The 72,089-nt window shown below is 42.8% G+C and overlaps 1 protein-coding gene across 1 annotated transcript; it reads left to right on the top strand.

The window, feature by feature from the left end:
- The first annotated feature begins 35,286 nt into the window (after positions 1-35,286).
- Positions 35,287-65,092, top strand: LOC132869019 (uncharacterized). Its single transcript, XM_060902380.1, has 6 exons — positions 35,287-35,499; positions 36,504-36,836; positions 52,019-52,261; positions 59,120-59,231; positions 64,803-64,956; positions 65,081-65,092. Exons 1-6 carry the CDS (start codon positions 35,403-35,405, stop codon positions 65,090-65,092), a joined length of 951 nt encoding a protein of 316 aa, XP_060758363.1. The 5' UTR covers positions 35,287-35,402.
- Positions 65,093-72,089: the final 6,997 nt, after the last annotated feature.

The raw sequence follows: 72,089 nt of genomic DNA, 5'->3' as shown, positions 1-72,089 counted from the left end.
AAAGTCCAAGGAGCTCAGTACAGATCTGAGATAGAGGATCGCAGATATACACAAGTCCGGAATGTCTCTTGGAGCCATTTTGAAACAACTGCAAATTCCAAGATCAGTTCAAACAATTGTATGCAAATTATTGTGAGGTGTAGTCACTTTGCCAAGCCACTTTGCTTCAAGAAACCCCAAACTGTCACCCTCAGCTGAAAGGAAATTGGTTTGGATGGTCAGGAACAACCTGGGAACTAGCATGGCACAGCCATACCATGAACTGGAAGCTGATGGATCACTGTCTACAGTTCAGTGAGTTTTACATCACCACGGACTAAGAGGCTGCTATCCAAGAAATAACCCCCTGCTTCAAAATTGATACATTCAAGCTTAACTAAAGTTAGAAGCTGATCACACGGACAAAGAAAATGCCTGCTGGAGGAAAGCTGTATCGTCAGATGAGACAAAGGTTGAGTTGTTTGGCCACAATTACCATGAAGTACAAAGGGATATTGTACCAACTGGTGGTGGTGGTAGGACCATCATGCTCTGGGGCTGTTTTGCTGCCAGTGGAACTGGTTCATTGCACAAAGTAGATGGAATAACGAAGAAGGAGGACTACCTCAGAATTCTTCAGCTTAAACCATCAGAAACTTGAACATGACTTGGGAATCACAACAGGACAATGAACCCAAACACGCATCAGAGCTGGTTGTGGAAGATAAAGCAGGCTAACATTAAGCTTAAAACAAGTCCTGACTTCAACCCTGTTGAAAATATATGGACAGTGCCTATAAGTTGAGTCCATGCCAAGAAAAAAAAATGTATTGAACTCTACCAATTCTACCATGAAAAGTCATAAAATATCCAACCAGAATTTTGCCAGAAGCTTGTTCATGGAAAACAAAAATGTTTGGTCAAGGTGAATCTTGCAAAGAGACATTTTACCCAAATATTAGGTGTGCTGTATGTATATTTTTGACCCTGTGTTGATTTCAGAAAACCCAAATAAAATGAAAACTTGTGCACCAAATTTTAGTGTTTTTTATGAAAGATGTATGCTGTACATTCTACCACAGAGAAAGAACAGTTCAAAGAAATTACTGAAAGCCCAAATATTGCCATGACATTCATGTCACAGGATGTAAACTCCTGACCACAACTGTAGATTTTATTTATCTAAGCTTTTTGCTGATTTTCTAGAGAACACCTCGAATGTGCCTGCATCTTCACCAAACCAGACTTCAGGAGGGCCTCCAACGTGGTTCGTATCTGGGAAGGAGATAAGTGGAACATTGCGTTTAGCACCATCTCTGGGCATGTCGAGTACTGCGTCATGTCATCTGGGCTCTCTTGCATGCCCAGCGTGTTCCAATGTCTCATCAACAACGTACTCAGAAACACGCTTGAATGCTTTGTGATCGCCTATATAGGTAACATTCTCATCATAATACGTACTATGGATGCATTAATTTTCACATGACCTTGGTTGGATTGTCAATTTCAATCGTGTAGCTTTGTGTAATATTGTAGTAATTAATAGAAAACGTTTCTGTCAAGAGCGGCACGGTGGTGTAGTGGTGAGCACTGTTGCCTCACAGCAAGAAAGTTCTGGGTTCGAGCCCAGTGGCTGTCCAGGGCCTTTTTGTGTAGAGTTTGCATGTTCTCCCTGTGTCTGCCTCCAAAGACATGTGGTTAGGTTCACATGGGGGCGGCCCTGGGCTGAGGTGCCCTTGAGCAAGGCACCTAACGCCTAACTGCTCCCTGAGCGCTGTAGCATGGCTGCCCACTGCTCTGGGTATGTGTGTGTGTGTGCTCATTGCTCGTGTGTGTGTATTCACTGCTTCAGATGGGTTAAATACAGAGGTTAAATTTCACTGTGTACGTGTGACAAATAAAGGCTTCTTGGCTTGGTTCCTGGCTTGGCTCATATAATGCTAACTTCATTTGATTGAGAGTTACTTCCAGACAGTTACTTCCTGTCTGCGTGACCACTCATATTCACTCAAAACAAATTTGATCAGACGAGATTTTTTTTTTTTTCAGTGAGCTAGCTCTAGTCTCTGGATTTAAAAAAAAATATACACAAATTTGTATGAGGAATATGAGCCAGCCTGATCATACCTTTGGCCTCATTTTTATCCTCCACCAAAACTCATGAATAATTGCTATCTTTGCTCAATAAAAACAAGGAATGAAATGTACTTTTCTCCTCGCACCATAATTTTTTTACACTATTTACTTGCAATACCAGTGATTTTGTTTTTCTGCATTAACATTTTTTTTTCTACTTTTCCATGCCTTGCATAGGTCGCCCATTCGCGTTCTCCCCTTTGGGCTGACTTACTTTATTATGTTTATTTTTATGTTTATTTCTTTTTTTAATGTTTATTTTGTAACAGTCCAATAAAGTTGGTAAAAAAAACCTTTTCCAAGTGATGCCTTCTGTTTTGGGGTTGCAGGACTACTGTTTTTACAAGTTGACCAGTAATTTAAAAAAGTAGTCGACGAATGATCTTTTATGTTGCTTGGGCAAAATCTGGATTCGTGTATTACTATTTTTAGGTTGTTTTATTTGTGGAGATAAAAACACATCAAACTTCATTTAAACAGTTATGGACAGGATATAAATGAATTTTCCAGCTTCAGTACTTTTAAGACCAGGCTGTTATTGACAAACGGAAATAAATCAGTGCAACAATCTGCAAAATAATAAATATGTCTATCACAATTAAAGGATTCCACTATTAAAGGGCAAACCAATGCTTAAAATCCACCTGTATGTGGACGAGTTGGTGACTCATCTGAACTGCTGGTTCTGAGACTGAGAGTGCGCAGCACAGCGTCGAAACTCCTGATATCTTAATGATAGATGGAGGATGGATTGGCCCAGGCACGTGCACACATAGGGCTTTAGGGGTGCTTGAGCCCCTGCCCTTTTTGCCTCGAATTAAATGTTGCCCTTTTAAAATAATAATAATAATAATACAGTCCTGTTAGAAGTTTAAAACAACGGTGGTACAAAAACTCCACGGCAATCTACCAGTGTTCCTGTAATCTGGGGTGGCTGCACACGCTGAGCTGCCGCTTCTCTGTCCATTGCTGCTCCGCTCGAGCGCGGCCAGAGAGAGGGGGCGCGGCCAGAGAGAGGGGGCGCGCCGACTGAGTGAGAGGGAAGAAGCCGCTGCGCGCGCTGCCACAATAAGAACAGAGGAGATGGACAGTGAGGCAGCTTGAACATGTGAGTTATGTTCTAACAGTTAGCCCTTTCACACTGTATGTACATGACATTTGGGCGTTTGTAGGGCTACTGACATTTGTGCGAGTAATTTAAGTCTCTGTAGTTTAATAATCTACTTGTTAACTGACGTGACCTGACCTGTTACTGTTCACAATCGATTGCCTCGGCCGTGCTTCGGTGTACATGCAAGTATCATATATCGGGAAGCTTACATTCTCCTCTTGTATATATAACTAGTCGTCGACCTCTTCCACAACGTGCTCAAATCAAATGTCGGTTATGTTTCAGAAAAAAACAAAAACAAAAGCTTGTGAAAAATGTACTCAGAAGCCTATGCAAAGAAGAGAGGCTCTCTGATCTCCTTCTCCTCTCGATTGAAAAAGACATACCCATAAATCACAATGAGGTCATTAATATCTACAGGGACATGGCCCCCAGAAGGTTACTGCTTTAAGGCCCCTGGAATGTTAGGCTTCTACTTTATGAGAGGAAGGACTGATTTTTTTTATCATTTTGTCCATTAGGCTATTTACAGTGGGGAAAACAAGTATTTGATCCCTTGCTGATTTTGTTGGTTTGGCCACTAATAAAGACTCGATCAGTCTGTAATATTAATGGTAGGTGTAGTCTAACATGCTGAGACAGAATATCACAAAGAAAATCAAGAAATCGACTTTAAAGAATTTGTATTAATTTATTTGCATTTTATTGAGGAAAATAAGTATTTGAACCCTCTTGCCAAAAGGACTTAGTACTTTGTGGCAAACCCCTTATTAGCAAGCACAGAGGTCAGACGTTTTTTGTAGTTGATGACCAGATTTCTGCACATATTAGGAGGAATTTTGGTCCACTCTTCTTTGCAAATGACCTCTAAATCATCAAGATTCCATGGCTGTCGCTTGGCAACTCTGAGCTTCAGCTCTCTCCATAGATTTTCTATAGGATTCAGGTCTGGAGACTGGCTGGGCCACTCCATGACCTTGATATGTTTCTTCTTCAGCCATTCCTTGGCTGCCTTGGCTGTATGCTTTGGGTCATTATCCTGCTGGAAGACCCATCCACGACCCATTTTAAGCTTCCTGGCAGAGGGAAGGAGGTTTTCACTTAGGATTTTATGGTACATGGCTCCGTCCATCCTCCCATTGATACGGTGAAGTAGCCCTGTGCAGAAAAACACCCCCAAAGCATAATGTTACCACCTCCATGCTTGACAATGGGGATGGTGTTCTTGGGGTCATAAGCAGCATGTCTCTCCCTCCAGACACGACGGGTTGAATTGATGCCAAAGAGCTCAATTTTGGTCTCATCTGACCATAACACCTTCTCCCAGTCACTCTCCAAGTCTGCACATGTGCTTTCTTAAGCAGGGGTACTTTGCGAGTACTGCAAGATGTTAGACCATTGCGGTGTAAAATGTTACCAACTGTTTGCTTGGTGACTGTGATCCCAGCTGCTTTAAGATCATCCACTAACTCTGCCCGTGTTGTATTAGGTCAATTTCTCACCGTTCTCATGATCCTGGAAACCCCACGAGGTGAGATCTTGTTTGGAGCCCCAGACCTAGGTCGATTGATGATCATGTTGTGAGTCTTGTACTTGCGCACAATTGCACCAACAGTTGTCACCTTAACGCCCAGCTTCTTGCTAATGGTTTTGTAGCCCATACCGGTCTTGTGCAGGTCTACAATCTTCTCCCTTAAATCCACAGAAAGCTCTTTAGTCTTTCCCATGTTGGAGAGTTTGGAGTCTGACAAACTGATTGATTCTGTGGCCAGGTGACTTTTATACAAGTCATTAGTGATATCAGGTGTCTTCAATTTAGGTGACAAGGTAATTTGGAGAGTCTAACTTGTCTGTATTAACAAGAACTCTTGATGGTTACTAGGGGATCAAATACTTCTTTTTCTCAATAAAATACAAATAAATTAATATAGATATTTAAAAGTTATTTTCTGGATTTTCTTTTTGATATTCTGTCTCCACATGTTAGAATACACCTACCATTAAAATTACAGACTGATCAAGTCTTTCTTAGTGGGTAAACCAACAAAATCAGCAAGGGATCAAATACTTGTTTTCCCCACTGTACTTATTTGTTCAAAGTTCAGGTTTCACTGTTCAATGTTAAATCTTTAACAATAAAAAAAGCCTAATAATGCACCAGTGTTTTATTGCTTTGCATGTCTTCCAAGCCTATGATAATGTGAGTGACAATTTTGCTGACACAAAAGAAATGGCAATTGCATATCACTTTCACCAACACAGGACACATAGCTAAGTACTTACCTTCCTATTAGTACGTTAATTTTAATTCTAAATTTCCATATTTTGGAAAGGACCGGGAAAAAAAATCATGCACTTGCTGCCCTTTTTCTGACTTTGAGCCCCTGCCCCTCTATAATCCTGTGCACGTCCCTGGATTGGCCTGTTTGAGCTCCATGCCTGGACTCTGACTCTGGTTGGAATTCGAGAGTGACTGACACTTTCGAAAGCATGTGATTATGCAATTCATCAATATACCACCAGAGGGAGCCATACCCCAAATTCTCGGACTGTTCTTCTGGCGTCTTATTCATTTCCTGTCCATGGGCTGCATAATGCTGGATCACATAATGCCCGTTTTCAAAGCTTAATTTGTGGAAATTCTAAGCTGTTGTTCTTGTTTGCATACCCGTCTTTTTAATTCGTTTGATTATTTTGACCACTCTTTGGATTTGTCCTTGTTGTTTTTTTTTGCATACTTTGTGTGATGTGTGGCCTCTTGGCTTTTCTCATCTCATCTCATTGTCTCTAGCCGCTTTATCCTGTTCTACAGGGTCGCAGGCAAGCTGGAGCCTATCCCAGCTGACTACGGGCGAAAGGCGGGGTACACCCTGGACAAGTCGCCAGGTCATCACAGGGCTGACACATAGACACAGACAACCATTCACATTCACACCTACGGTCAATTTAGAGTCACCAGTTAACCTAACCTGCATGTCTTTGGACTGTGGGGGAAACCGGAGCACCCGGAGGAAACCCACGTGGACACGGGGAGAACATGCAAACTCCGCACAGAAAGGCCCTCGCCGGCCACGGGGCTCGAACCCAGACCTTCTTGCAGTGAGGCGACAGCGCTAACCACTACACCACCGTGCCGCCCACCTCTTGGCTTTTGAATTTTGGAATTGTCCCAGCTTCGTGTAGTGAAGCTGACTGGAGAATCAATTTCAGCTCGTATTAAATATTTTCAGATTCACAACCAGGGGTGTAATGACCGCACTCCAGTCACGATTCGATTCACTTGATCAAACTGGCTTCATGATTCGATTCAACAGATTCTCTGAATATTTCGAACAAAAATGTTCACAATGGAAACATTATGACTGAAAAGACTCCTTCTTTATTTCTGAATCATAAACAATGCAAAGGTACGTCTGTTTTTTGTCTGTATAAAATGAAACAACTCAAAAATGGCGACAATTTTAAATTCTAACCAAAATGGATGACAGGTTCAACATGTCTTTAAAATAAATGTCGAAATTCTGCCCCCAAAAAAGAATTGAAACAAAGTAAGTCTCGGACCCAGGTAAACGATTGACTGACTGAAAAATGAAGTCCATAGCAGCACCTGAGGCATCATTTTAACTGGAAACAGGGCTCCAAAGTCAGCTAAAATGACTGTCTTCCACAGCCTCATTCTGGGGCACTGGAGATCGCAGAAACACAAAGTTGGTGTCATTTGAAAGCAGTGGCGGCTGATAGTCTTTCAAACAGGGGAGGCTGGTCGGTTACGATATTTCCAGATTTTAAAAGAAAAAACACATCAGTTTTGCCCATACTCTTGCCTCTGATCTGGCTGATTGTTGGCAGGGTCACAAACTGTGAAATAACAGGTTCTTTCGGCCCATTAGCCTACTGTCCAATATACATGATGGTGGTGTTGGGGGGGGGGGGGGGGGGGGTATATTTTAACATTTTATATTTTAAAATTGTGGCATGTTGTTTAAAAATTGACCTCGGCTGTGTTTTTGTTTAAAAATGTTTTCCAAATTGTAGCTGTGTTTAATTCATATCCAGAAAAACATATATTCCAATATAATATACTCAGCATAAACATTTTAAATAGATTCTATATTTTTGGTCCATCCATGACATATTACTAAAGTAGCCTATTTACTGTTGTTGATGTGGGTCACTTGCTGTTAGCCAATTCACTTTCTCGTACCAGGAGAGCTGAAAGGAACGAGTATTATTCCCTACCTTTTTCACCAAGTCAATTTGAGGCGTTGGTCTACCCTCCTCTTTAATTTTTTCCTTGAAAGGAAGACTGCCAAATGGCTTCGCCAAAATTAAATCAGCAATGCTTGTTATCCGTGCGCAGCTTTCTTGCTAGCTGACTAGCCCCCTCAAGTTCAAGTTCAGTCACTCAAATAAACGAAATTTCTGGAACTAAGATAGCAAACTTGACAACACTATATTTACACTTTATTTACAATGAAAATATATACAAACTAAAAAAGCTGGTAGAAACCGTATGTAATGAATGAAATCGAAATGTAAGCCGATCTCTTACAATACACCACAGCACTTGCGAATCCGCATGGGACTGAACTGATGTTGCCAGATACTGCTGACGTTATCCAGCCCAAAATATGTTCAAAACCCGCCAAAATGCACTTAAAACCGCCCAATCTGGCAACACTGTACCGCTGCCTGTCTATAGTTGAAACGAGCTGTCAATCAAAGAAAATATCCGGCCGCTTTCACCAATCACCAGTCTCCTCGCGGAAACTGCCATGTCCCTCCCATGTGAGGCTCGGAGTCCGTGGGCGGGCATTTTCGCAGTATTTGTCCAATAACTGTCTTGCATTTTGAGATTGAAAAGCGCATAGCTCCCAAATGCCGTTGAAGTCCACTGAGGCTGGGAGTCCATGAGACTCCGTGGGCGGGCATTTTCGCAGTATTTGTCCAATAATCGTCTTGCATTTTGAGATTGACAAGCACAGAGCTCCCAATCCACTGAGGCTGGGCTGCATCACACTGTCACGAGGGGGAAAAACTCACGCACACATTAGGCAAACTGGGGAAAGTTATAACGGAATGATTTCGCACTGTAGTTGGGTTGAGCACATATATTTCTATGATTCTGGATCTGAAATAGCAATGTTATAAGGTCGGCTATAACATACTGTAAGCCTCGCGCAATTCATTTTACACGATGTTCGTCATTTGTAGAGGAGGCTGAGCCTCCCTCGTTGTCTTAGAGAAATCGCCCGTGTTTGAAAGCTAATTCAGAGCTTGTTTAAATGGTTATAACATGGTTGTGTAACCAGATAATCAATGATGCGCGTCAGTCACTGTGATCTGGAGATATCGGTCATTTCACAAGTGTAAATGAAAGAATGTGTCACATGACCGGCATGCTCTCTCTATATTTTAACAGTATGAGTTGCGCAGGTTGGAAGCTTTGGTGTTCAGATGGTGCAATTAAAGTTTATGTAGAATTAATTGACTTTTGATTTCCATGATCACATTTTTGCATCATGAAACATCGTGTCAAAATGTATCATCACACCCGTATTAATAAAGTCCATTGAGCTGCTTTCCTTACTGTGTGTCTCGCTGGTTTCCCCGCACCCTGACTATTTCATACCCCACAGTGGTGACAAGTGCATGTTCTTTGATTGGTTTGTCAGCCTCTCTGATGTTGCAGCAACACCATTTTTTTTTTTTGCCAACATTTTTTTATAGAATAAATTTCAAGAATGCTGTAGCACCGTAGCACAGGCTGTTACAGGCGTCTAATTTAGTTCGTGTTTCTCGTATCAAAATCAGATTTGAAATCTGAAATGCAGCCTGTAATCCATACAAATGAAAATCCTGTTTCATTTTACCTGGCAACAATAACTGAACAATTAAGACAACTTGTAGTCTTATTTGATCATATATTAAATGACAGTAAAGCTCTGTGATGTGCGTAATACAGTGTGTAAATTTTTCACATTAAGTTTAGTTGCCTGCAGTGTTGTAGTCGAGTCACTAAACCTCAAGTCCGAGTCCAGTCTCGAGTCCCCCGTGTTCAAGTCCAAGTCATTAAAAAAAAAATTTCACAGAACTTCAACCGCACCATTTGCCGGTCATTAACATTAGTTTGTTCCTGAACATGACATATGAACTGGTGAATGTGTTTCTCTTTGTCAGAGAGTGTGAAGTATTCTGTCAGAGACGGTTGGAAGACGGATGTAAGTGCAGAAGGTGTGTTTATTAACACAAGTGAAGACAGGTAAACAACCAAAAACGGCAGGCAAAATTGTAAAACAGTGAAACAGGCGATAGGTCAAGCGAGGCACAAACAGGCTATCATAGACGAGGCAGAATCAAAGACGAGAACCAGGAAATCCGGGCTCAGGAAAGCAAACAAGGAAATAAGGCTTGGTAATGTGTCAGGAACACCATTCAATACTTCGCAAAGTAAGTTTGTTTTCACAGTTTTTATACAGGTGTGCTGATTGCGCCTTAATCCTGTGCGGGTGCGAGTCGTTTACGGTGCACGCGCCAAGCAGACTCTCACCAGACTCTGTCCAGAGCGCGCCCGAGAGTCTTTCCGATGCACCACCAAGGCGCACAGGTGTGAAAGTCTTGCACAAAATTAATACAAAAATTAATGTCGATATAAATATCTTATGCCAAATTATTATGGCATGTTACAAAAGATAAAAGAAAAGGTCGAGTCCTCGTTTCCAATTTACGAGTCTGAATGCAGTTAATGCACGAGTCCGAGTAATCGGTGCTCAAGTCCGAGTCAAGTCACGAGTCCTTAAAATCAGGGCACGAGTCATACTCGAGTACTACAAGCATGGTTACCTGTTTGGTCGGGCAATACGTCACATCAATGGAACCATAAAAGCAGACAGCAATGGCATAAGAATAACAAGTTTTATTCCGTATATAATAAAAAAATATTTACTTCTCTGGCAACGTATTGAGCCTTCCCCAGGTTGAAGAAATTGACTGTGCAAAATGTACACTGCTCACTTGTTTTCTCCATGCATTAAATAAAACAATAAGACCCTGACTCAGATGAAGAAAATATGAATCTAAGGTAAAATATAACAGTACAAGTCCAAGACTTTTCAGATAAAACCTATTTGAATGTTGTTTACACACTGAATAGAGAGGAATGTGTCAGTTTTCCAAAAGTCAATGGTCTGAATTTTCTACAAAAAACTTGCAACAGGAAATTAAATTTATTTTGAATGTACCGAAACCAATTGTACCATTCTGTCCATTTCTTTCGGGAAGAAAGCAGGAAGTGGGCAATTGCAGAAATGTGACTTACTTCCTCTTTTTATTTCAAGTGTATTATTTGTGATGTGAAATATGACTGGCAGTTTCACCCCATCTACATTGTTTCCAAGAGCTCACACTGTGTGCACGCATGTGTGTGTGTGTGTGTGTGTGGGTCTGAGTGTGTCTGAGTGTGTGTGTGTGTGTGTGTGTGTGTGTGTGTCTGTGTGTGTGTGTGTGTGTGTGTGTGTGTGTGAGGGTCTGAGTGTTAAGAGCTCCAGCTAATAAAAAGCTTCAGAGAGAACTGCACTGTGTTTATTTCCCTTCAGTTGGTTTGTGGGCTTCTGGATTTTTTTTTTTTACCTCTTTTCTCTGGACTTACCAAGGGAAACAAATGCAGGACGTCTTTGGGATCCTGTTGATGTTCACAGGAGCTGCGGCAAGTAGGTTTCCTCCAGAAGCATGACTTATTTATGCTTAAGAAACTTTTTCTTTTCTTTTTTTAAATGAGGATTTGCCGTCCTGTTCTACAGTGTGTCATGTTTTACTCAGACACACTTTCGCTGGAAGAGTTTTCACAACCTTCATTGTGGCTGTTCATAATTCTGGTTGAAAAACTGAAGCGCTGTCTGAACATAAGTAAACCCCAAAACATTCTTAATATAACAGGAAATATCAAAAAATAAAAATGTTCTGGGATTCTATGGAATATAGTGTTCTAAAATAATGAAGGGGAATGGAATAGATGTCATGCTGGGATAAAAATATCAATTATAAAAAAAAAATCTGTTAAGATAGAAATGTTCGAGAGAGAGAGAGAGAGAGAGAGGAGAGATTTTGCTTGGATTTAACCTGTGAAGTAAAATTAAAATTTGACATTCATTATCAGCAAATAGACTCATCGACTAAACATCATATTGTTATTACTTTGCTAACGAAGCTTTGCTTTTCCACTGAGGGTTCATATAAGTTAACAATAATTGTCGATGGAATCTTTGAACCACACCCCACATTTAATATTCAAAGGCCAGTCCTAAAAATATACAAGTTTTCAAACTGAGTAACAGGATGACAGACAGTTCCTTTCCTACCATGCATACATATAGCATTGATTCATTTTTTTAATTAATTTTATATCAATAACTTTCACATTTTGGTGAATTTGCACCCAGGTTTTCATTAAACTGTGATGGTCATTTACTTTAGATCAAATTTGGTCTTCGTTCAAGCAGATTACTCATTATCAACACAAAAGGACATATTATTATTTCTGTATTTAAGACTTGTAAAAAATAAAAAAGCCCTGCATTCTAGCTCTTTTGTAACACTGGAGTGAAGTTTACATCCATCAGAGGAGTGTAATAATAATTTCAGTGTGTCATAATATTAAAGGAATGTTGGTGGATTTTTTTTCTCCTCTGCAGGTTTGCTGTTTCAGGATCCTGTTGTCTGTAGATTTACTGAGATTAAGCAGTGTTTTGTGGCTCTGGGACAACAACTGCACCTGAAAATACCCCTGGAGGAAAGGCTTGATCTTCTGTTCATCAGTGAGACATCTGGCGCTCGTTTCATTTTCAGATATAGAAAAGCCGATAGTCTCCCACCAAAACCACTTCTCCCATGGCAGTTTGTTAATGATAATAAAACTCTGATCCTCAGCAGTGTAGAGAGGAACAACTCTGGAAAATACACTTTATTCACCTTTGATGCAAAAGGGAATCTTCAAGGCGAATATAATCTCCAGCTGATCATTGAAGGTAGGACCTCACAACCTCGCATCACCTCACACAGCACACTCCAACATTTACAAGTTATTTGATAAAATATAGAAAATACAAATCATTCATTCTATAATCTGATCCCTTTTATAAGTTATCCTCACCGAACAGAATGTTCATATCCCAGAGGGCCCCAAAGGAAAGGAGACAAGTTAATTCTTCTTCTCAGCTGCCTGAGAGCTGCAATAAACAGCCACACAGAGGCGTAGAACCAAGACTCCTTCCACAAATATGAAATAAATATATTCTCAAAAATAATCCCAAAACTTCACCACATTAATGGTTATCAGCATTACTTTATGAAACGCATGTTTTAAAATCTTTTGATGATTAATCTTCGTTTGTTGGCCCTTTTCTATTGCATGGTACCGACTCGACTCGACTCAGTTCACTTTTGGGATCAGCAGTTCGTTTTCCACTCCAGCTTGTTGTCATAGCAACGCCGTATAAACTTGCAGTGACGTCATCTTGAATGCAACACAAACAGGAACATCTTTATGATTATTATTATTATTATTATTATTATTACTTCTCATGTGCATGTTTTTGTGTGCGTGCACAAGAAATGGTGTTCTGTCAAGCTGAAGTTGCAATAATTTGTCACGTTTCGAATGTGCAAACAAGCAAAAAAAAAGGTGTAAGAAAACTGTATTTGTCAAACACATCCCTGTGTGTGAGCTGTGACTATAGAAACATAATAGTATATGAAAATCATGCACACCTTCTTCTGACCAATCAGATTTCAGCATTCAATGGTATCACACTCTATCGTTTAATATACTCGAGGCACTAAGCCTGCAATTTGATCCACAGTATATCTGAAATTTAATATGCATTTCAGGATCATGTGTTTTATTTCAATTCAGTTTTTAAAAGCACACTTTATTCTATTCACGTCAAGAGAGATAGAAAATTAAGGCTTGTGAGGGAACATGAGTGTAGAATGCAAGTTATAACAGGAACCACATCTGCTCCTGTTTTGCAGATGTTGAAACCCAAAGTACTTTCTTTAAAATGACTTAAAAAAAAACAAACAGTGGCAAGCATGTAATTGTCTCAAATTGCTGTAGTATAAGAGGAATAAAACACTTCAGTGCACACTGTTCGTGAACGTTTTTGAGGTTCTGTAACAGCAGGTCCTGAAGTCTTTTATTCCTGAAATGAATTACTGTAGCTCAGTAAATGAATCTATAAATTCATTCTATGGCCTTGTTAAACATCAACAATCAAACAGACCAGTCAGAGAACCAATAGGAACAGGGGAACAGGGAACCCAGGGCTCTGACCTCCCATACGAAAAAAAACAGTAAAGAACTTATAAGAATTTACCACTGTCTTAGTAGTAAATCCTTACAAATATAAGGATAAATCCTTATAAGGATTTATAAATAAATATATATGCCATGTATGATTTACTCCTGAAAGTGGCCCCTTTTGCATTTTCCTCATACAAATTTTTTATGAAAATCTAGTATGTATGAAGTGAATATTGTGCATGGTTTTTACAGATAATGTGTATGATGAATTACACCGTCTTTGTATGCTTCATGTAATGTTTGTAGTTTTAAATTATATTTTACAGTTTAAAATGTATATGCCTTTTATATGTAAATCCACACAAACATATATGTTTTTGTTTGAATTGTGGATGTATCGTAAAGGTATTCTATGACGGCTCTCTATGTTTTTATATGTCAACCTACTGAAAAAGACAGGTTTATTGTATGACTTCTTTAGGTTTATAGATGTTTTTATATGTCGATCAATTACTATAAATGTAAAAATAGAAGAGGTTTTTTTGTATGAATTGTTCAGGTTTATCTATGTTTTTAAAATGTCAACCAATTACTGTCAATGTAATGTTGACATATAAAAAACATAGAGAGCCATCATAGAATACCTTTACGATACATCCACATTACTTAAGACTCTGTGTAATGTCATAGTAGTGTAGTACTATGGTAGTAAAGTCTTTTTGATGACTAGTACAACGTTCCATTGGCGGGATTGTGCATATTATGGGGCTACGACAAGTTAGGCACACACACACACTGATGACGTCACCTGCACAACTGTGGTATCGAGGGCTACCGCATGACGTCACCGCGCTGCGAGATTTTTTTAAGCGCCATATTGGAAGACCAAGTACACATCGATGCAAGTACATACATTCATAAAACAAACTACACCTGAAATGTAGCCAGGGCCGGTTCTGCCCTAATCTGGACCCGGGTGCAACATCGCGCACCCCCCCCCCAAAAAAAAAAAACAACCCAGTCTAAATCAGGACAACCATCACATAACTATAACTATAAACATTTTATATCAACTATTTTAACTAAATGGGCTATAATAAATAAGCCTGCAGGCAGCCACGGCGGGCTGCCTCAACCTTCCTTAACTCGTTTTGCTTTTTCTGCCTCCTTTTTTGTATTTTCGACCCTGCGTTAATTTTCTTTCCTTTTCTGAAAACCCGATTTGTGTCCAGACATTTTGTTCTGCTACCAACGAACTAACTCGTCAGGTCTCGTCGCTCGAGCCCGCGATGATTCCCGTGGGAAGGGCAACAATTGATACATTTTTACAAACAGCTAATAAACAGCCAATAGGGAGGTTGCAATGTTCAGGCTCTCCTTTGCTCAGAGACACTCAGTAATGCACTTATTCTCTGTCTCCTGGCAGAAAGCTCCTTGGTTTGCTTGTATCTCAATCACAGCTGGTATTCTGTAGAAAGACTTCTTTTCACCTTTCCCATCAGCTTTGTTGGAACACCCTAACACAGCACAAAAGTTTACCATTGTAGGTTTATGATGAATCAAGTGCCTCGTGGGTTTAAATTCCGCGCGCTGCCGTTATTTCCCCCTAATCACGAGTTTGTTGGTCTTCCAATATGGCGCAGGGTTTGTTTACTTCCGGTTTCCGGTGACGTCAGTGAAAAGGGTCTATTGGGCTTCCCCATCCAAAATGTTCACACACACACACCCGCCCGTCTTGTTTTTTTTTTTTGGGGGGGTTCCTTTTTGGGGGGGGGCTGTTTTTTTTTTTCGCGCCCGCGCTCGTGCCGCCCCCCCCCCCGCGATGCCGCCCCGGGCGGCTGCCCGGTCGGCCCGCCCCCAGGACCGCCCCTGATGATCACCGATATTATTGATTATTATTCCACTTATAATGTTATTATCTATGTCATTGGTAAATATATTATCTATTAAAGTAGCACTATGGTCAGTAATTCTGGTGGGTCTCGTCATTTTTGGGTGGAGACTCATACTGTACATGGTATTAAAAAATTCCTCAGTCATACTGTGCTTCTTAGGGTTCAACAGATCAATATTTGTATTCCCACAAATGAAGATAACTTTTTTATTATCTACTGTAAATGTCTTTTCTCCCCAGTCCTTAAACGCCTCTATGCTCATTTCTGGCGCTCTATATATACAGCTAATTAATAAATTTCTACTTTTTTCAATATTAATTTCAATTGTTAAACATTCTAAGAAATTATCAATCACCGTTGTTATGCCATCTATTAACTTATAATTCAAATGACAGTCCACATACACTGCCACTCCTCCTCCAACTTTATTTTTCCTATTTATATAATTAAATTCATATCCAGCCAGTTTGAAATCCATTCCTTTCTCCAGGTCAATCCAGGTCTCCGATATGGCAATTATGTTGAATGGACGAGTAAACTGACTTAAGTATTTCTTGATGTGGTTGAAGTCAGCCGACATGCTTCTGCTGTTGAAGTGTATTATTGATAATTTTCCCACAGCCTTAGTGGACTGATTGTACTGTTCCTCTGTGTAATAGTGGCAACTGCCATTAATGGTTGAGAAAAAATTATTGTCTGGGTCTATGTCATTTTCTGTATCCAATAGTTTATGGTAAGTGAATTCATGTGGTTTCAGTTCCAGGTTTTCATAATCAACAAGCATTTGGGTTAGCCGAGTAGTGTTCCAGGTAATGGATGAAAAAGTTATTTTGGTGTGTGTCATCGTTGAGTTTGGTGTAGTGTCACGTCGGTACAGTCCCAATAGTCATCACTGGTATTTGTCCAAGTCCTCGATGTTTCGTATGACCAGAACTCTAGCCTCCTCCGGTGTACCGTTCAGCTTAATGAATACTTTGCAGTTGGTTATCCATGTAGAATGAATTTTACTTTCTTTCTTCAGATGACGTGTTTTTCTGGCAATGTCAGCATTACATTTTGTCAGGTGCTCGTTGATGTAGACATTTGTACCTTTCAGTTTCCTTCCTTGTTTCAGCAATGCAGCTTTATGTTTTCGATTGACGAATCTCATTATCATGGCAATGTTTTCCTTGTCTCTCCTGGGTAGAATGTGGCAGGCCTTGACGTTGCTGCTATCAATATCAATTCCCTTTGAGTGTAGGAATGCCGACACTTGTTGCTCCCCTGAGTTGCTGCCCAGTTCGTCAGATTCTCCCTCCCTTGTGACAAGCTTTTGCATATGACCTGGGTTTAATCTGAATCCCAGTGACGATGACGTTGTTCATCCTGGTGTACTGTTTCAGTTCAGCAACTCTGCTTTCCAGGTGGGCGAGATGCCGCCGGTCCTTCTCGGCGTTCTGCAGCCTGAGTGACTTCACTTCCGTCACCAGGTCCATGATGGTTTTCCGTTGTTGTTTAACTACAGAAATTTCCTCTGCCAGAAAGTCGAGTGACTTTTAATTGTCCTCGCCTTCCTTGGCTGTAAAGTTCTTTTTTGGAGGCATAATTCACCAATAAAGCCATCCAGTTAGTTGAAATGTTTGGAGAGTCGTTTCCTTGCCTCACTCGCTGCCTTTCTGAAGTTTCCCGCCAGAGGAAGTGACATTGCATTTAGAGAGTTCACATACTTTAAAAATAACCACAAATAATGATGGGATGGTATACTGGTCTGATGACACGCCCAAACAAGGAGTTTCTATATATTACAGACAATAAAAGCTTAAGCATATTTCATGCACAAATAAAGTTTGAGTGGCTTCCAAAACCATACAATGTAATTGCAGAGCAAATAGATGTCATGTCGAGGCTTCACTCATCCCCATCCTCAACTTTCAGTTTTTTTCTGACATCTCTTATACCTACCAATTGATCAACTCCCATGTGTTACACCCTGTAGCCCATTTGTTTCAATACACAATATTTGAGATGTAATTTGGAACTTTATCAGTCCAGCAGTTCCACTGATATATGTGGTGTGTGTGGTGCTGGGACAAGTGTATAACATACTGCAGTGTAACTGGGATACTTTCTGATCACTTTATTGGGCATATCTATCTTGCTAGGAGGTGTTGGCTGGATATTTCGTAATCAAGCACTGACGTTGTGGTGTCTGAAACCTCCAGCAGCACTGCTGCGCATGATACACTCCTACCAGCACCACAGACATACACCGTCATGTCAGTATCAAATAATATCTGGTCAGTTGTGTGTTGGAATACAGAAGGGCTGAGGGACCAAGTGTTCTGGGTGGTACGCTGACCTGATAAAACAGAATGCATGTAGATACAATAAAGAATGGGGTCCAAAAGTCTGATCCAAAATTGAAGAAAAAAAAGTTTTTGAATTGTGAAATATTTCAAACAAAGAAAACTAATATTTGAGATCTTGAATATTCAAGATACTCGACGATTTCTAGATCTGTATTTAAGTGTAAGGCAATTACTAAAAACTCTGAAATTCATCTAAATGTTTCAAAGATTCTCTTTCCCAATCGAAGTTATTGTCAGGAATATAATTTGCAATCTCATCTCCCCATCTCATTATCTCTAGCCGCTTTATCCTGTTCTACAGGGTCGCAGGCAAGCTGGAGCCTATCCCAGCTGACTACGGGCAAAAGGCAGGGTACACTCTGGACAAGTCACCAGGTCATCACAGGGCTGACACACAGACACAGACAACCATTCACACTCACATTCACACCTACGGTCAATTTTAGAGTCACCAGTTAACCTAACCTGCATGTCTTTGGACTGTGGGGGAAACCGGAGCACCCGGAGGAAACCCACGCGGACACGGGGAGAACATGCAAACTCCGCACAGAAAGGCCCTCGCCGGCCACGGGGCTCGAACCCGGACCTTCTTGCTGTGAGGCGACAGCGCTAACCACTACACCACCGTGCCGCCTATGTGCAATGTATCTAAGAAATTTAAGATGGTATTATTTGCAGATGACATGAATATGCTTTGTGCAGGCTTTTCTTTTCCATCATCAGTGTTCACATGGAGCTTTAAACGAGTCAAAAACAAGTGCAGTTTTCACAGTGCAATTTAAGGAGGAGTGAGCTGACAAAAATATCATCTCACAAGCTACTGAAAGAAAATATGATTCTGCAATATGTATTTTTATGTGTGTTAATACATTTTCTCTTTGAAAAAGAAACCTGGGCGGCACGGTGGTGTAGTGGTTAGCGCTGTCGCCTCACAGCACGAAGGTCCTGGGTTCGAGCCCCGGGGCTGGCGAGGGCCTTTCTGTGTGGAGTTTGCATGTTCTCCTCGTGTCTGCGCGGGTTTCCTCTGGGTGCTCCGGTTTCCCCCACAGTCCAAAGACATGCAGGTTAGGTTAACTGGTGACTCTAAATTGACCGTAGGTGTGAATGTGGGTGTGAATGGTTGTCTGTGTCTATGTGTCTGCCCTGTGATGACCTGGCGACTTGTCCAGGGTGTACCCCGCCTTTCGCCCGTAGTCAGCTGAGATAGGCTCCAGCTTGCCTGCGACCCTGTAGAAGGATAAAGCGGCTAGAGATAATGAGATGAGATGAATGAAAAAGAAACCTCTCCCTCACTGCCCAAAGCACTGAGCTCTTAGCATAAACTGAAACACTGCCAGAGGCAGAAGGAATCAAAATTTCCATTTCATTTTGCAGATCCACATTTCCAAAAAGTAAAAGCTGTGAAGTTGTTCAGCAGTGCAGATAAATTAGTGAATTTGTTGCAAGATTTGATGCCCTTTTCACCGAGTTCGTCAATGATGTTGGAATTAAAACGTTTATTCATTGTTTAACCATAAAAACACCTGTACTGTATTGGCGACAACAGATTCCCTCCTCTCGTCTCAACCACATGCTTTGTGAAACTTTCTGCAAAGAATCCTCAAAATAAATTGAATAAAAGGAAAAGCCTGAGTAATATCTGTATTGGTATTTGTATCTGTGTAGAACATGGTGATTCTGTTCACTCAGAATAATAGATTTGTATTTAGTCATTTCCCTCGTGGATGTGTTTGAAGAAGGGAGAGAGAGACAGAATTGAATGAAATAAAATAAAGACAGCAAAAGTCAAGAGCGAGGAAACACCAACTTATAAAAGAATTCAATATCAGCAGTTTCTTGTGCTGCTTTTCATGAGATACTCTGCTGACTATGATGATCTTTTTTTCTTTCTGCAGTCATCAGTTCCACACAGTGTAATAATGGTGAGTCTGTCAGTTCCTCTATTTTTTGGACGTTCTTAATTCCTGGATGTGGTAATTCCCTCCCTGAGACGAACGATTACTTACTTTTTAGGTACTTGGAATTACTTACTTACTTCTCTCTCTCTCTCTCTCTCTCTCTCTCTCAGGTTTCATGGTGTTTGTGTCTGTGTGGCTCTTTGAAGTCATCATCCTGCTGTCGCTGTTAGTGGGAGCGTTTTATATTTACACCAGAATCTACAGGAAGCAGAGAATAACTGAGAGTAAGACCATCATATTTACTCGCTTGGAAAATTCACACATTACACGAGTCCACATTTAAGTACAGAGTATCTGCTCAAATGTAAAGACAGAAAATGTCACGTGTGAAGCTTCCATGCTGATGTCAGTGCGCTGATCACATGAGTGACATTTCCTTCCACAGATCAGGATCAGGAAGCTCTGTAAACCTGGATCAGGAACAGAAGAATCAGTCCATGGTTGCTCTCCTCCATCCAGTAACTCATCCACACTGAACCTCCAGAAAAAGATAACCATCAGTAACAGATGGGTAACAGAGAAACAAATTTAATTCCTCAGTCCACATCGACTTTTCAAAAACTAAACCAGCCTCATGATTTCTGCAGATTTTTTCATCAACCAAGTGTTAATTTTTCGAGGTGTTTCTCTTCAGCATTTTTTTGTTATTTTTATTTCATATCCATTGATTTGTTGCAAGATCATTGCATTAGTCGAAGTAACTGTGAGTGATATTCCACCCAAACACGCTCATCTCTTCCCCCAAAAAACTTCACTGACTGTGAAACAAATCTTTTCTTCGCTTTGCTCCAACCCCGATTCCAAAAAAGTTGGGACAAAGTACAAATTGTAAATAAAAACAGAATGCAATAATTTAGAGTTTGAAGATATCATCATCTACAGTGCATAATATCATCAAAAGATTCAGAGAATCTGGAAGAATCTCTGTGCGTAAGGGTCAAGGCCGGAAAACCATACTGGGTGCCCGTAATCTTCGGGCCCTTAGACAGCACTGCATCACATACAGGCATGCTTCTGTATTGGAAATCACAAAATGGGCTCAGGAATATTTCCAGAGAACATTATCTGTGAACACAATTCACCGTGCCATCCGCCGTTGCCAGCTAAAACTCTATAGTTCAAAGAAGAAGCCATATCTAAACATGATCCAGAAGCGCAGACGTCTTCTCTGGGCCAAGGCTCATTTAAAATGGACTGTGGCAAAGTGGAAAACTGTTCTGTGGTCAGACGAATCAAAATTTGAAGTTCTTTATGGAAATCAGGGACGCCGTGTCATTCGGACTAAAGAGGAGAAGGATGACCCAAGTTGTTATCAGTGCTCAGTTCAGAAGCCTGCATCTCTGATGGTATGGGGTTGCATTAGTGCGTGTCGCATGGGCAGCTTACACATCTGGAAAGACACCATCAATGCTGAAAGGTATATCCAGGTTCTAGAGCAACATATGCTCCCATCCAGACGACGTCTCTTTCAGGGAAGACCTTGCATTTTCCAACATGACAATGTCAAACCACATACTGCATCAATTACAGCATTATGGCTGCGTAGAAGAAGGGTCCGGGTACTGAACTGGCTAGCCTGTAGTCCAGATCTTTCACCCATAGAAAACATTTGGCGCATCATAAAATGGAAGATATGACAAAAAAAGACCTTGAGCAAATAGAATCCTACATTAGACAAGAATGGGTTAACATTCCTATCCCTAAACTTGAGCAACTTGTCTCCTCAGTCCCCAGACGTTTACAGACTGTTGTAAAGAGAAAAGGGGATGTCTCACAGTGGTAAACATGGCCTTGTCCCAACTTTTTTGAGATGTGTTGTTGTCATGAAATTTAAAATCACCTAATTTTTCTCTTTAAATGATAGATTTTCTCAGTTTAAACATCTGATATGTTATCTATGTTCTATTCTGAATAAAATATGGAATTTTTAAACTTCCACATCATTGCATTCCGTTTTTATTTACAATTTGTACTTTGTTCCAACTTTTTTGGAATTGGGGTTGTATTTGAATGAAAAGAGTATCACCATCTCATACATAATTTGTTGATATATTTATATATGAAATATTCTTCAAATAATCAGAACTATCGAGCAATAGTACATCACATCCTAGAATTGTGCTGAATATGGATAGATTTCTTTCAAAGTTTTGTTTTTGTCTTATTTTCTGAACCTGTGTGCCATCAGCATGATCATTCAAAATTAATGAGGCTTTTGAAACTCATGTCTTTCTTTCTTTTTTTTTTTTGGTCAGTACTGTTTACTTGATGAAGAGGAAGTTTCTTTTTGCAATTTTCAGTGTTGAACTTGAGACAGTTGTGGTTTCCTTGACAGCTCCTACACTCAGCAGTTCACACACTTTTAGTTTGTGAAACTGTGCCTGAAGAATTGACGCCTGAGCAAAAACTTTTCTTTTCTGCTGTTAAAATCAGAGTCAGCTAAGTCAAAGTTTTTGATTTTTTAAGCTATAAATATGTGGTTGTATGATATTTCACATGGCCTTGGTTATATTGCCAATTTCAATCTTGTAGCTTTGTGTAATATTATAATAATTAATGGAAAATATATTTCTGTCCCCCTGCAGAGCCTCTGTTATTATATTTGCTTTTGAATAAAGTGTTGTTGCTTTTCAATCTTGTGGTACAGTGGACGAGTTAGTGGTGATTAGTGGTGACGAGTTAGTAGTTAGAAGGAGAAGAGGAGAAAGACAATCACCTTCATAGTAACTTTACGGATCTTTCCTGTTAGTTTTATTGTAGTTACTGAATAATTTATAGCAGTTTCTGAATAATATGCTGTGTTGTGTCGGCCATTAGTGAACACATACGACGTTTTCGCCACATCCTCACTCTGTCTCTTTCTTTCTTAGGAGTTTGAATTTGTATCAAACCATATGAAGGTGAACTCTTGAGCTGAAATTAAATTTGTAACTGAATTTCACAATTAAAGGAGGGTGTACAATGTACAATTATCTATCTATCTATCTATCTATCTATCTATCTATCTATCTATCTATCCATCTATCTATCTATCTATCTATCTATCTATCTATCTATCTATCTATCTATCTATCTATCTATCTATCTCAACAGCAGTAATACAGGGTGTTTAAAAAAATTCGAGATTACTTGAGATGCAAATATCCCAGAAATTACATAATCGAGGCAAATGAAACTGAACAGGCTGAATGTTGAGCAATACAATATTTATTCCTCAAAATTTGAATAAGAAATTCAAAAGGTATGTGGATTCCACGAACGATTTCACAAATTTTCAATATGCACGCCGCCTGAGACACAGACACAGAGACAGCCTTCCTCCAGCCTTTGAACTTTGTGTGCCGTGTCCAAATCTGCATTGCAGTTGGTACATTTTTTAGAGAATTCTCTCATAAATGCACACTGAACAGTCTTGTTCAACTGTGTTCGAGCGTACTCTAACACACAAAACGCCTTTTCTTTTCCAGTGAATGGCATTTCTTTACCTAAAAAGATAAAAACAAAAAACATAAATTTTGACCTGTTTCCACACATGATGTTAAAATTTGAGGTCAATTGAATGAGAATTGGCAAAGTTATTAGATTCTGAAATGATAGCAATTTTTTTGCAACACCCTGTATCATAGCAGACGCTCAGTCCGTCCATCTGATTGTGTTTTACTCAAGAACGCAACTTGAACAAAGGTAACAAAACACAAAAAGCGATCTGTAACAGCTGAGAAATGTTGTGAGAACACAAACAAGCTCATTTCAAGCTCAATTTCATCAAGAAAGAAAGAAAGAAAGCTCTACCCAACTGCATATGAATAGAATTAAAAGCATGCCTCATCTTTGTCTTGGGATTTGGATTTGTTTTGAATTTGTTCATTCTGTCACTCAGAATAATATATTTGTATTTGGTCATTTCGTGTACATCTATGTTCATCCTTCATGTCTGAAGACCACTGAACAGCTGTTTTTATTATCTGTGTGTTTTTAGATGGCTAATGAATCCTATTTGCCATGAAAGGCACAGTTACAGTCAGGGCATGTGATGTTGCAGTCTGGGACTGGAGGGATTCGTGTTTTCCGGGCTGCCCTTTTCTCCTCAGGTACACGTGCGAGTTCCTTTTCTAAGAACAGACTGTCGTGGAAGAGTACATTCAAGAGGTGCTGTAATCAGGCTATATCCATCTGTCCATGTGTCCAACATCTGCAGACTACTTCTTCGTTGAGAAGAAACGGGGGGGTCTCCAACCATGCATCGATTGCATTGGTCAACAATTTTTCAAAAGTTGTCTGCTTCAGAGATGAAATTGGCTGTTTGTTTTGAAATTTGATGTGTTGAATTCAAATATGACAATTAAAATAGCTGACTGGCTACGACTTCCAAAATATTTAAGATTTTTCATTTTATACTTCTGTACATTGTGCAGATAGTAATGTTTTAAGTATAAATTGTAAACCTAGGTCTCTTCATGCGTTTATGGTTGATTTACATGATATTTCACCTGTTCTCTTTATGTAACACTAGAAAATCAGCAAAAAGCTTACATAAATAAAATCTACAGTTGTGGTCAGAAGTTTACATTCAGTGACATGAATGTCATGGCAATATTTGGGCTTTCAGTAATTTCTTTGAACTGTTCTTTTTCTGTGGCAGAATGATTGGACAGCATACATATTTAATTTAAAAAAAACACTCGAATTTGGTGCACAAGTTTTAATTTTCTTTGGCTTTTATGAAATCAACACAGGGTCAAAATTATACATACAGGGTAAAAAATATACATACGCTCACTTAGATTATTAATTCAGAGGTGCTAAAACTTCCAAAATGTATTTTTTCTTGCCAAGGCCGAGGTCTCTTAACTTCCTTTTAGGGCTCATGATTGACTACAGCTGGTAGCTTCTCTGTGCCTTCATAAAAAGGGTTTGTTTACAGCACTCATTGGATTGACCAACACACGATACAATAGGAAAGTCCAAGGAGCTCAGTGTAGATCTGAGAAAGAGGATCGCAGATATACACGACTCCGGAATGTCTCTTGGAGCCATTTTGAAACAACTGCAAATTCCAAGATCAGTTCAAACAATTGTATGCAAATTATTGTGAGGTGTAGTCACTTTGCCAAGCCACTTTGCTTCAAGAAAACTCAAACTGTCACCCTCAGCTGAAAGGAAATTGGTTTGGATGGTCAGGAACAACCTGGGAACTAGCATGGCACAGCCATACCATGAACTGGAAGCTGATGGATCACTGACTACAGTTCAGTGAGTTTTACATCACCACGGACTAAGAGGCTGCTATCCAAGAAATAACCCCCTGCTTCAAAATTGACACATTCAAGCTTAACTAAAGTTAGAAGCTGATCACACGGACAAAGAAAATGCCTGCTGGAGGAAAGCTGTATCGTCAGATGAGACAAAGGTTGAGTTGTTTGGCCACAATTACCACAATGTACAAAGGGATATTGTACCAACTGGTGGTGGTGGTAGGACCATCATGCTCTGGGGCTGTTTTGCTGCCAGTGGAACTGGTTCATTGCACAAAGTAGATGGAATAACGAAGAAGGAGGACTACCTCAGAATTCTTCAGCTTAAACCATCAGAAACTTGAACATGACTTGGGAATCACAACAGGACAATGAACCCAAACACGCATCAGAGCTGGTTGTGGAAGATAAAGCAGGCTAACATTAAGCTTAAAACAAGTCCTCACTTCAACCCTATTGAAAATATATGGACAGTGCCTTTAGTGTTTTTTATGAAAGATGTATGCTGTACATTCTGCCACAGAAAAAGAACAGTTCAAAGAAATTACTGAAAGCCCAAATATTGCCATGACATTCATGTCACAGGATGTAAACTCCTGACCACAACTGTAGATTTTATTTATATAAGCTTTTTGCTGATTTTCTAGAGAACAACTCGAATGTGCCTGCATCTTCACCAAACCGGACTTCAGGAGGGCCTCCAACGTGGTTCGTATCTGGGAAGGAGATAAGTGGAACATTGCGTTTAGCACCATCTCTGGGCATATCGAGTACTGCGTCATGTCATCTGGGCTCTCTTGCATGCCCAGTGTTTTCCAATGTCTCATCAACAACGTACTCAGAAACACGCTTGAACGCTTTGTGATCGCCTATATAGGTAACATCTCATCTCATCTCATTATCTCTAGCCGCTTTATCCTTCTACAGGGTTGCAGGCAAGCTGGAGCCTATCCCAGCTGACTACGGGCGAAAGGCGGGGTACACCCTGGACAAGTCGCCAGGTCATCACAGGGCTGACACATAGACACAGACAACCATTCACACTCACATTCACACCTACGGGCAATTTAGAGTCACCAGTTAACCTAACCTGCATGTCTTTGGACTGTGGGGGAAACCGGAGCACCCGGAGGAAACCCACGCGGACACGGGGAGAACATGCAAACTCCACACAGAAAGGCCCTCGCCGGCCCTGGGGCTCGAACCCAGGACCTTCTTGCTGTGAGGCGACAGCGCTAACCACTACACCACCGTGCCGCCATATAGGTAACATTCTCATCATAATATGTAATATGGATGCGTTAATTTTCACATGACCTTGGTTGTATTGTCACTTTCAATCGTGTAGCTTTGTGTCATATTGTAGTAATTAATAGAAAACGTTTCTGTCAAGGGCAGCATGGTGGTGTAGTGGTGAGCACTGGCGCCTCACAGCAAGAAAGTTCTGGGTTCGAGCCCAGTGGCTGTCCGGGGCCTTTTTGTGTAGAGTTTGCATGTTCTCCCTGTGTCTGCCTGGGTTTCCTCCGGGTGCTCCGGTTTCCCCCACAGTCCAAAGACATGCGGTTAGGTTAACATGGGGGCGGCCCTGGGCTGAGGTGCCCTTGAGAAAGGCACCTAACCCCTAACTGCTCCCTGAGCGCTGTAGCATGGCTGCCCACTGCTCTGGGTATGTGTGTGTGTGCTCATTGCTCGCGTGTGTGTATTCACTGCTTCAGACGGGTTAAATGCAGAGGTTTCAGTGAGCTAGCTGTAGTCTCTGGATTTAAAAAAATATATACACAATTTTGTATGAGGAATATGATGAGCCAGCCTGATCATACCTTCGGCCTCATTTTTATCCTCCACCAAAACTCATGAAGAATTGCTATCTATCCTCAATAAAAACAAGGAATGAAACATACTTTTCTCCTCGCACCATCATTTTTTTTTACACTATTTACTTGCAATACCAGTGATTTTGTTTTTCTGCATTAACATTTTTCTACCTTTTCCAAGTTATGCCTTCTGTTTTGGGGTTGCAGGACTACTGTTTTTACAAGTCAACCAGTAATTTAAAAAAAAGTAGTCGACGAATGATCTTTTATGTTGCTTGGGCAAAATCTGCATTCGTGTGCAGTGGTCCCCCTCTTATAAGGCCACCCCTTCTGCGAAGCTTTAGTGGCCACATAAGAGGGGTGGCCTCTCTTGAGGGGTACATTCATATTCAAAGAATTTAACAACTTTCTCGATCAATAATCTTTTATTCATTCATCACTACTTTGCACAAACAAAAATTAGGCATTCCTCACAAATGATACAACTATTTGTAAAGCACTATATTGTCATATCAATGGAAAAAATAAATCACAGACTGTAATGTTAAAGTCATAACAAATGCAGACTTTCATGCAACAAAACTTGAATCATTTATCACAAATATGGTATATCACAGCACCAGAACAGTTGTCAACAAAAATATTAATCATAAACATGTACAATACTACATGCATTTACAATTCATGGTATTCACCAAATTGAATAAAAAAACCAATGATCACAAATCAGACACATCAACACATTTGAAAAAAAGAGTCCAACTTTGTTTGCTTTGAGCTTTGAACAGCTTTATGTTTGTCATTTTTTAAAACATCCTGCACCTTGTTCATTAAGTCCAATAACTCTGGGTTGTTTGATTGCAATGCATCGTCCAATAAACCTGTTGAATGTTCAAAGGCAGTTTTGACAGGGATATTTTTGACATTAGAAACAGTTTCATCATCACTGTCATCACTACCAACACCATCCTGAGCTGTGAAGGCCGAAGCACACTTGATGAGCTCTTCTTCCCAGTCATCACTGTCATTGCTGTTTTCTGTGCACAGATCCTCATCCATGTTGGCATAATCTACAATAGATTGGCCTGCAGGAAGAAGAGGAGCCAAATCTTCTTCATCCCACTGTTCCTCACTGTCAGGAATAACTTGACCAAATCCACACTTCCCAAAACATTTTTGGATTGTTTCAGGTTTGACAGCATCCCATGAACTTATCAACCACAGAATGGCATCGAGAACAGTTATTTGTCTGGAAATGTCTGAAGCTTTATCCAGATCATCCATTAACATCAAGACATGTCTCAAAAGCTTTTTGCGATAATGTACCTTTAGTGCTTGGATAACACCTGCATCCATGGGTTGAAGTCGAGACGTGGTATTTGGTGGGAAAAATACAAGTTTCACATTGGACAAAGTGAGATGTGGATGGGCACCACAGTTGTCCATGAACAACAAGATCTTTCTGTTCTGGACTCTCATCTGTTGGTTGACTTTCTTGAGCCAGCTCTCAAAAATCTGTCCAGTCATCCAGGCCTTCTTGTTGGCCTCGTATGTAACACGGAGTGAAGTGTGGTGATAGCCCTTAAAGCTTCTTGGGTTTTTGGATTTGCCTATCACTAAGGGTTTCAGTTTTTCACCACTTGCGATTGCACACAGTAACACAGTGATCCTCTCTTTTGCTTGTTTTCCTCCCTTACAAGTATCCCCTTTGACAACAAGAGACCTGGATGGGAGTGTCCTAAAAAAAAATAAGCCAGTCTCATCACAATTAAATATGTCTTTTTCATCATATCCTTCACAAAGTCCTTCAAGTCATTTGCTCCAGTCATCAACAACAGCACCACTAACATCAGCAGCTTCACCACTTAGAACAGAACTTTTGATGTTGTGTCTCGCCTGAAACCTATGTAGCCATCCATTGCTTGCACTGAAATCATCATATCCAAGTTCAACTGACATAAGTGTTGCCTTTTCTTGTATTATCCTTCCAGTAACAGGAATATTTTTACTCCATGCTTGACAAAACCAGTCAAAAATGGCCTTGTTGAGATCTGGATACAAGCAACATCTGGCCTTAACAATCTTTCTGTCTCCACTTTCACCATTTTCCCACTGATTTATGATTGCATCCTTGTTTTTGACAATGTTGTTTATCTGTGTCTTGCCGACATCATAATCAATGGCCAGTTTTCTGGAACTTTCTCCCTTTTCATTCAACCGAATCACTTTAACTTTCTCTTTCAAGGTCAGAACTTTCCTCTTTCTGGAGTTTGACATCGCTGTTGTTGTTTGTTCAATAGGAGTTGTTGTTTGCCACTGAATTTACTTCAAGACTGATAAAATTTGCGCTGGCAGCCATGTTTATAGCGGCGAGATTGCAAAGCATCACGGGAATCCGGGAAGGGGAAAAAAAACGCGAGATCAACTTTTTTCCAAATACCGCGGCATCGCACGTGATTTTAACATATTATCGCTCACAAACGTGCCCACTGGCGAGGGGATTTTGCCATTCAGCTTGGGTTGCTGGCCGCGTTAGAGAGGTGGCCATTGGTGAGGGGTAATTTCAATGGAGAATGAGTTAATACAATGGAATTGTGGCCGTAAAGGAGGGGTGGCTGCTGGTGATTGTGGCCTCTCAAGAGGGGGACCACTGTATTACTATTTTTAGGTTGTTTTATTTGTGTTGATAAAAACACATCAAACTTCATTTAAACAGCTACGGACAGGATATAAATGAATTTTCCAGCTTCAGTACTTTTAAGACCAGGCTGTTATTGACAAACGGAAATCAATCAGTGCAACAACCTGCAAAATAATAAATATGTCTATCACGATTAAAGGATTCCACTATTAAAGGACAAACCAATTCTTAAAATCCACCTGTATGTGGACGAGTTGGTGACTCATCTGAATTGCTGGTTCTGAAACTTAGAGTGTGCAGCACAGCGTCGAAGCTCCTGATATCTTAATGATAGATGGAGGATGGACTGGCCTGTTTGAGCTCCCATGCCTGGAATTCGAGAGTGACTGTCACTTCCGAAAGCATGTGATTATGCAATTCATCAATGTACCACCAGAGGGAGCCATACCCCAAATTCTCGGACTGTTCTTCTGGCGTCACATTCATTTCCTGTCCATGGGCTACAAAATGCTGGATCACATAATGCCCGTTTTCAAAGCTTTATTTTGGAAGTTCTAAGCTGTTGTTCTTGTTTGCATACCCGTATTTTTAATTCGTTTGATTATTTTCACCACTCTTTGGATTTGTCTTTGTTGTTGTTTTTTTTTTTTTTGCATACTTTGTGTGATGTGTGGCCTCTTGGCTTTTCTCATCTCATCTCATTATCTCTAGCCGCTTTATCATGTTCTACAGGGTCGCAGGCAAGCTGGAGCCAATCCCAGCTGACTACGGGCGAAAGGCTGGGTACACCCTGGACAAGTCGCCAGGTCATCACAGGGCTGACACATAGACACAGACAACCATTCACACTCACATTCACACCTACGGTCAATTTAGAGTCACCAGTTAACCTAACCTGCATGTCTTTGGACTGTGGGGGAAACCGGAGCACCTGGAGAAAACCCATGCGGACATGGGGAGAACATGCAAACTCCGCACAGAAAGGCCCTCGCCAGCCATGGGGCTCGAACCCGGACCTTCTTGCAGTGAGGCGACAGCGCTAACCACTACACCACCGTGCCGCCCGCCTCTTGGCTTTTGAATTTTGGAATTGTCCCAGCTTCGTGTTGTGAAGCTGACTGGAGAATCAATTTCAGCTCGTATTAAATATTTTCAGACTCACAACCAGGGGTGTAACGATCACCCCACACTCCAGTCACGATTCGATTCACTTCACTTGATCAAACTGGCTTCATGATTCAATTCAACCGATTCTCTGAATATTTCGAACAAAAATATTCACAATGGAAACATTATGACTGAAAAGACTCCTTTATTTCTGAATCATAAACAATGCAAAGCTACGTCTGTTTTTTGTCTGTATAAAATGAAATAATTCAAAAATGGCAACAATTTTAAATTCTAACCAAAATGGTCGACAGGTTCAACATGTCTTAAAAATAAATGTTGAAATTCTGCCCCCAAAAAAGAATTGAAACAAAGTAAGTCTCGGACCCAGGTAAACGATTGACTGACTGAAAAATGAAGTCCATAGCAGCACCTGAGGCATCATTTTAAATGGAAACAGAGCTCCAAAGTCAGCTAAAATGACCGTCTTCCACAGCCTCATTCTGGGGCACTGGAGATCGCAGAAACACAAAGTTGGTGTCATTTGAAAGCTAATTCAGAGCTTGTTTTAATGGTTATAACATGGTTGTGTAACCAGATAATCTATGATGTGCATCAGTCACTGTGATCTGGAGATATTGGTCATTTCACAAGTGTAAATGAAAGAATGCGTCACATGACCGGCATGCTCTCTCTATATTTTAACAGTATGAGTTGTGCAGGGGGCGGCACGGTGGTGTAGTGGTTAGCGCTGTCACCTCACAGCAAGAAGGTCTGGGTTCGAGCCCCGTGGCCGGCGAGGGCCTTTCTGTGCGGAGTTTGCATGTTCTCCCCATGTCCGCGTGGGTATCCTCCGGGTGCTCCGGTTTCCCCCACAGTCCAAAGACATGCAGGTTAGGTTAACTGGTGACTCTAAAATTGACCGTAGGTGTGAGTGTGAATGGTTGTCTGTGTCTATGTGTCGGTCCTGTGATGACCTGGTGACTTGTCCAGGGTGTACCCCGCCTTTCGCCCGTAGTCAGCTGGGATAGGCTCCAGCATGCCTGCAACCCTGTAGAACAGGATAAAGCGGCTACAGATAATGAGATGAGATGAGTTGCACAGGTTGGAAGCTTTGGCGTTCAGATGGTGCAATTATATTTTATGTAGAATTAATTGACTTTTGATTTCCACGATCACATTTTTGCATCATGAAACATCGTGTCATAATGTATCATCACACCCGTATTAATAAAGTCCATTGAGCTGCTTTCCTTGCTGTCTGTCTCGCTGGTTTCCCCACACCCTGACTATTTCATACCCCACAGTGGTGACAAGTGCATGTTCTTTTATTAGTTTGTTGGCCTCTCTGTTGTTGCAGCAACACCATTTTTTTTGCCAACATTTTTTTATAGAATAAATTTCAAGAATGCTGTAGCACTGTAGCACAGGCTGTTACAGGCGTCTAATTTAGTTTGTGTTTCTCGTATCAAAATCAGATTTGAAATCTGAAATGCAGCCTGTAATCCATACAAATGAAAATCCTGTCAGCGTTGGTTTACCTGGCAACAATAATTGAACAATTAAGACAACTTGTAGTCTTATTTGATCATATATTAAATGACAGTAAGGCTCTGTGATGTGCGTAATACAGTGTGTAAATTTTACACATTAAGTTTCGTTGCCTGCAGTGTTGTAGTCGAGTCACTAAACCTGGAGCAACAACACCGCATCACTGGCTAAAAAAGCCCAACAGCGTCTGTACTTCCTCCGCAAACTGAGGAGAGCAAGAGTCCCGGCCCCCATCATGCACACATTCTGCAGAGGCACCATCGAGAACATCCTGACCAGCTGCATCACCGTGTGGTACGGCACCTGCACCGTGTCCTGCTGCAAGACTCTGCAGCGCATCGCGAGAGCAGCTGAGAGGATCATTGGTGTCTCTGTCCCTTCTCGAATGGATATTTATAACTCCCGCCTCACCCGCAAAGCCATCAGGATTGCAGGTGACCCCACCCACCCATCTCACAGCCTCTTCAGCCTGCTGTCATCGGGGAGGAGACTGCGGAGTCTCCGGGCCAAAACCAGCAGGCTCAAGGACAGTTTCTTTCACCAGGCGGTCAGGAGGCTCAACTCCCTCCCTGTTCTGCCCCTCCTCCCCCCTCTGCCCCCTGCCACAGATTCTGCTCGCACACCCCCCTGCCCCCCCTTCAGCATCTGACATGTCACCCTCACAGTTCCCCCCCCCCAACACACACACACACACACACACACACACACTCTCAACGTTCATTAACACACTGAACTCAGGGACTGCACATTTCACTTTACCTCACTCATTTGCACTATTCCGCACGACCTCACCTTAACAGCTACTAGTTTATTGTTTATACTGCTTATTTCATGTTTACCTGCTATACCTCAAGTGCCCTTGACTGTTTATTCGCACCAATTTATGTGTGTGTGTGTGTGTGTGTGTGTGTGTGTGTGTGTGTGTGTGTATACATATGAGTGTTTAGTCTATGTCTAGTTCTTATCTAGAGTGTTTATACTGTTTATGTGTGTGTGTGTGTGTGTGTGTATCTACACTATATTGCCAAAAGTATTTGCTCACCCATCCAAATTATCGGAATCAGGTGTTCCAATCACCTCCATGGCCACAGGTGTATAAAATCAAGCACCTAGGGTTAGGGTTAGTACCCAAGTCCCAATGGGCCATACCACAGAAGGTGGCTGAGAACAACAGGGCCAAGGTTCTGTGGGACTTCAGCTTCCAGACTGACAAACAGATCCTGGCTAACCAACTGGACGTAGTGGTGGCGGACAAAGAGCAGAAGAGGGTGGTGGTGATAGATGTGGCGATCCCAGCTGATGCCAACATCAGGAAGAAGGAACATGAGAAACTTCAGAAGTATCAAGGGTTGAAAGAGCAGCTGGAATGGATGTGGTCCCTGTGGTAGTGGGGGCACTTGGGGCAGTAACCCCCAAACTGGGAGAGTGGCTCCAGCAAATCCCAGGAACAACAACTGAAGCCTCAGTCCAGAAGAGCGCAGTACTAGGAACATCGAAGATACTGCGCAGAACCCTCAAACTCCCAGGCCTCTGGTAGAGGACCCGAGCTTGAGGACGACATGGATACCCCCCCCCCCCCCCTGCTGGGGGTGAGAAGGAGATATATATATGAGTCTTTAGTCTATGTCTAGTTCTTATTGAGAGTGTTTATACTGTTTATATTGTTTATTTCAATTATTCTATTTTTATTTATTGCATTGCCTGTTTGCACCATGGGTCAGAGAGGACTGATATTTCATCTGTGCTGTATGTCAAGCATGTATAGCATATTTGACAATAAAGTTGACTTGACTTGACTTGAAACCTCAAGTCTGAGTCCAGTCTCGAGTCCCCAGTGTTCAAGTCCAAGTCATTAAAAAAAAATTCACAAAACTCCAACCGCACCATTTGACGGTCATTAACATTAGTTTGTTCCTGAACATGACAGATGAACAGGTGAATGTGCTTCTCTTTGTCAGGGAGTGTGAAGTATTCTGTCAGAGATGGTTGGGAGACGGATGTGAGTGCAGAAGGTGTGTTTATTAACACAAGTGAAGACAGGTAAACAATCCAGAATGGCAGGCAAAATCGTAAAACAGTGAAACAGACGATAGGTCAAGCGAGGCACAAACAGGCTATCGTAGACGAAGCAGAATCAAAGACGAGAAACAGGAAATCCGGGCTCAGGAAAGCAAACAAGGAAATAAGGCTCGGTAATGTGTCAGGAACACCATTCAATACTTGGCAAAGTAAATTTGTTTTCACAGTTTTTATACAGGTGTGCTGATTGCGCCTTAATCCTGTGTGGGTGCGAGTCGTTTACGGTGCACCGCCAGGCAGACTCTCACCAGACTCTGTCCAGAGCGCGCCCGAGAGTCTTACCTATGTACGCACCAAGGCGCACAGGTGTGAAACTCTTGCACAAAATTAATACAAAAATTTATGTCGATATAAATCTCTTATGCCAAATTATTATGGCATGTTACAAAAGATAAAGGAAAGATCAAGTCCTCGTTTCCAATTTACGAGTCCGAATGCAGTTAATGCACGAGTCCGAGTCCAAGTCCGAGTCATCGGTGCTCAAGTCCAAGTCAAGTCACGAGTCCTTAAAATCAGGGCACGAGTCATACTTGAGTACTACAAGCCTGGTTACCTGTTTGGTCGGGCAATACGTCACATCAGTGGAACCATAAAAGCAGACAGCAATAGCATAAGAATAACAAGTTTTATTCCATATATAATAATAAATATCTACTTCTCTGGCAACATATTGAGCCTTCCCCAGGTTGAAGAAATTGACTGTGCAAAATGTACACTGCTCACTTGTTTTCTCCATGCATTAAATAAAACAATAAGACCCTGACTCAGATGAAGAAAATATGAATCTAAGGTAAAATATAACAGTATAAGTCCAAGGCTTTTCAGATAAAACCTATTTGAATGTTGTTTACACACTGAATAGAGAGGAATGTGTCAGTTTTCCAAAAGTCAATGGATTGAATTTTCTACAAAAACTTGCAACAGGAAATTAAATTTATTTTGAATGTACCGAAACCAGTTGTAACATTCTGTCAATTTCTTTTGGGAAGAAAGCAGGAAGTGGGCAATTGCAGAAACGTGACTTACTTCCTCTTTTTATTTCAAGTGTATTATTTGTGATATGAAATATGACTGGCAGTTTCACCCCATCTACATTGTTTCCAAGAGCTCACACTGTGTGCACGCATGTGTGTGTGTGTGTCTGAGTGTTAAGATCTCCAGCTAGTAAAAAGCTTCAGAGAAAACTGCACTGTGTTTATTTCCCTTCAGTTGGTTTGTGGGCTTCTGGATGTTTTTTTTTTTTACCTCTTTTCTCTGGACTTACCAAGGGAAACAAATGCAGGACGTCTTTGGGATCCTGTTGATGTTCACAGGAGCTGCATCAGGTAGGTTTCCTCCAGAAGCATGACTTATTTATGTTTAAGAAACTTTTTCTTTTCTTTTTTTAGATGAGGATTTGCTGTCCTGTTCTACAGTGTGTCATGTTTTACTCAGACACACTTTTGCCTGAAGAGTTTTCAGAACCTTCATTGTGGCTGTTCATAATTCTGGTTGAAAAACTGAAGTGCTGTCTGAACCTTAAAAAAAAATTCTTAATATAACAGGAAATATCAAGAAATAAAAATGTTCTGTCTGGGATTCTATAGAATATAGTGTTCTAAAATAATGGGGGGGGGGGGAATGGAATAGATGTCATGTTGGGAAAAATATCAATAATAAAAATAAATAATATGTTGAGACAGAAATGTCAGAGAGCGAGAGAGAGAGAGAGAGAGAGTGAGAGAAGAGAGATTTTGCTTGGATTTAATCTGTGAAGTAAAATTAAAATTTGACATTCATTATCAACAAATAGACTCATCGACTAAACATCATTGTTATTACTTTGCTAATGAAGCTTTGCTTTTCCACTGAGGGTTCATATAATTTAACGATAATTGTCGATGGAATCTTTGAACCACACCCCACATTTAATATTCAAAGGCCAATCCTAAAAATATACAAGTTTTCAAACTGAGTAACAGGATGACATATTAGACAGACAGTTCCTTTCCTACCATGCAGACACGTGGCATTGATTCATTTTTTTTTAAATTAATTTTATATCAATAACTTTCACATTTTGGTGAATTTGCACCCAGGTTTTCATTAAACTGTGACGGTCATTTACTTTAGATCAAATTTGGTCTTTGTTCAAGCAGATTACTCATTATCAACACAAAAGGACATATTATTATTTCTGTATTTAAGACTTGTAAAAAATTAAAAAGCCCTGCATTCTAGCTCTTTTGTAACACTGGAGTGAAGTTTACATCCATCAGAGGAGTGTAATAATAATTTCAGTGTGTCATAATATTAAAGGAATGTTGGTGGATTTTTTTTTCCTCTGCAGGTTTGCTGTTTCAGGATCCTGTTGTCTGTAGATTTACTCAGACGAACCAGTGTTATGTGGCTCTGGGACAACAACTGCACCTGAAAATGCCCCTGGAGGAAAGGCTTGATCTTCAGTTCATCAATGAGACATCTGGTGCTCATCGAATTTTAAGATATAGAAAAGCCGATAGTCTCCCACCAAGACCACTTCTCCCATGGCAGTTTGTTAATGATAATAAAACTCTGATCCTCAGCAGTGTAGAGAGGAACAACTCTGGAAAATACACTTTATTCACCTTTGATGCAAACGGGAATACTAAAGGCGATTATAATCTCCAGCTGATCATTGAAGGTAGGCAGGGCCGTTGAGAGCTTTGGCTGGGCCCGGGACAAAATAATCTGAGTGGGCCCCCCCCCCCCCCCAAATAATCTGAGTGCCCCCCCCCCCCCACACACACACACACATACGCGCGCACGCACATCGCCACACAGCAACCACCCACACCCAACCCCTCTTTTCACAGTCTCCATTCACTCCAACCCTTAAATAACAGGTATTCCAAGCCCATTATAACAGTCAACCATTTTATTTCAGCATTTCAACATATTTACAGTTTGAACATTTCCTTAGTCTGCAACTATTCAGGTGCGAAATGCAATGTGCCGGACTTTTGCTGTGGCAAAGTCGTCAATAAGGTCATTGAAGTCCAGCTTCTTTGCAAGTTCGTACTCTATAGAGAGCATAGCCAGCCCATTGAGCCTCTCCTGTGACATGTTTGAGCGCAGGTAGTTGATAAACCAAAATGATTGTTTACGGGATGGAACTGGGCCTCAATGAGAACGGAGTTATGGCTTTCCCAAAATCTGAACATAGAAGCATCACCACTAGTGATGTGTACAGTGAGTTTTTCAGTGTATTTTTTTGTCTTGTTTTTCATAAACGTCCTTTCCGTACTCGATTTAGAATGTTACAAAAAAATTTGACACCCTCCCAACCACGTAACATTAGCCTATCTGACCTGGGGGCTGACACGTTTATTACGAATAAACCAAAAGGATTACAACGTTCCCTGGATATAGAACTGGACCGAGAAGATTTCAAAATCTTAACGTGTAAGCAACAACAATAAAACAGAGGTTGTTTTATTCATTTAGGGCTTATTAGGCTACTTTCATTAATTGCGCTTTTCATACAGGCCTATCATTTTTCACTTGAGCAAGGGAATTGTTTGAAGAGTATCCAGTCTAAGCGAAAGTTTAATGTTTTGCAACAGACTAACCTCAAAACACCCCATTTATAGCCAGTGTTGGGCACGTTACTTTCAAAAAGTAATTAGTTATAGTTACTAGTTACTTTTCCCAAAAAGTAACTGAGTTAGTAACGGAGTTACTTTGTCATAAAAGTAACTAATTACCAGGGAAAGTAATTATTCCGTTACATTTTGTTCCCCCTCAAAAAAAAAATCAAATTCAATTAGTGTAATCATAATAAAAGTGAATGTTAAATGTGTTTAATGACTGAAATGGACACTTAACAGAACCAATTAGTAACATTATCTACACTATATTAATAGTTTTGTGGGACAATGTGAGATAAGACATCTATCAAATGTAATATATTTTTGTAGTTATTAAAATTGTTACTAATTACTGGCCACTGACGAGGACAAACGCTTTGTTCCTCGACATAATGTGCATTGCACGTAGACACTCTTGCCTTTTATTTCAAGTAATGAAAAGTAATGGCTGTATTTCCAATGTGAAAGCGCAGTGCTAGGCTGACCGCTCGCCATCGCTGTGTCTTCCGATTGAAAGAGCGCGCAGTAGTGAAGTAGGCGTGGCCTACCTACGTATGTTGTCCAAATCTACTCTGATTGGCTTACTGTGCCGTTGTCTCGTGTCTCCCCGCCCCACACTAAAGCAGAGTAAAGAAAGGCTGAACGAGCAGCGTGCCAGATGAGAACAGCTTTAATAAAGTAACGCATAGTATTTTATTGTAAGTAACGGGAACGGCGTTATAACGATGTAAAAAGTAATTAGTTAGATTACTCGTTACTAAAAAAAAAGTAACGCCGTTAAGTAACGCCGTTTATTTCTAACGCCGTTATTCCCATCACTGTTTATAGCCCATTCGTTACATTAAACTCTATCTAGCTGGCAATTTCACATGCCGTCGTATCTACACGGGATGATTTCCAACAAAATAAAGTTTAATTAACAAGAGGCAGCGTTCCACGGGCTTTCAGCTAACCAGAGTCCAGCTCAGCGCAGCTCAGCAAGCGTGCCTAAAACATTTGGATATGATTGCGGGCCAATGTGCTATTCTTTGCTTCATTGAGATATATGCAACACAGTGTTATTAAACCGATATGTTTATGAAATAATTCAATGCCCTGTGCATTTCAGTGTTCACTCAGTGTACCCTGCTATCCCCTACTTTATAATTATGAATGGCGCGTTGCGCGTGCTGGGGTTACATTACGGGGCTGGAAAAAAGTTATCTGTGTCTTACCTGGCTCAGCTGAATCTGAATCTTTTCTAAAATATCTATGCAGTGAGCCCCTGAGGCTCTTGGCTTCTTCAATTCTTTTTCTCTTTTCTTTTCTTTGCTCCTGACTTGTGCATGTTGGCAAACGGGCTCGCACGCTTATTGTCGAAGCGTTATGATGGAATAGTGCCGTGTTATTTGGCGCCTTAATCAAAGACCAAACCATTTCTGCATTAGGGGTGGTAGGTGGGTTCTTGAATCTATTTTTGAAGACAATAAAGGCAAAAGAACCAGAAATCATTCATTGAATGCAAATATAGCACATTTTTCTCCCCCAAATCAACACATTTTGAAATGAAACAATGATTAATGGCATCTTCATGAGGGACCAGTTCTGGGCCCCCCCTCATGCCTGGGCCCGGGACAAAATACCCGGTTGTCCCCCCCTGTCGACGGCCCTGAAGGTAGGACCTCACAACCTCGCATCACCTCACACAGCACACTACAACATTTACAAGTTATTTGATAAAATATAGAAAATACAAATAATTCATTCTATAATCTGATCCTTGCCAAACAGAATATTCATATCCCAGAGGGCCCCAAAGGAAAGGAGACAAGTTAATTCTTCTTCTCAGCTGTGTTAGGACTGGGACTGTTTTGGCCTCTAGAGGCCGCTGGTATTTCCTTTTCGTGTCATGTTTGTTTTGGCCTCTAGAGGCCGCCACTGTTCCTGTGTTTTGTGTTTGGGTTAATTGCCTGTTTCGTCCTGATTATTTTCACCTGTGTTCAATTTAGTTTGTGTATTTATACCCCATGAGTTCAGTCCTCTTGTCACGGAGTCTTTGTGCTGTTATGTTTATCTCCAGTTTCCTCTGTATACTGTGTTCTTTGTTTTGCACTTTGCTTTTCTTTTGGATTTAGTAGTGACTGTGTTTTTGGATCTTCTGAGCTTTTGCATTTTTGCCTTTTCCTTTTGGACTTTGAACTTTTGGATATTTTATTTTTCCCTTTGTCTTCCCAGTGTTGGATTATACTCTTTGGTTTTTTTTTTTTTTTTGCCCTGGATTGTATATAGTGTATATAGTATAAATAAACCTTTTGATACTTTTTCTATTTCCGCCTCACGCCTCTGCATTTGAGTCATCCCCCTGGTGGCCTAGTGGGGGTTTGCTGGATTATCACACCAACGAACCAGGTTCGAATCCCAGCAAAACCCTAACAGAAAGACTCAGTCATGACCGACTCAGCAGAGGCTGCTTCAACTGTCTACCCGGCCAACCAAATTATGGCAGCTTTGACACGCTTCGGAGCGACCATGGATGCTCATGGACGTACGCTTACCAGCCAACGTGAGGCCCTTGCTCGCCACGAGGAACTGCTTCAGCAAATTGGGAAAACCCTGGCACAGCTGACATCTCTGCCTGCATATCCTGATCCAGCTCCCGCTCCTGCTCCAGTGCCTCCTGCCATGCTGCCTTCTTCACCTCGCGAACCCAGCCTTCCTGCACCACAGAGGTATGATGGCACAGTGAGTGCCGAGAGTTCCTTACCCAGTGTCAACTCACCTTTGAGCTTCAGCCTACCACCTACACTATGGATCGCTGCAAGATTGCCTTTGTGATAACCTTATTAGCTGGTAAGGTGCGAGCCTGGGCTACTGCTATCTGGCAGAGACAGGGACCTGAGTGCCTTGATTTCCAGCTGTTTTCTGAAGAGATGCTTAGGGTCTTCGATCAGGCAGACATTAGTACCGATGCAGCCTGAAAGCTCATGTCCATCCGGCAAGGAGGAAGCGTCGCAGATTACTCCATCTCGTTCTGGACGCTCGCAGCAGTAAGTGGATGGAACGAGACTGCCCTGGTGTCAGCCTTCCACCATGGTCTGTCTGACCCCATCAAGGACCGTCTGGCCTCTATTGGATGCCCAAGTGACCTCGAAACTCTCATCTCACATGCTATTCGTCTGGACAACAGGATTAGAGAACGCCGCCAAGTCTTGAGCCCCCCCAGCCTCCCTACCTCTACCTGGAACCCGTCTACCTCCTTCAGTGGCCGTCCAGAACCCATGCAAGTGGGTCGTACTCGCCTCTCCGCATCTGAGAGGGAGCGCAGAAGGAGGGACAAGTGCTGCATCTACTGTGGCAAGCCTGGTCACTTCCGAGCATCATGTCCCGAACTCTCGGGACAAGGACCGCCCCGTCCAGCCGAGGGAGGGTTGTGACGGGGCCTACCCTCTCTCCCGGACTCCCTGGCCAAGGAATCTACATCCCGGTCTCCATCTCCTGGGGTGAGTCTGTCCACTCTTGTCAAGCTTTGTTAGACTCAGGGGCGGCTGGGAACTTTATGGATATTCACTTCGCCCAAAGTATCAATGTTCCGACTGCACCTCTTGAAGTCCCACTGTCTGTGTCTGCCCTCGATGGCCAAGCGTTAGGTGATGGAAGAGTCACCCAAGTTACTTCTCCAGTCTTCCTCCAGTCTCAAGGTCACAAGGAAGAAATATCCCTGCACCTGATTCCTTCACCTGAGTTCCCAGTTATTCTAGGCCTTTCTTGGCTTACTCGCCACAACCCTCGCATAGACTGGGTAACAAGCCAGGTTGTGGAATGGGGCCCTGCATGCCATGCCTCTTGTCTGCTCTCTAGCTCTCCTGTGTCTCCTGCCGAGCCCCCTGATCTCACCAAGTTATCTCAAGTTCCCACAGAGTACTGGGATCTCAAAGAGGTCTTCAGCAAGAGCAGGGCCGCCGTTCTTCCTCTGCACCGGGCCTAAGACTGTGCCATCGACTTGCTCCCTGGGACTACCCCTCCTCGTGGCAGACTGCTTTCCCTCTCTCAGCCAGAACGCAAGGCCATGGAGGAATACCTCAAAGACGCCCTGGTCTCTGGGTTCATTCAACCCTCCACCTCACCTGCTGGTGCCAGCTTCTTCTTTGTCGGCAAGAAGGATGGGGGGCTCCGACCATGTATTGACTACAGGGGCCTGAACAAGATCACTGTGCGCAACCGATATCCCCTTCCACTGATGTCCACAGCTTTCGACCTGCTCCAAGGTGCCACCGTCTTCACCAAGTTGGACCTATGGAACGCATACCACCTCATCCGTATCCGACAGGGAGATGAGTGGAAGACTGCCTTTAACACCCCGTCTGGGCACTACGAATACCAGGTGATGCCCTTCAGACTCACCAATGCACCAGCTGTTTTTCAGGCCCTAATCAACGACGTCTTAAGGGACATGATTAACCTGTACGTTTTTGTCTACCTCGACGACATCCTTATCTTTTCCAAGACCATGCAGGAGCACCGCCACCATGTCCGCCAGGTTCTCCAGAGGCTGCTACAGAACAATCTGTTCGCCAAGGCCCAGAAATGCGAATTTCATGTTCCCGAGGTCTCCTTTCTGGGATTTATTGTACGGACAGGCCAACTCCAAATGGACCCTGCCAAGACCCTGGCCGTCCGGGATTGGCCTACTCCCAAGTCTGTTAAGGAGGTTCAGCGGTTCTTAGGATTCGCTAACTTCTACCGCAAGTTCATCAGGAACTTCAGTTCTGTAGCAGCACCCATGTTGGACCTCACCAAAGGGACAGGTGGATCTTATGTCTGGTCTCCTCAGGCGGAAAAGGCGTTCAAAGACCTCAAGGACCGCTTCTGTACGGCACCCATTCTGGTCTTCCCGGACACCTCCCAACCATTCATCGTGGAGGTGGACGCCTCGGACAGTGGTGTCGGTGCGGTGCTCTCTCAACATTCGGAAGGAAAGCTGCACCCCTGCGCTTCTCCCACCGCCTGAGTCCCGCGGAGTCCCGGTACGATGTGGGGGATCGAGAACTGCTAGCGGTCAAACTGGCCCTTGAGGAGTGGAGGCACTGGCTGGAGGGAGCGCAACATCCATTCCTGGTTTGGACTGACCACAAGAACCTGGAGTACCTCCAGCAAGCCAAGAGACTGAACCCTTGACAGGCTAGGTGGGCCCTGTTTTTCAGTCGGTTTGACTTCACCCTCTCGTACCGCCCCGGCTCCAAGAACACCAAACCTGACGCACTGTCCAGGCTGTTCTCTGCCACTAACAGGGAGAGTGAAGTCGGGCCTATTATCCCTGTGTCCCGGATTGTGGCCCCTGTCCACTGGGGTATTGAGGAGGCTGTCCGACGAGCCCAACGCCAGGACCCCGGTCCTGGGACGGGGCCACCGGGCCTCTTGTACGTCCCACATCAAGCCCGGGCAAAGGTTCTCCAGTGGGGTCACTCTTCCCCTCTCACCGCCCACCCGGGAGCTCGGAGGACCCTGGACTTCCTGAAAAGACGCTTCTGATGGCCTAACATGGAGAAGGAAGTAAGGTCATTTGTCCTGTCCTGTGAGGTTTGCACCAGAACCAAGAACCCACGACAGCGTCCCCAGGGTCTCCTGCATCCTCTGACCATTCCCCGGCGTCCCTGGTCCCACGTGGCAGTCGACTTCATCACGGGTCTCCCTGAGTCACAAGGTAACACGGTCATTTTGGTCATAGTTGACAGATTCTCCAAGGCCTGCTGCTTCATACCACTGTGCAAACTCCCCTCTGCTCTTGAAACAGCGAAACTAATGTTTAATCATGTCTTCCGAGTCTTTGGTCTCTCACAGGACATCGTCTCAGACCGAGGGCCCCAGTTCTCCTCCCGAGTGTGGCACGGGTTCTGCAAGGTCATCGGAGCCACTGCCAGCCTCTCCTCTGGGTTTCACCCACAGTCCAATGGTCAGACGGAGAGGCTCAACCAGGACCTGGAAACCACCCTGCGACGCCTGGCTATGGATAACCCGACATTGTGGAGCACCTGGCTGCCATGGGCTGAGTACGCCCACAACACCCTGCAGTCATCGGCCACCAAGCTGTCACCATTCCAGTGCCAATTCGGGTTCCAGCCACCTCTGTTCCTGGACCAGGAGGAGGCCGAGGGGGTGCCCTCGGTCAACCAATATGTGAGACGGTGTCGCAAGACCTGGAGCAAGGTCAGGAAGACCCTCATACAGACCTCCAGAACCAACCAGACTCAGGCCAACCGCCATAGACCTCGCTACATTGGCCCCTTCAAGGTGGTGCGCAGGGTGAACCCTGTCTCCTACCGGCTCCAGTTGCCCCGGACTCTGAGGATCAACCCCACTTTCCATGTTTCCCTGTTGCGGCCCGTACTGACGTCTACGTATGCCCCTGCCCCTAGGAACCCCCCACCCCCCCTCATCTTCCAGGGTCAGACTGTGTTCACTGTGCATCGCCTGCTTGACTCCCGCCGGGTCTGCGGCGGGCTGCAATATCTGGTGGATTGGGAGGGTTCTGAGGAGCACTGCTGGGTTCCTGCTCAGGATGTCCTAGATAAAGAACTGTGTCGGGACTTCCATTCGGCCCATCCAGATCGCCCTGGGAACGTCAGGAGACGCTCCTAGAGGGGGGGGTCCTGTTAGGACTGGGACTGTTTTGGTCTCTAGAGGCCGCCGTTATTTCCTTTTCGTGTCATGTTTGTTTTGGCCTCTAGAGGCCGCCACTGTTCCTGTGTTTTGTGTTTGGGTTAATTGCCTGTTTCGTCTTGATTATTTTCACCTGTGTTCAATGTAGTTTGTGTATTTATACCCCCTGAGTTCAGTCCTCTTGTCACGGAGTCTTTGTGCTGTTATGTTTATCTCCAGTTTCCTCTGTACTGTGTTCTTTGTTTTGCACTTTGCTTTTCTTTTGGATTTAGTAGTGACTGTGTTTTTGGATCTTCTGAGCTTTTGCATTTTTGCCTTTTCCTTTTTGGACTTTGAACTTTTGGATATTTTATTTTTCTCTTTGTCTTCCCAGTGTTGGATTATACTCTTTGTTTTTTTTTTTTGTTTTGTTTTTTGTTTTGCCCTGGATTGTATATAGTGTATATAGTATAAATAAACCTTTTGATACTTTTTCTACTTCCGCCTCACGCCTCTGCATTTGAGTCATCCCCCTGGTGGCCTAGTGGGGGTTTGCTGGATTATCACACCAACGAACCAGGTTCGAATCCCAGCAAAACCCTAACAAGCTGCCTGAGAGCTGCAATAAACAGCTACACAAAGGCTTAGAACCAGGACTCCTTCCACAAATATGAAATAAATACAACCCTGATTCCAAAAAAGTTGGGACAAAGTACAAATTGTAAATAAAACCGGAATGCAATGATGTGGAAGTTTCAAAATTCCATATTTTATTCAGAATAGAACATAGATGACATATCAAATATTTAAACTGAGAAAATGTATCATTTAAAGAGAAAAATTAGGTGATTTTAAATTTCATGACAACAACACATCTCAAAAAAGTTGGGACAAGGCCATGTTTACCACTGTGAGACATCCCCTTTTCTCCTTACAACAGTCCGTAAACGTCTGGGGACTGAGGAGACAAGTTGCTCAAGTTTAGGGATAGGAATGTTAACCCATTCTTGTCTAATGTAGGATTCTAGTTGCACAACTGTCTTAGGTCTTTTTTGTCGTATCTTCCGTTTTATGATGCGCCAAATGTTTTCTATGGGTGAAAGATCTGGACTGCAGGCTGGCCAGTTCAGTACCCGAACCCTTCTTCTACGCAGCCATGATGCTGTAATTGATGCAGTATGTGGTTTGGCATTGTCATGTTGGAAAATGCAAGGTCTTCCCTGAAAGAGACGTCGTCTGGATGGGAGCATATGTTGCTCTAGAACCTGGATATACCTTTCAGCATTGATGGTGTCTTTCCAGATGTGTAAGCTGCCCATGCCACACGCACTAATGCAACCCCATACCATCAGAGATGCAGGCTTCTGAACTGAGCGCTGATAACAACTTGGGTCGTCCTTCTCCTCTTTAGTCTGATTGACACAGCGTCCCTGATTTCCATAAAGAACTTCACATTTTGATTCGTCTGACCACAGAACAGTTTTCCACTTTGCCACAGTCCATTTTAAATGAGCCTTGGCCCAGAGAAGATGTCTGCGCTTCTGGATCGTGTTTAGATACGGCTTCTTCTTTGAACTATAGAGTTTTAGCTGGCAATGGCGGATGGCACGGTGAATTGTGTTCACAGATAATGTTCTCTGGAAATATTCCTGAGCCCATTTTGTGATTTCCAATACAGAAGCATGCCTGTATGTGATGCAGTGCCGTCTAAGGGCCCGAAGATCACGGGCACCCAGTATGGTTTTCCGGCCTTGACCCTTACGCACAGAGATTCTTCCAGATTCTCTGAATCTTTTGATGATATTATGCACTGTAGATGATGATATGTTCAAACTCTTTGCAATTTTACACTGTCGAACTCCTTTCTGATGTTGCTCCACTATTTGTCGGCGCAGAATTAGGGGGATTGGTGATCCTCTTCCCATCTTTACTTCTGAGAGCCGCTGCCACTCCAAGATGCTCTTTTTATACCCAGTCATGTTAATGACTGTGGCAGCGGGGGCGTGGTCAAGCGCCGGTCTGTGACAGGAGGGCGGAGTCAGGGAAGGTAAGTGGCAGAATCACTACACCTGAGAGCAATTAACCTGTGTTTGTGTGCCTTCCCAGTGACGGCGCCCTATATCAGGAGGGAGAGCGAGAGCGGAAGGAGGTCTCTCCGACACCAGATGACTTGCGAGTGTGTGTATGCGTGTGGCTGGGAGAGTGTGTTTGTGAAACTGAAAAGTCTAGCAATAAACACTATTGTGAACCTGATCTCTGTCCTGCTGTCCTCTGTGCTCCACCCACCAATACTGAACAGCTACAGTGGTGCCGAAACCCGGGATCTGGAGCACAGCAGCCTCACAGCCCCATGGAGTCCTCCCCGTTCTTCTCTCACTGTCACCAAGATGGGCCCGCAGAACGACCCTGAGGCGTTCCTCACGTTAATTGAACAGGTTGCTGAAGCCTCGGGGTGGCCGATGGAGCAGCGCGCGGCGCGCCTTCTCCCCCTGCTAACGGGAGAGGCACAGCTGGCCGCACTACAGCTCCCCGCCGACCGCCGGCTGGCCTACGCGGACCTCCGCTGGGCCGTCCTCCAGCGCGTGGGGCGCACACAGGAACAACAGCGCCAGTGCTTCCGCGCGCTGTGTTTGGAGGAAGTCGGCCGGCCATTCGCATTCGGGCAGCAGCTCCGGGACGCCTGCTGGTGGTAGTTGAGGGCCAACGATTGCGACGCTGAGGGAATCGTCGACCAGGTGGTACTGGAACAGTTCATCGCCTGCTTACCAGCAGGAACCGCGGAGTGGGTCCAGTGCCACCGCCCGGCGTCACTGGATCCGGCATTCGAGCTGGCGGAGGATCTTCTGGCGGCTGTCCCGGCAGCAGGACAGCAGATGGCATCATCTCTTCTCTACTCTTCTCTCTCTCCCCCTCCTCCTGTGTCCCGTCCTCGCCCCATTCCCCCACCGCAGAGGCGGGGGCCGGCTCCACCCCAGCCGGCCCACCGCACCCGCGGTGCCCTCCCGTTTCTCCCTTCTGTGTCTGTCTCTCCCCCACCTCAGGTGAGTGAGCCCCAGATCACTGGTGCAGAGGGAAAGCCCGGGCCGGTTTGCTGGCGCTGCGGGGAGCCGGGCCACCTTCAACAGCAGTGCACAGCAATGGAAGTGGGCGCGGTGGTTCGGATCCCCGACACGCCAGAGGCTGCCCTCGATCGGGCTGGAGCGTATCGCATACCGGTGAGTATCCAAGGGGCTACATATCAGGCGTTGGTGGATTCTGGTTGTAATCAGACCTCAATTCGCCAAAGCCTGGTTCAAAACGAGGCATTTGGGGGGAGCACAAGGGGTGAAGGTGTTGTGTGTGCACGGGGATGTTCACCGCTACCCTTTGGTGTCGGTCCACATTATTTTCAGAGGGGAAAAATTTATAGTGAAGGCGGTGGTTAATCCTCGCCTTACCCACTCGTTAATTTTGGGGACTGATTGGCCGGGATTTCGGGGTTTAATGACGCGCCTAGTAGAGAGTGGGTCCTGCCATTTGACAGGGGGAGGTCTCGGTGTCGCTTTGGCGGGAGCAGTTGTCACAGAGCCGTCTACGTCATCTCCGCGTCAGAGTGAGGAGCCGCCGGCTCCTCCTCTCTCTCTTGGGGAATCCCTCGCGGATTTCCCATTAGAGCAGTCGCGAGACGAGACTCTGCGGCATGCGTTTGACCAAGTGAGAGTAATCGATGGTCAAACGCTCCAGCCGAACGCCACCCCGTCCTTCCCCTACTTTGCGATTATGAAGGATAGATTATACCGAGTGATGCAGGACACTCAAACTAAGGAGCAAGTCACGCAGCTTTTAATTCCGAAGAGCCGCCGGGAATTGGTATTCCAGGCGGCTCACTTTAATCCCATGGCTGGACACTTGGGGCAGGATAAAACACTAGCCCGAATAATGGCCCGATTCTATTGGCTGGGGATTTGCGGTGATGTCCGTAGGTGGTGTACAGCATGCCGTGAATGCCAGTTAGTAAACCCAGCGGCCATTCCAAAAGCACCTTTGCGCCCTCTACCGTTAATCGAGACCCCGTTTGAGAGAATTGGGATGGATCTCGTCGGGCCATTAGATCGGTCAGCACGAGGGTACCGCTTTATATTAGTTCTGGTGGACTATGCAACGCGATACCCGGAAGCAGTGCCTCTGCGCAATATCTCAGCATGCAGTATTGCAGAGGCACTCTTCCGTGTCATCTCCCGAGTTGGAATCCCGAAAGAGATTCTGACTGATCAAGGCACTACGTTTATGTCACGAACACTGCGCGAACTGTGTGGGTTATTGGGGATTAAGCTGATCCGCACCAGCGTGTATCACCCACAAACGGACGGTTTAGTGGAACGGGTCAACCGCACCCTCAAAAATATTATTAAGAAATTCGTAAGTGAGGACGCACGTAATTGGGATAAGTGGCTCGAACCCTTGCTGTTCTCAGTGCGAGAGGTCCCCCAAGCCTCCACGGGGTTCTCCCCGTTGGAATTATTATATGGGCGTAAGCCGTGCGGCATCCTGGACATGCTGCGGGAAAATTGGGAGGAGGGACCTTCACAAAGTAAGAATGAAATTCAGTACGTTATGGACCTGCGCGCAAAACTCCACACGCTCACCCACCTAACTCAGGAGAATTTGCGGCAGGCCCAGGAACGGCAAGCCCGCCTGTACAACAAGGGTACGCACCTTAGAGAGTTCACTCCGGGAGATAAGGTACTCGTACTGTTGCCCATGTCGAGCTCCAAGTTGATCGCCAAGTGGCAAGGACCCTTTGAGGTCACACGGCGAGTCGGGGATGTCGACTATGAGGTGAGGCGAATGGACAGGGGTGGGGTGCTACAGATGTACCACCTCAATCTGCTTAAACTCTGGAACGAGGAGGTCCCCGTGGCATTGGTGTCGGTAGTTCCAGAGAAGGCGGAGCTGGGGCCGGAGGTTCAAAAAGGAACATTGGCATCACGTACCTCTCCGGTCCCCTGTGGAGACCACCTCTCCCTGACCCAACTCACGGAGGTCGCCCAGTTGCAGACCGAGTTTTCGGATGTGTTCTCGCCCCTGCCCGGTCGCACTAACCTTATAGAGCACCACATAGAGACGCCCCCCGGGGAGGTAGTGCGTAGCCGCCCTTACAGGCTACCCGAACACAAAAAAAAGGTGGTTCGGGAAGAACTTCAGACCATGCTCGAAATGGGCATCGTCGAGGAGTCCCACAGTGACTGGAGCAGCCCGGTGGTCTTGGTACCCAAGGCCGACGGGTCGGTCCGGTTCTGTGTGGACTATAGGAAAGTCAAAGCGGTGTCTAAATTCGATGCGTACCCAGTGCCTCATATTGATGAGTTGCTCGATCGACTCGGCACTGCTTGCTTTTATTCGACACTGGATTTGACGAAGGGATATTGGCAGATCCCCTTGACTCCACTATCCCGAGAAAAAAACGTCCTTTTCCACACCGTTTGGTTTGCACCAATTCGTCACCCTTCCGTTTGGGCTGCTTGGGGCGCCTGTGACGTTTCAGCGGCTGATGGACAGAGTCCTCCGCCCTCATGCCACGTATGCGGCAGCGTATTTAGATGACATAATCATCTATAGCAATGATTGGCAGCGGCACCTCGAACATCTGAGGGCCGTCCTTAGGTCACTGAGGCGAGCGGGGCTCACAGCCAACCCAAAGAAGTGTGCGATTGGGCGGGTGGAAGTACGGTACCTGGGCTTCCACTTGGGCAACGGGCAGGTGCGTTCCCAAATTAATAAGACGGCAGCAATTGCGGCCTGCCCGAGGCCCAAGACCAAAAAGGGGGTGAGACAGTTCCTGGGGCTGGCTGGCTATTATCATAGGTTTATACCTAATTATTCGGACGTCACCAGCCCGCTGACTGATCTCACTAAAAAGGGGGCACCAGATCCGGTCCAGTGGACGGAGCAGTGCCAGCGGGCTTTCTCGGAGGTAAAGGCTGCACTGTGTGGGGGGCCACTTCTACACTCCCCTGACTTTTCTCTCCCCTTTATGTTGCAGACCGATGCGTCGGACAGAGGGCTGGGGGCGGTTTTGTCCCAGGAGGTGGAGGGGGAGGACCGCCCTGTCCTGTATATCAGCAGGAAGCTGTCGGTGCGTGAGGGGCGCTACAGCACCATAGAGAAAGAGTGTCTGGCCATCAAGTGGGCGGTTCTCGCCCTCCGGTACTACCTGCTGGGGCGCCCTTTCACCCTCTGTTCGGACCACGCGCCCCTCCAGTGGCTCCACCACATGAAAGATGCCAACGCGCGGATCACCCGTTGGTATCTGGCGCTCCAACCCTTTAATTTCAAGGTGGTCCACAGGCCGGGGGCGCAGATGGTCGTGGCGGACTTCCTCTCCCGTCAAGGGGGGAGTCGGCTGCAGGCCGGACGGCCGCCCGGCCAGAGTCGGGCGGTGGGGGTATGTGGCAGCGGGGGCGTGGTCAAGCGCCGGTCTGTGACAGGAGGGCGGAGTCAGGGAAGGTAAGTGGCAGAATCACGACACCTGAGAGCAATTAACCTGTGTTTGTGTGTCTTCCCAGTGACCGCGCCCTATATGAGGAGGGGGAGCGAGAGCTAAAGGAGCTCATCCCTGAACCAGACGCCGGTTGTGTGTGTGTCTGTGCGAATAATTATTGTTAAACTGAAAAGTGTGGCAATAAAGCCAAGTTATAAAACCTGATCTCTGTCCTGCCGTCCTCTGTGCTCCACCCACACGTAGGGAGTCTTACAGTCATGTTTCGAATGTGCAAACAAGCAAGAAAAAAAAAGGTGTCAGAAAGCTGTATTTGCCAAACACATCCCTGTGTGTGAGCTGTGACTATAGAAACATAATTTATTCAAATGATTGCATGAACATGAACATATGAAAATCATGCACACCTTCTTCTGACCAATCAGATTTCAGCATTCAATCTCACTGTGGTATCACATTCTATCGTTTAATATACTCGAGGCACTAAGCCTGCAATTTGATCCACAGTATATCTGAAATTTAATATGCATTTCAGGATCATGTGTTTTATTTCAATTCAATTTTTAAAAGCACAGTTTATTCTATTCACGTCAAGAGAGATAGAAAATTAAGGCTTGTGAGGGAACATGAGTGTAGAATGCAAGTTATAACAGGAACCACATCTGCTCCTGTTTTGCAGATGTTGAAACCCAAAGTACTTTCTTTAAAATGACTTTTAAAGAAAAACAGTGGCAAGCATGTAATTGTGTCAAATTGCTGTAGTATCAGAGGAATAAACACTTCAGTGCACACTGTTCGTGAACGTTTTCGAGGTTCTGTAACAGCAGGTCCTGAAGTCTTTTATTCCTGAAATGAATTAGCTCAGTAAATGAATCTATAAATTCATTCTGTGTCCATGTTAAACATCAACAATCAAACAGACCAGTCAGAGAACCAATGGGAACAGGGAACCCAGGGCTCTGAACTCCAATATTAATACATGCGTGAAGTATACATCATAAAGTACACAAGCTCACAACATGAAATGAGACGAAGAATCAAGATTTGTTGGAAGCAATGACTGGAAGGAAAGTAGGAATGAGAAAAAAAAAAGCAGAGCTCTTTCATGATATTCATTTTATTTCTGTAATCTGTATTCTGCAGCTAAAGTGTCTTCAGTAAAAGTGTCCTGCAGCTGCTTGGCAACTGAAGTCATGAAAGTGGATTGTTCTGCTGATGGAGACAACCTCCGCTTCACCTGGACTTCTGATTCAAACACATTCCTTCAATTGAAGAACGGGACCAGGAGTTTTGAACTGGTTAAAGACCATCATGGAAGTGTCACCTGCCATGTAGAAAATCATGTCAGCCATGAAACCGATACCACTGAACTCTGCTCATGTCCTGGTGAGTCTGTCTTTTCTCAAGAATAATTTCAAGAGCAGTAACGACAACAATGAAGTAACTCTGTTCAGGGTCACGACTCATGCTTTCTGAGAGAAAAAAAAAATATTCCTTGATCATTTGCAGAGGAGATGATCTCAGCAAACCCTCTCACTTAAAATCTTAATCTAATTCATCCACTTCACATCATAATGTATGTCTATGCCTGCACATGTATGCACTTCCTCCAAAAGGTAATGTCGAGCTGAGCAGTTTTAAAGGACTGAAGGATTTGCTGATGGGACTGGGGGGGTTTAGCAGACTGAAGTCTTTATGTATATAAGTTATTCCATGAAATTGAGTCATGCATGAGCTGATAGCCGATGAGGAGCATAGCTCCTCCTTTTGTTTTAGACAGATTTAATGATAATTTATTTCAATCAAACCAACTTTTTAACCTGCAGAATTCTGAAGAGATTATGTTTTCTAACTCATGTAAATTTGTTCCAGAACAAAGCATATTCGTGTCATCTGCAAATAATACCATCTTAAATTTCTTAGGTACATTGCACATAGGCGGCACGGTGGTGTAGTGGTTAGCACTGTCGCCTCACAGCAAGAAGGTCCGGGTTCGAGCCCTGTGGCCAGCGAGGGCCTTTCTGTGCAGAGTTTGCATGTTCTCCCCGTGTTCGCGTGGGTTTCCTCCGGGTGCTCCGGTTTTCCCCACAGTCCAAAGACATGCAGGTTAGGTTAACTGGTGACTCTAAATTGACCGTAGGTGTGAATGTGAGTGTGAATGGTTCTCTGTGTCGATGTGTCAGCCTGTGATGACCTGGTGACTTATCCAGGGTGTACCCCGCCTTTCGCCCGTAGTCAGCTGGGATAGGCTCCAGCTTTCCTGCAACCCTGTAGAACAGGATAAAGCGGCTAGAGATAATGAGATGAGATGCTCTATCAATGCTATTCTCTGTATAAATTGATTCCTGGTCTTGCAGTAATAAATCATTATTTAATGCAAACATGGCTTCCTCTGTCCTAACTCTTCTGTACTTAAGTTTAAGGTCTGTCACATTTCTCTTGCAATTACAGTCATAAATTGTAAAAACTGGTAGATGATCACCGATATCATTGATTAATCTTCCACTTATAATGTTATTATCTATGTCATTGGTAAATATATTATCTATTAAAGTAGCACTATGGTCAGTAATTCTGGTGGGTCTGGTAATTTTTGGGTGAAGACTCATACTGTACATGGTACTAATAAATTCCTCAGTCATACTGTGTTTTTTAGGGTTCAACAGATCAATATTTGTATTCCCACAAATGAAGATAACTTTTTTCATTATCTACTGTAAATGTCTTTTCTCCCCAGTCCTTAAACGCCTCTATGCTAGTTTCTGGTGCTCTATATATACAGCTAATTAATAAATTTCTACTTTTTTCAATATTAATTTCAATTGTTAAACATTCTAAGAAATTATCAATCACCGTTGTTATGCCATCTATTAACTTATAATTCAAATGACAGTCCACATACACCGCCATTCCTCCTCCCCCTTTATTTTTCCTATTTACAGTGGTGCTTGAAAGTTTGTGAACCCTTTAGAATTCTCTAGATTTCTGCATAAATATGATGTAAAACATCATCAGATTTTCACACAAGTCCTAAAAGTAGATAAAGAGAAGCACAAATGGGACAAAAATATTAGACTTTGTCATTTATTTATTGAGGAAAATGATTCATCACTGCATATCTGTGAGTGGCAAAAGTATGTGAACCTTTGCTTTCAGTATCTGGTGTGACCCCCTTGTGCAGCAATAACTGCAACTAAACATTTCTGGTAACTGTTGATCAGTCCTGCACACCGGCTTGGAGGAATTTCAGCTCATTCCTCCATACAGAACAGCTTCAAATCTGGGATGTTGGTGGGTTTCCTCACATGAATTGCTTGCTTCAGGTCCTTCCACAACATTTCGATTGGATTAAGGTCAGGACTTTGACTTGGCCATTCCAAAACATTAACTTTATTCTTCTTTAACCATTCTTTGGTAGAATGACTTGTGTGCTTAGGGTCATTGTCTTGCTGCATGACCCACCTTCTCTTGAGATTCAGTTCATGGACAGATGTCCTGACATTTTCCTTTAGAATTCGCTGGTATAATTCAGAATTCATTGTTTCACCAATGATGGCAAGACGTTCTGGCCCAGATGCAGCAAAACAGGCCCAAACCATGATACTACCACCACCATGTTTCACAGATGGGATAAGGTTCTTATGCTGGAATGCAGTGTTTTCTTTTCTCCAAACATAACGCTTCTCATTTAAACCAAAATGTTCTATTTTCGTCTCATCCATCCACAAAACATTTTTCCAATAGCCTTCTGGCTTGTCCACATGATCTTTAGCAAACTGCAGACAAGCAGCAACGTTCTTTTTGGAGAGCAGTCTCTTTCTCCTTGCAACCCTGCCATGCACACCATTGTTGTTCAGTGTTCTCTGGATGGTGGACTCATGAACATTCACATTAGCCAGTGTGAGACAGGCCTTCAGTTGCTTAGAAGTTACCCTGGGGTCATTTGTGACTTTGTCGACTATTACACCCCTTGCTCTTGGAGTGATCTTTGTTGGTCGACCACTCCTACGGAGGGTAACAATGGTCTTGAATTTCCTCCATTTGTACACAGTCTGTCTGACTGTGGATTGGTGGAGTCCAAACTCTTTAGAGATGGTTTTGTAACCTTTTCCAGCCTGATGAGCATCAACAACGCTTTTTCTGAGGCCCTCAGAAATCTCCTTTGTTCGTGCCATGATACACTTCCACAAACATGTGTTGTGAAGATCAGATTTTGATAGATCCCTGTTCTTTAAATAAAACAGGGTGCCCATTCACACCTGATTGTCATCCCATTGATTGAAAACAGCTGACTCTAATTTCACCTTCAAATTAACTGCTAATTCTAGAAGTTCACATACTTTTGCCACTCACAGATACGTAATATTGGATCATTTTCCTCAATAAATAAATGACCAAGTATAATATTTTTGTCTCCTTTGTTTAACTGGGTTCTCTTTTTCTACTTTTAAGACTTGTGTGAAAATCTGATGATGTTTTAGGTCATATTTATGCAGAAATATAGAAAATTCTAAAGGGTTCACAAACTTTCAAGCACCACTGTATATAATTAAATTCATATCCAGCCAGTTTGAAATCCACTCCTTTCTCCAGGTCAATCCAGGTCTCCGATATGGCAATTATGTTGAATGGATGAGTAAACTAACTTAAGTATTTCTTGATGTGGTTGAAGTCAGCCTACATGCTTCTGCTGTTGAAGTGTATTATTGATAATTTTCCCACAGCCTTAGTGGACTGATTGTACTGTTCCTCTGTGTAATAGTGGCAATTGCCATTAATGGTTGAGAAAAAATTATTGTCCGGGTCTGTCATTTTCTGTATCCAAAAGTTTATGGTTAGTGAATTCATGTGGTTTCAGTTCCAGGTTTTCATAATCAACAAGCATTTGGGTTAGCCGAGTAGTGTTCTGAGTAATGGATGAAAAAGTTATTTTGGTGTGTCATGGTTCAGTTTGGTGTAGTGTCATGTCGGTACAGTCCCAATAGCCATCACTGGTATTTGTCCAAGTCCTCGATGTTTCGTATGACCAGAACTCTAGCCTCCTCCGGTGTACCATTCAGCTTAATGAATACTTTGCAGCTGGTTATCCATGTAGATTGAATTTTATTTTCTTTCTTCAGATGACATGTTTTTCTGGCAATGTCAGCACTGCGTTTTCTCAGGTGCTCGTTGATGTACACATTTGTACCTTTCAGTTTCCTTCCTTGTTTCAGCAATGCAGCTTTATGTTTTCGATTGATGAATCTCATGATGATGGCAGTGTTTCCCTTGTCTCTCCTGGGTAGAATGTGGCAGGCCTTGACGTTGCTGCAATCAATATTGATTCCCTTTGAGTGTAGGAATGCTGAAACTTGTTGCTCCCCTGAGTTGCTGCCCAGTTCGTCAGATTCTCCCTCCCTTGTGACAAGCTTTTCATATGACCTGGGTTTAATCTGAATCCCAGTGACGATAACGTTGTTCATCCTGGTGTACTGTTCCAGTTCAGCAACTCTGCTTTCCAGGTGGGCGAGACGCCGCCGGTCCTTCTCGGTGTTCTGCAGCCTGAGTGACTTCACTTCCGTCACCAGGTCCATGATAGTTTTCTGTTGTTGTTTAACAACAGAAACTTCCTCTGCCAGAAAGTCGAGTGACTTTTTAATGTCCTCGCCTTCCTTGGCTGTAAAGTTCTTTTTTGGAGGCATAATTCACCAATAAAGCCATCCAGTTAGTTGAAATGTTTGGAGAGTCGTTTCCTTGCCTCACTCGCTGCCTTTCTGAAGTTTCCTGCCAGAGGAAGTGACATTGCATTTAGAGAGTTCACATACTTTAAAAATAACCACAAATAATGATGGGATGGTATACTGGTCTGATGACACGCCCAAACAAGGAGTTTCTATGTATTGCAGACAATAAAAGCCTCAGCATATTTCATCCACAAATAACATTTGAGTGGCTTCCAAAACCATACAATGTAATTGTAGAGCAAATAGATGTCATGTCGAGGCTTCACTCTTCCCCATCCTCAACTTTCAGTTTTTTTTTCTGACATCTCTAATACCTACAAATTGACCAACTCCCATGTGTTACACCCTGAGTAGATACCGGTAGATACGTAACTATTAACTGTAGCTCATTTGTTTCAATACGCAATTTTTGAGATGTAATTTGGAACTTTATCAGTCCAGCAGTTCCACTGATATATGTGGTGTGTGTGGTGCTGGTACAAGTGTATAACATCCTGCAGTGTCACTGGGATACTTTCTGATCACTTTATTGGGCATATCTATCTTGCTAGGAGCTGTTGGCTGGATATTTCGTAATCCAGCACTGACGTTGTGGTGTGTGAAATCTCCAGCAGCACTGCTGTGCATGATACACTCCTACCTGCACCACAGACATACACCGTCATGTCAGTATCAAATAATATCTGGTCAGATGTGTGATGGAATACAGAAGGGCTGAGGGACCAAGTGTTCTGGGTGGTACGCTGACCTGATAAAACAGAATGCATGTAGATACAATAAAGAATGGGGTCCAAAAGTCTGATCCAAAATTGAAGAAAAAAAAGTTTTTGAATTGTGAAATATTTCAAACAAAGAAAAAAACAAATGTTTGAGATTTTGAATATTCAAGATACTCGATGATTTCTAGATCCGTATTTAAATGTAAGGCAATTACTAAAAAACTCTGAAATTCATCTAAATGTTTCAAAGATTCTCTTTCCCACTCGAAGTTACTGTCAGGAATATAATTTTCAATGAAAAATCTTGAATTAAATTAAAAAAGAATGCAAAATACAAGCATTTCCACTCATGGTTCTCAGACTTTTGGATTCCCATGCTGTGAATGTTACACTCCGACCAGCACCACATACATACACAGGTATCAAATTCTACACTGTGCAGGCTTTTCTTTTCCATCATCAGTGTTCACATGGAGCTTTAAAGGAGTCAAAAACAAGTGCAGTTTTCACAGTGCAATTTAAGGAGGAGTGAGCTGACAAAAATATCATCTCACAAGCTACTGAAAGACAATACGATTCTGCAATATGCAATATGTATTTTTATGTGTGTTAATACATTTTCTCTTTGAAAAAGAAACTTCTCCCTCACTGCCCGAAGCACTGAGCTCTTAGCATAAACTGAAACACTGCCAGACCCAGAGGCAGAAGGAATCAAAATTTCCATTTCATTTTGCAGATCCACATTTCCAAAAAGTAAAAGCTGTGAAGTTGTTCAGCAGTGCAGATAAATTAGTGAATTTGTTGCAAGATTTGATGCCCTTTTCACCGAGTTCGTCAATGATGTTGGAATTAAAACGTTTATTCATTGTTTAACCATAAAACACCTGTACTGTATTGGTGACAACAGATTCCCTCCTCTCGTCTCAACCACATGCTTTGTGAAACTTTCTGCAAAGAATCCTCAAAATAAACTGAATAAAAGGAAAAGCCTGAGTAATATCTGTATTGGTATTTGTATCTGTATAGAACATGGGGATTCTGTTCACTCAGAATAATAGATTTGTATTTAGTCATTTCCCTCGTGGATGTGTTTGAAGAACGGGCAGAGAAAGAAAATTAAATAAACAAATGAAATTAAATAAAGACAGCAAAAGTCAAAAGCGAGGAAACACCAACTTATAGAAGAATTCAATATCACCAGTTTCTTGTGCTGCTTTTCATGAGATACTCTGCTGACCATGATGATCTTTTTTTGTTTCTTCAGTAATGAGTTCCACACAGTGTAATAATGATGAGTCTGTCAGTTCCTCTATTTTTTGGACGTTCTTAATTCCTGGATGTGGTAATTCCCTCCCTGAGACGAACAATTAGTTACTTTTTATGTACTTAGAATTACTTACTTACTTACTTACCCCTCTCTCTGGCGGCACGGTGGTGTAGTGGTTAGCGCTGTCGCCTCACAGCAAGAAGGTCCTGGGTTCGAGCCCCGGGGCCGGCGAGGGCCTTTCTGTGCGGAGTTTGCATGTTCTCCCTGTGTCCGCGTGGGTTTCCTCCGGGTGCTCTGGTTTCCCCCAAAGACATGCAGGTTAGGTTAACTGGTGACTCTAAATTGACCGTAGGTGTGAATGTGAGTGTGAATGGTTGTCTGTGTGTATGTGTCAGCCCTGTGATGACCTGGCGACTTGTCCAGGGTGTACCCTGCCTTTCGCCCGTAGTCTGCTGGGATAGGCTCCAGCTTGCCTGTGACCCTGTAGAAGGATAAAGCGGCTAGAGATAATGAGACCCCTCTCTCTCTCTCTCAGGTTTCATGGTGTTTGTGTCTGTGTGGCTCTTTGAAGTCATCATCCTGCTGTCGCTGTTAGTGGGAGCGTTTTATATTTACACCAGAATCTACAGGAAGCAGAGAATAACAGAGTAAGACCATCATGTTTACTCGCTTGGAAAATTCACACGTTACACGAGTCCACATTTAAGTACAGAGTATCTGCTCAAATGTAAAGACAGAAAACGTCACGTGTGAAGCCTCCATGCTGATGTCGGTGCACTGATCACATGAGTGACATTTCCTTCCACAGATCTGGATCAGGAAGCTCTGTAAACCTGGATCAGGAACAGAAGAATCAGTCCATGGTTGCTCTCCTCCATCCAGGAACTCATCCACACTGAACCTCCAGAAAAATATAACCATCAGTAACAGCTGGGTAATAGAGAAACAAATTTAATTTGACTTTTCAAAAACTAAACCAGCCTCATGATTCCTGCAGATTTTTTCATAAACCAAGTGTTAATTTTTCGAGGTGTTTCTCAACATTTTTTTGTTATTTTTATTTCATATCCATTTTCCCCCCTTCCCTCCTCCCCCTTATCTTATTCTTTTTATATATTTGTATATGTAAATACTTAATTTATTTTAATTTATCTAGAAGTTTTCCTCTATTTCTTTTCTCTGTTTATCTGTAATGATGCTGCTGGAATCTTAATTTCCCTGAGGGAACCCGCCCAAAGCGATCAATAACGTTTTATCTAATCTAAATGATTTGTTACAGGGTTGGCACGGTGGTGTAGTGGTTAGCGCTGTCGCCTCACAGCAAGAAGGTCCGTGTTCGAGACCCGTGGCTGGCGAGGGCCTTTCTCTGCGGAGTTTGCATGTTCTCCCCGTGTCCGCGTGGGTTTCCTCCGGGTGCTCCGGTTTCCCCCACAGTCCAAAGACATGCAGGTTAGGTTAACTGGTGACTCTAAATTGACCGTAGGTGTGAATGTGAGTGTGAATGGTTGTGTGTGTCTATGTGTCAGCCCTGTGATGACCTGGCGACTTGTCCAGGGTGTACCCCGCCGTTCGCCTGTAGTCAGCTGGGATAGGCTCCAGCTTGCCTGCGACCCTGTAGAACAGGATAAAGCGGCTAGAGATGATGAGATGAGATGATTTGTTGCAAGATCATTCCGTTAGACGAAGTAACGGCATGGTGGTGTTGTGGTTACTACGGTCGCCTCAATCCAAAGACATGCAGTTACGTTGACGTGGGGCGGCCTTGGGCTGAGGTGCCCTTGAGTAAGGTACCTGACCCCTGACTGCTCCCCGGGCGCTCTGGTGTGGCTGCCCACTGCTCTGTGTGTGTGTGTGTGTGTGTGTGTGTGTTTGTGTGTGTTCACGGCTTCAGATGGGTTAAATGCAGAGGATGAATTTCACTGTGCTTGACGTGTGCATGTGACAAATAAAGGTTTTTTCTTTCTAACTGTTCGTGATATTCCACCCAAACACGCTCATCTCTTACCCCCAAAAAACTTCACTGACTGTGAAACAAATCTTTTCTTCGCTTTGCTATTTGAAGGAAAAGAATATCACCATCTCCTACATAATTTGTTGATATACAGTATATATAAAATATTCTTCAAATAATCAGAACTATCTAGCAATAGTACATCACATCATAGAATTGCGCTGAATATGGATAGATTTCTTTCAAAGTTTTGTTTTTTTCTTATTTTCTGAACCTGTGTGCCATCAGCATGATCATTCAAAATTAATGAGGCTTTTGAATTGCATTTCTTTCTTTCTTTCTTTTTTTTTGGTCAGTACTGTTGACTTGATGAAGAGGAAGTTTCTTTTTGCAATTTTCAGTGTTGAACTTGAGACAGTTGTGGTTTTCTTGGCAGATCCCACACTCAGCAGTTCACACACCTTTAGTTTGTGAAACTGCCTGAAGAATTGACGCCTGAGCAAAAACTTTTCTTTTCTGCTGTTAAAATCAGAGTCAGTCAAGTCAAAGTTTTTGATTTTTTAAGCTATAAATGCTGTATGTGGTTGTATGATATTTCACATGGCCTTGGTTGTATTTCCAATTTCAATCTTGTAGCTTTGTGTAATATTATAATAATTAATGGAAAATATATTTCTGTCCCCCTGCAGAGCCTCTGTTATTATATTTGCTTTTGAATAAAGTGTTGTTTTACAATCTTGTGGTACAGTGGACGAGTTAGTGGTGATTTACATGCTCTGGAAAAGGAGAAGAGGAGAAAGACAATCACCCTCATAGTAACTTTACGCATCTTTCCTGTGAGTTTTATTGGAGGTACTGAATAATTCATAGCAGTTTCGGAATAATATGCTGTGTTGTGTTGCCCATTAGTGAACAAATACGACGTGTTCACCACATCCTCACTCTGTCTCTTTCTTTCTTAAGAGTTTGAATTTGTATCAAGCCATATGAAGGCGAACTCTTGAGCTGAAATTAAATTTGTAACTGAATTTCACAATTAAAGGAGGGTGTACAATGTACAATTATCTATCTATCTATCTATCTATCTATCTATCTATCTATCTATCTATCTATCTATCTATCTATCTATCTATCTATCTATCTATCTATCAGCAGCAGTAATACAGAGTATTTCAAAAAACTTGAGATTACTTGAGATGCAAATATCCCAGAAACTACATAATCGAGGCAAATGAAACTGAACAGGCTGAATGTTGAGCAATAAAAGATCTCATCTCATCATCTCTAGACACTTTATCCTGTTCTACAGGGTCGCAGGCAAGCTGGAGCCCATCCCAGCTGACTACGGGCGAAAGGCGGGGTACACATTGGACAAGTCGCCAGGTCATCACAGGGCTGACACATAGACACACACAACCATTCACACTCACATTCACACCTACGGTCAATTTAGAGTCACCAGTTAACCTCTCTCATCTCTCTCTCTCATTATCTCTAGCCGCTTTATCCTTCTACAGGGTCGCAGGCAAGCTGGAGCCTATCCCAGCTGACTACGGGCGAAAGGCGGGGTTCACCCTGGACAAGTCGCCAGGTCATCGCAGGGCTGACACATAGACACAGACAACCATTCACACTCACATTCACAGCTACGGTCAATTTAGAGTCACCAGTTAACCTCTCTCATCTCTCTCTCTCATTATCTCTAGCCGCTTTATCCTTCTACAGGGTCGCAGGCAAGCTGGAGCCTATCCCAGCTGACTACGGGCGAAAGGCGGGGTTCACCCTGCACAAGTTGCCAGGTCATCGCAGGGCTGACACATAGACACAGACAACCATTCACACTCACATTCACACCTACGGTCAATTTAGAGTCACCAGTTAACCTAACCTGCATATCTTTGGACTGTGGGGGAAACCCTGGGATGTAGTGGTGCGTAAACGCACATAAACGCCGTTTACCCACCTCCAGATTTTAGGAAATAGCGTTTATGAACCTCTAAATATAGTTTACGCACGTCCAAGCATAGTTTACCCACCTCTAAATACAGTTTACGCACGTATGTCTCTTGTTTTATACAGATATTAAAACAGCTTTTCCGTTATTTTTCAATTGCCTACACCTAGTAGATCCTGCACAAGTTCTTGTGGGTTTTATCAACACTGCGTAGCCTACGCGTAGTAATTGTCTGTCTACCGCTCGCCCTCTTGCGGGAGCCAGCAGACTGCGAGATTCATTAGTCACTGATTACGTGTGTGAAGAAATGGTGAAGAAATGGATATTAGGCGATTTCTGAAGCGTCGGAGCATCACCCTTCCAGCTGATACCAGCAAAACGTCTCGACACAGTGAGTCCAAAAAGAATCCTGAACTTCACGTTTTTAGGATAAACTCCCCATCGTTTTGGTTTGTGAACCATGCCACTAACTAACGTTAGGTTGTTAACTTGTGCCAACAAATTAGCCTACCTTTCTGGCAGACAAATGACGTTGTTAGTCTAAAGTTTTTGGTAATTCTTATATCAACATAAATTCAGTATTTGTAGCGCATTGTAAGACAAATAGTTGTCATTTCATGTTAATCTCGAAGTCATGATGACAGCATGCTAGCTTCATGTCACGGACATAATATAGAGAACTTAGCCTAAAGTAACGTTAGGCAAGTCACTCCTCCACGCCCTTCTCGGTGTGTGGGTGTGTGTGTTTATTTTTTAAAGAAGGCTATAGCATTCAGATTGGGCAGAAATACTTGTCCACATGATTGGTGTACTTAGCCGTTTTAATTTAATTTTACAGATAGTGGTGGAGAGACAGACAGTGTTGCGGGGCCAGGAGAAACAGCAGGAGGAGAGACAGAAGGAGGAGAGAGTGAGAGGAGGAAAATAGGGCAAAGAGAGGATGAAACAGGATCAACTACAAGAGGAGAAAAGGGAGGAAAAGAGAGAAGGCAAATGGATGGAGAATCAGATAGGCCTTTAAGAGAAACTTTGATAGAGGAAACTGAGGGAGAAACAGAGAGAGGAGAAAATGAGGGAAGAAAAACAGAAATAGACGGAACAGAAGGAAGAGAAAATGAGGGAGGAGAATCAGACAGAGAAGATGCAGAGACAGACGAAATGGAGGCAGAGGAAACTGAGACAGTATCAGAAAGCATCAGATGCCATCCACACATCTGGACTGAAAGTATGTGTAATTTGCCATTCTTACACACAGTCTTTATTTTTCTCTCTTTATTGATTATTTAGATTTCATAAACACCACTCTACTTGGTGTCACACACACACACACACACACACACACACACACACACACACACACATACACACACACACACAAATGCTTGGACTCACTCACACATGCACACAAGTAAACACACACACACACACACACACACACACACACACACACACACACACACACACTTTCATACACACACATACAAAAGTTAACATTCTTCTAGTGCAAGGTCTACTGCTGTGATATATCTGTCAGCTTATGGATTTCATATGGCCTACTGTTGGTATGTGTAATTTGCCATTCTTTCACACTGACATTATATTTCTCTTTATTAAGATTTAATAAACCTCAAACATACTTATTGTGTATCTTGTTTTATGAATGATATAGAGTAGAGACCTCAGGGAACCCTTGTCACACACATACATACATGCACTCACACACACAAGTACACACACATGCACATTCACAAACACTCTGTCATATACACACACACACACATGCACTGTCATGCACACACACACACACACACTCCTATGTGTCAGAAAAGTTGTTTCATACAATACGCATCGTAGCATCCTTGCGTCATGCTTGCGTCGACTATGAATTGGCCCTTACAACGTCGTGGTCCCCCGATCCCAAAATTTATAGTTTACCCACCTCTTGTTTTACCACTACACCCCTGGGGAAACCGGAACTCCCGGAGAAAACCCACACAGACAACATGCAAACTCCACACAGAAAGGCCCACGCCGGCCACGGGGTTCAAACCCGGACCTTCTTGCTGTGAGGCGACAGCGCTAACCACGACACCACCGTGCCGCCCCTGCAACAAATCAATGGATATGAAATAAAAATAACAAAAAAAAATGCTGAAGAGAAACACCTCGAAAAATTAACACTTGGTTCATCAAGAAATTTGCAGGAATCATGAGGCTGGTTTAGCTTTTGAAAAGTCGATGTGGACTGAGGAATTAAATTTGTTTCTCTGTTACCCATCTGTTACTGATGGTTATCGTTATCTTTTTCTGAAGGTTCAGTGTGGATGAGTTCCTGGATGGAGGAGAGCAACCATGGACTGATTCTTCTGTTCCTGATCCAGGTTTACAGAGCTTCCTGATCCAGATCTGTGGAAGGAAATGTCACTCATGTGATCAGTGCACCGACATCAGCATGGAAGCTTCACATGTGACGTTTTCTGTCTTTACATTTGAGCAGATACTCTGTACTTAAATGTGGACTCGTGTAACGTGTGAATTTTCCAAGCGAGTAAACATGATGGTCTTACTCTGTTATTCTCTGCTTCCTGTAGATTCTGGTGTAAATATAAAACGCTCCCACTAATGGTGACAGCAGGATGATGACTTCAAAGAGCCACACAGACACAAACACCATGAAACCTGAGAGAGAGAGAGAGAGAGAGAGATAAGTAAGTAAGTAATTCTACAGGTGTTTTTATGGTTAAACAATGAATGAACATTTTAATTCCAACATCATTGATGAACTCAGTGAAAAGGGCATCAAATCTTGCAACAAAATCACAAATTTATCTGCACTGCTGAACAACTTCACAGCTTTCACTTTTTGGAAATGTGGATCTGCAAAATCTCATCTCATTATCTGTAGCCGCTTTATCCTGTGCTGCAGGGTCGCAGGCAAGCTGGAGCCTATCCCAGCTGACTATGGGCGAAAGGCGGGGTACACCCTGGACAAGTTGCCAGTTGATCTGCAAAATGAAATGGAAATTTTGATTCCTTCTGCCTCTGGGTCTGGCAGTGTTTCAGTTTATGCTAAGAGCTCAGTGCTTCGGGCAGTGAGGGAGAGGTTTCTTTTTCAAAGAGAAAATGTATTAACACACATAAAAATACATATTGCATATTGCAGAATCGTATTGTCTTTCAGTAGCTTGTGAGATGATATTTTTGTCAGCTCACTCCTCCTTTAATTGCACTGTGAAAACTGCACTTGTTTTTGAGTCCTTTAAAGCTCCATGTGAACACTGATGATGGAAAAGAAAAGCCTGCACAGTGTAGAATTTGATACCTGTGTATGTATGTGGTGCTGGTCGGAGTGTAACATTCATCACAGGGCTGATACATAGACACAGACAACCATTCACACCTACAGTCAATTTAGAGTCACCACTTAACCTAACCTGCATTTCTTTGGATTGTGGGGGAAACCGGAGCACCCGGAGGAAACCCACGTGGACAACATGCAAACTCCGCACAGAAAGACCCTCACCAGCCACAGGGCTCGAACCCGGACCTTCTTGCTGTGAGGCAACAGCGCTAACCACGACGCCACCGTGCCGCCTCTTTTTGAATTTAATTCAAGATTTTTCATTGCAAATTATATTCCTGACAATAACTTAGAGTGGGAAAGTGAATCTTTGAAACATTTAGATGAATTTCAGAGATTTTTAGTAATTGCCTTACATTTAAATATGGATCTAGAAATCGTCGAGTATCTTGAATATTCAAGATCTCAAACATTTGCTTTCTTTGTTTGAAATATTTCACAATTCAAAAACTTTTTTTTCTTCAATTTTGGCTCAGACCTTTGGAACCCACTCTTTATTGTATCTACATGCATTATCTGTTTTATCAGGTCAGCGTACCACCCCGAACACTTGGTCTCTCAGCCCTTCTGTATTCCAACACACAACTGACCAGATATTATTTGGGTGATGGATCGTTCTCAGCGGAGCAGCGATACTGACATGACAGTGTATGTCTGTGGTGCTGGTAGGAGTGTATCATGTGCAGCAGTGCTGCTGGAGGTTTCAGACACCACAATGTCAGTGCTGGATTACAAAATATCCAGGCAACAGCTACTAGCATGATAGATATGTCCAATAAAGTGATCAGAAAGTATCCCAGTTACACTGTAGGATGTGATACACTTGTACCAGCACCACACACCACACACACCACATTTATCAGTGAAACTGCTGGACTGATAAAGTTCCAAATTACATCTCACAAAATGTGTATTGAAACAAATGGGCTACAGTTAAAAGTTATATATCTACTCAGGGTGTAACATATGGGAGTTGGTCAATTTGTAGGTATTAGAAATGTCAGAAAAAAACGAAAGTTGAGGATGGGGAAGAGTGAAGCCTCGACATGACATCTATTTGCTCTACAATTACATTGTATGGTTTTGGAAGCCACTCAAGCGTTACTTGTGCATGAAATATGCTGAGGCTTTATCTGCAATATACAGAAACTCCTTGTTAGGGTGTGTCATCAGACCAGTATACCATCCCATCATTATTTGTGGTTATTTTTTAAGTATGTTAAATCTCTAAATGCAATGTCACTTCCTCTGGCAGGAAACTTCAGAAAGGCAGCGAATGAGGCGAGGAAACGACTCTCCAAACATTTCAACTAACTGGATGGCTTTATTGGTGAATTATGCCTCCAAAAAAAAAAACTTTACAGCCGAGGAAGGCGAGGACATTAAAAAGTCACTCAACTTTCTGGCAGAGGAACTTTCTGTTGTTAAACAACAACAGAAAACCATCATGGACCTGGTGACGGAAGTGAAGTCGCTCAGGCTGCAGAACGCCGAGAAGGACCGGCGGCGTCTCGCCCACCTGGAAAGCAGAGTTGCTGAACTGGAACAGTACACCAGGATGAACGACGTCATCATCACTGGGATTCAGATTAAACCCAGGTCATATGCAAAAGCGGTGACAAGGGAGGGAGAATCTGACGAACTGGGCAGCAATTCAGGGGAGCAACAAGTCTCAGCATTCCTACACTCAAAGGGAATCAATATTGATTGCAGCAACGTCGAGGCCTGCCATATTCACATTCACATTCAGGGCGGCACTGTGGTGTAGTGGTTAGCACGGTCGCCTCACAGCAAGAAGGTTCTGGGTTCGAACCCAACGGCTGGCGAGGGCCTTTCTGTGTGGAGTTTGCATGTTCTCCGCGTGTCTGCGTGGGTTTCCTCCGGGTGCTCTGGTTTCCCCCACAATCCAAAGACATGCAGTTAGGTTGACGGGGGGCGGCCTTGGGCTGAGGTGCCCTTGAGCAAGGTACCGAACCCCTGACTGCTCCCTGGGTGCTCTGGTGTGGCTGCCCACTGCTCTGAGTGTGTGTTCACTGCTTCAGATGGGTTAAATGCAGAGGATGAATTTCACTGTGCTTGAAGTGTGCATGTGACGAATAAAGGTTTCTTCTTCTTCTACCCAGAAGAGACAAGGAAAACACTGCCATCATCATGAGATTTGTCAATCAAAAACATAAAGCTGCATTGCTGAAACAAGGAAGGAAACTGAAAGATACAAACGTCTACATCAACGAGCACCTGACAAAACGCAATGCTGGCATTGCCAGAAAAACACGTCATCTGAAGAAAGAAAATAAAATCTACGTGGATCACCAACTGCAAAGTATTCATCAAACTGAATGGTACACTGGAGGAGGCTAGAGTTCTGGTCATACAAAACATCGAGGACTTGGACAAATACCAGTGATAGCTATTGGGACTGTATGGTAATCAATACCGACATGACACTACATCAAACTCAACCATAACACACACCGAAATAACTTTTTCATCCATTACCTGGAACACTACTCGGCTAACCCAAATGCTTGTTGATTATGAAAACCTGGAACTGAAAGCACATGAATTCACTGACCATAAACTATTGGATATACCGTAGAAAATGACATAGGCCCAGACAATAATTTTTTCTCAACCATTAATGGCAATTGCCACTATTACACAGAGGAACAGTACAATCAGTCCACTAAGACTGTGGGAAAATTATCAATAATACACTTCAACAGCAGAAGCATGTAGGCTGACTTCAACCACATCAAGAAATACTTAAGTCAGTTTACTCATACATTCAACATAATTGCCATATTGGAGACCTGGATTGACCTGGAGAAAGGAGTGGATTTCGAACTGGCTGGATATGAATTTAATTATATAAACAGGAAAAATAAAGGTGGAGGAGGAGTGGCGGTGCATGTGGACTGTCATTTGAATTATAAGTTAATAGATGCCATGACAACGGTGATTGATAATTTATTAGAATGTGTATGTGTATGTGGACTGTCATTTGAATTATAAGTTAATAGATGGCATGACAACGGTGATTGATAATTTATTAGAATGTTTAACAATTGAAATTAATATTGAAAAAAGTAGAAATGTATGAATTAGCTGTATATATAGAGCGCCAGAAACTAGCATAGAGGCGTTTAAGGACTGGGGAGAAAAGACATTTACAGTAAATGATAAAAATTATCTTCATTTGTGGGAATACACATATTGATCTGTTGAACCCTAATAAGCACAGTATGACTGAGGAATTCATTAATACCATGTACAGTATGAGTCTCCACCCAAAAATTACCAGACCCACCAGAATTACTGATCATAGTGCTACTTTAATAGATAATATATTTACCAATGACATAGATAATAACATTATAAGTGGAATATTAATCAATAATATTGGTGATCATCTACCAGTTTTTACAATTTATGACTGTACTTGCAAGAGAAAATGTGACAGACCTTAAACTTAAGTATAGAAGAGTTAGGACAGAGGAAGCCATGTTTGCATTAAATAATGATTTATTACTGCAAGACTGGGAATGAGTTGATCCAGAGAATAGCACTGATGGAGCATATGATAACTTTTTAAGTATATTCAAATTATTATATGATAAGAATTGCCCACTGAAGCAATATAGTACAAAACCAAACTATAATGACCAACCTTGGTTAACTAAGGGATTACAAAATACCTGTCAGAAGAAAAATACTCTATCTAGAGAATTTCTTAAATTAAGAACTGAAGAGGCAGAAAATAAATAAAAGAATATAAAAACAAGTTAACGAGTATCATAAGGAGATGTAGGAAGGATTATTATGGCAAATTAATAGATAATAGCAAAAATAATATTCAAGGAATATGGAATACATTGAGGCAAAAAAGTATTTAGTCAGTCACCAATTGTGCAAGTTCTCCCACTTAAAAAGATGAGAGGCCTGTAATTTATCATAGGTATACCTCAACTATGAGAGACAAAATGAGAAAAAAAAATCCAGAAAATCACATTGTCTGATTTTTAAAGAATTTATTTGCAAATTATGGTGGAAAATAAGTATTTGGTCAATAACAAAAGTTCATCTCAATACTTTGTTATATACCCTTTGTTGGCAATGACAGAGGTCAAACGTTTTCTGTAAGTCTTCACAAGGTTTTCACACACTGTTGCTGGTATTTTGCCTCATTCCTCCATGCAGATGTCCTCTAGAGCAGTGATGTTTTGGGGCTGTCGCTGGGCAACATGGACTTTCAACTCCCTCCAAAGATTTTCTATGGAGTTGAGATCTGGAGACTGGCTAGGCCACTCCAGGACCTTGAAATGCTTCTTACGAAGCCACTCCTTCGTTGCCCGGGCGGTGTGTTTGGGATCATTGTCATGCTGAAAGACCCAGCCACGTTTCATCTTTAATGCCCTTGCTGATGGAAGGAGGTTTTCACTCAAAATCTCACGATACATGGCCCCATTCATTCTTTCCTTTACACGGATCAGCCGTCCTGGTCCCTTTGCAGAAAACAGCCCCAAAGCATGATGTTTCCACCCCCATGCTTCACAGTAGGTATGGTGTTCTTTGGATGCAACTCAGCATTCTTTCTCCTCCAAACATGACAAGTTGAGTTTTTACCAAAAAGTTCTATTTTGGTTTCATCTGACCATATGACATTCTCCCAATCCTCTTCTGGATCATCCAAATGCTCTCTAGCAAACTTCAGATGGGCCTGGACATGTACTGGCTTAAGCAGGGGGACACGTCTGGCACTGCAGGATTTGAGTCCCTGGTGGCATAGTGTGTTACTGATGGTAGGCTTTGTTACGTTGGTCCCAGCTCTCTGCAGGTCATTCACTAGGTCCCCCTGTGTGGTTCTGGGATTTTTGCTCACCGTTCTTGTGATCATTTTGACCCCATGGGGTGAGATCTTGCGTGGAGCCCCAGATCGAGGGAGATTATCAGTGGTCTTGTATGTCTTCCATTTTCTAATAATTGCTCCCACAGTTGATTTCTTCACACCAAGCTGCTTACCTATTGCAGATTCAGTCTTCCCAGCCTGGTGCAGGTCTACAATTTTGTTTCTGGTGTCCTTTGACAGCTCTTTGGTCTTGGCCATAGTGGAGTTTGGAGTGTGACTGTTTGAGGTTGTGGACAGGTGTCTTTTTATACTGATAACGAATTCAAACAGGTGCCATTAATACAGGTAATGAATGGAGGACAGAGGAGCCTCTTAACGAAGAAGTTACAGGTCTGTGAGAGCCAGAAATCTTGCTTGTTTATAGGTGACCAAATACTTATTTTACTGAGGATTTTACCAATTCATTCATTAAAAATCCTACAATGTGATTTCCTGGATTCTTTCCCCCCATTCTGTCTCTAATAGTTGAAGTGTACCTATGATGAAAATTACAGGCCTCCCTCATCTTTTTAAGTGGGAGAACTTGGACAATTGGTGGCTGACTAAATACTTTTTTGCCCCACTGTATGAGAGAATTCTCTAAAAATGCACCAACTGCAATGAAGATTTGAATATGGCACAAAAAGTTCAGAGAGGAAAGTTGTCTGTGTGTCTGTGTCTCAGGCAGCATGCATATTGAAAATTTGTGAAATCGTTCATGGAATCCACATACCTTTTGAATTTCTCATTCAAAATTTGATGAACAAATTTTTTATTGCTCAACATTCAGCCTGTTCAGTTTCATTTGCCTCGATTATGTAATTTCTGGGATATTTTCATCTCAAGTAATCCTGAATTTTTTTGAAACACCCTGTATTACTGCTCTGTTGATAGATAGATAGATAGATAGATAGATAGATAGATAGATAGATAGATAGATAGATAGATAGATAATTGTACACCCTCCTTTAATTGTGAAATTCAGTTCCAAATTTAATTTCAGCTCAATGTGGTATGATACATTTCACCCGTAGTCAGCTGGGATAGGCTCCAGCTTGCCTGCGAGTCACTGGAGCAGGCTGCGACCCTGTAGAACAGGATAAAGTAGCTAGAGATAATGAGATGAGATGAGATGGTATGATACAAATTCAAGCTTGTATGAAAGAAAGAGACAGAGTGAGGATGTGGTGAACACATCGTATGTGTCCACTAATGGGCGACACAGCACAACATATTATTCAGAAACTGCTATGAATTATTCAGTAACTCCAATAAAACTCACAGGAAAGATGCGTAAAGTTATGATGAGGGTGATTATCTTTCTCCTCTTCTCCTTTTCCAGAGCATGTAA

The sequence above is a fragment of the Neoarius graeffei genome, chromosome 20, assembly GCF_027579695.1.
Source record: "Neoarius graeffei isolate fNeoGra1 chromosome 20, fNeoGra1.pri, whole genome shotgun sequence".
NCBI lineage: Eukaryota > Metazoa > Chordata > Actinopteri > Siluriformes > Ariidae > Neoarius > Neoarius graeffei.
The sequence above is the reverse complement of the archived record's forward strand: the minus strand, read 5'-3'. Positions and strand labels throughout refer to the sequence as shown.

Coding starts and splice junctions, on each gene's coding strand:
- LOC132869019 (XM_060902380.1), top strand. CDS start 35,403: ATGTTTTTTTTTTTTACCTCTTTTCTCTGGACTTACCAAGGGAAACAA. Junction 52,262..59,119: donor TGAACTCTGCTCATGTCCTG/GTGAGTCTGTCT, acceptor TCTCTCTCTCAG/GTTTCATGGTGTTTGTGTCT. Junction 59,232..64,802: donor AGGAAGCAGAGAATAACAGA/GTAAGACCATCA, acceptor CTTTTTCTGAAG/GTTCAGTGTGGATGAGTTCC.